This window comes from Malus domestica, chromosome 03, assembly GCF_042453785.1.
Source record: "Malus domestica chromosome 03, GDT2T_hap1".
In the NCBI taxonomy this organism is placed as follows: domain Eukaryota; kingdom Viridiplantae; phylum Streptophyta; class Magnoliopsida; order Rosales; family Rosaceae; genus Malus; species Malus domestica.
The window spans coordinates 13,850,640-13,922,728 of record NC_091663.1 but is presented as its reverse complement, the minus strand read 5'-3'; the positions used below and the strand labels follow the sequence as shown (position 1 = coordinate 13,922,728).

At 40.8% G+C, this 72,089-nt stretch overlaps 1 protein-coding gene and 4 pseudogenes across 1 annotated transcript; all 5 read left to right on the top strand.

The window, feature by feature from the left end:
- The first annotated feature begins 30,967 nt into the window (after window positions 1-30,967).
- LOC139194671 (uncharacterized) lies at window positions 30,968-32,803 on the top strand (annotated as a pseudogene).
- Window positions 32,804-41,024: 8,221 nt separating this feature from the next.
- Window positions 41,025-41,578, top strand: LOC139194200 (uncharacterized; annotated as a pseudogene).
- Window positions 41,579-44,275: 2,697 nt separating this feature from the next.
- On the top strand, window positions 44,276-44,842 carry LOC139194670 (uncharacterized). Its single transcript, XM_070819569.1, has one exon. The coding sequence runs from the start codon at window positions 44,276-44,278 to the stop codon at window positions 44,840-44,842; it is 567 nt and encodes a 188-aa protein (XP_070675670.1).
- Window positions 44,843-46,442: 1,600 nt separating this feature from the next.
- Window positions 46,443-48,450, top strand: LOC139194199 (uncharacterized; annotated as a pseudogene).
- A 16,004-nt stretch (window positions 48,451-64,454) lies between these two features.
- Window positions 64,455-65,478, top strand: LOC103424373 (bifunctional dTDP-4-dehydrorhamnose 3,5-epimerase/dTDP-4-dehydrorhamnose reductase-like; annotated as a pseudogene).
- Window positions 65,479-72,089: the final 6,611 nt, after the last annotated feature.

Sequence of the window (72,089 nt, the reverse complement as noted above, 5' to 3'; positions counted from 1 at the left end):
GCTGCAATGCTAGACGACTTGCTGGAAAATAAGGTGATTGAGTTACCTGAATGCAAGTGCCCCAAATAGATGAATTGCGTTAACGATCCTAGGTACTGCCAATATCATCGTATCGTGAGTCATCATGTTGGCAAGTGCTTCGTCCTCAGTGAGCTCATCATGAAACTAGCACAACAAGGGCAGATCGAGCTTGACCTTGAAGACACGGGTGCAACACATACTATTATGATTGCGTTTGGATCCTTCAATCCCATAACTCTCCAAGTAACGCATGCCCATTCCCGTCTATGCTCAAGCTATAAGGCACCTTCTGTACAACCATTGCTGGGGGCAAACAACCAGAATGCACCTACCAATGATGAAAAATGGTGGACACTGCTGACCTACAAAAAGATAAGGAAGCCAAGACCACAAGCCACACGACTAAAGGTGGAACAAGGAAGAAAGCACCGCCGTCGCAACAATAGGAAGCCCAAAAGAGACATAAGAGCTGCTAAGCTAACGTACGTTGGGGAACCCATGGAGAAGAGCCACGCATGTCACATGGTTGAAATAGAGATAGAATAGCCCTCAAAATGCCAAGTTATCGCCATCGAGGAAGAGAAGACCGTCACGCCTAAAGAAAGCCTTCCGGCACACTTTAGCATCAAAGAAGCACTACAGTTGCCCAAAGAGATGCGAAAAGCACTAATAGTGTTCTTGACGAGTCCTAATAACCACAAGGTGCAAGAAAGCAAGGACGAAGGCTTAAAGCTTCGGTCACATGAATATGCCACATGTTATGCCGCCCATAACGCAATCAACTTCATTGAAGAAGACTTGCTGCAAGGGTCAAAGCCTCACAACTGTCATTTCTTCGTCTCTGGGTACATGAAAGAGAACAAAATCAACCGCATGCTTGTGGATGGTGGATCGGCCATAAACATCATGCTAAATCAACAATGACCACAACCGACATAAAGGTGATTGAACTATCCCGAAGCCGCCTCCTAATCCAAGGTTTTAACCAAGGAGGACAAAGAGTGATGGGCATGATCCGAGTGGAGATGACTCAAGCATGCTATTCCACATGGTTGACGCAAAAACTTCATACAACTTGCTCTTAAGAAGGCCTTGGATCCACAAGAATAGAGTAGTGTCATCCACCCTTCATTAATGCTTAAAGTTCTACCGAGAAGGAGTAAAGGTGATACAAGGCGACACCAAGCCCTTCACGAAGCCGAATCACACTTTGCGAATGCCAAAAGACATGGTGCCTGAAGCTCTTCCAAAAGAAATCAAATCCACAGGCAAAGCCACACCTAAGAAACAAGAGTGGCAAGCTGTACCCAAGAAACAAGAAGGGGAAGCCATGCCATCTTCAAGTAAAAATGACGATGAGCCTGCTAAGCCCACAACAATCAAAGGAAATATGACGCCCTCAAAAAGACCAACACACCCGTCTTCTAATACATCCCAACATAGAATAAAGAATGGGCAATCCCCATTTGAAATTAGAACAAGCAAAGCCGACACACAGCTGCACAAGGACGAAGTAAAGCTGCTCAAGACAAAAGCAGTTTTACCTCTGACATGGCTAGGCAACGCTAAAATTTCAAAACCACCACAAAGTTTCGTAAAACCCCTGCCAAAGAGGGCAGAACCAAGCTCTCTTCTAACCAAAATGACTGAAGAAGGTTTCAACCCAAACGCGTACAAATTCATCTCAAAGGTTGGGTATGATTTCACCTTTCTTTCAAATCTTGGAAAGAAGGTTTCAAACACCATCAACAACAAAGTACGTGACCTCTTAAACAAAGCTAGGCTTGGTTGCACACCAAATATGCCCATGAAGATTTCAAGAAAAACGAAAAACGCTAGCGCTCAACACATCAGCGTGAGCATTGAAAAAAAACAAGATGAGCCTAAACCCGCCTCTTAAACAACAATCTTCGATAGGATAAATTGTTCAAAACCCAGAATTTCAGCACTTGATCGCATTGGTGGTCAAGGTCGAACCTCCGTCTTCAACAGGCTTAACATGCTAACACCCCAAAGCTCTATTTTTGAAAGGTTGTCAAAACCCAAGAAACAAAGTAACACGGCTAGCTCTCCTCTGTAACGGTCGTCTTTGGAAAGACTTGAAGAAACCAAGAAGCTTTCTAGAAAAAGGAAGACAACGCCCAAGGAAGAAAAACTCGACGGTCTAGCAGAAAAAGAGGACGTTTGAAGCTCAATTCCTTTAATGATGAAGTGCCTAGCAACCTTGGAAGTTGACACAAAATGACAACTGAAGGTAAAAAAGTGCACAATCGTTTACACTAGCCAATCTTCACACCAACAAGCTCAAGGGGATGGCACTAAATAGGAGGTCCAAGACGTCTTCCACATCACGATCCAAGAAGACAAAGAAGATGAAATCCAAGAGGAAAACGTCACTGCTGCGCCATCACAGCTCAAGGATGTGAGGTAAGCCACAGTTGATGATCTCAAGGAGCTCAATTTAAGCACAAACGAGGAACCGAAGCCTATCTTCATAAGTGCACTACTAAGTACAGACGAGATCGAGGAGTACTACCAACTGCTCTTGGAATACAAAGACATCTTTGCTTGGACCTACAAAGAAATGCCCGGCCTTGAACTTACCATTGATGTGCATCGTCTTGCAGTAAGGCCCCAAACACGACCAATCAAGTAAACTCAAAAACACTATCGATCCGAGCTCATCCTATAAATTTAGGCCGAGATTGACAAGTTAATCAAAGCAGGCTTCATTCGAGAAGTGCAATACCCTAAGTGGATCTCTAACATAGTCATTGTCCTTACGAAATCTAGACAAATATGTGTTTGCGTAAACTTCTGAGACCTCAACGATGCTTACCCACATAATGACTTTCCCTTGCCGATCATCGAAATCATAGTGGACGCGACCACAGGCCACAAGGCACTATCATTCATGGACTACTCCTTTGGGTACAATCAAATTCGCATGGCTCCCGAAGACGAGGAACTAACAGCCTTCTGCACTCCAAAAGGTATCTACTACTACAAGGTAATGCCATTTGGCTTGAAGAATGATGGGGCTACATATCAACATTCAATGCAGAAGATCTTCAAAGACATGTTACACAAAACATAGAATGTTACGTAGACGAAATAGTTATCAAGATCAAGAAGAGATTCGATCACTTGAAGGATTTATGAATGTTGTTCAACAAACTACGACACTACAACCTCAAGATGAACCCATTGAAGTGTGATTTTGGCGTCACTTTTGGGAAGTTCCTCGTCTTCATTTTCAAGCACCGTGGCATTGAAGTGGACCAATCAAAGATCAAGGTCATTCAAAGAATGCCTGAACTAAGAAACCTACATGAGTTGAAAAGTCTATAAGGATAGCTAGCCTTCATCAGACGCTTTATCTCCAACCTTGCTGGACGTTGTCAACCCTTCAGTCGACTCATGAAGAATGACACTCTATTCGTATGGGATGTAGCCTGCCATAATGCCTTCGAGAACATAAAATGGTTCCTGGGAAGTCCACCTGTCTTAGGGTTCTATTGGAGCACTATTGGCGCAAGAAAATGAAGACCAAAAGGAAAGAGCACTCTACTACATAAGTAGAACCCTTACTGGTCCTGAGTTCAACTACTCATCAATCGAGAAGATGTGCCTTACCTTAGTCTTCGCTGTCCAAAAGCTTAGACACTACATGCATGCTTACACTATCCACTTGGTTGCTAAAGCCGACCTAGTCAAGTACATTATGTCCAAACCAGTTCTAATAGGGTCACTAGCTAAATAAGCGTTGTTTCTCAATCAATACGAGATCATCTACATCTCAACTAAAGCCATCAAGGGACAAACACTAGCAGACTTCCTTACCGATCAGCCAATCCTAACCGATTGGAAAATCTCAGACAATTTGCCTGACAATGAGGTGTTCTACATCGACATCTTCCCGACATGGACAATGTTCTTCAACAGATCCACATGAACGAACAAAGCTAAGGCAAGAGTAGTATTTATGTCGCCACAAAGACAAGTACTACCATATTCTTTCCGACTAAGCGAGCTATGTTCCAACAACGTCGCTGAGCACCAAGCACTGACCTTGGATTACAAATATTATCGACATGGAAATCATAACACTAAAAATGTATGGTAACTCCAAGCTCATAATCAATCAACTCTTAACTGAATATGAAGTGAAGAAAGATGATCTAGTCCCGTATTTTCGGCTAGCAACTCAACTGTTACAAATGTTCGAGGCCGTGATGCTAGAATATATGCCAAGAAAAGAAAATCAAATAGTGGACACTCTTGCTAACTTAGCCTTAAGTATGGCGCTAGGAGAAGACGAAGTTACAGACGTACCAGTTTGCCAAAGATGGTGATCTTGCTTGTCACTTAAATGCTACTGGATTATACAAACGTCATCTTAGTACTTCCAGTCGACACTGAAGATTGAAGACAACTGCTGATCAACTACTTGGGGCATGGAAAGCTTCCGGATGATCCTAGACACCACTTTGAAATACGTCGATGAGCACCTCGCTTCCTCTACTACAAATGAACACTCTACCAACGCTCTTTTGAATGAGTATTTCTAAGATTGGGATACTACTGGCTAAGCATGGTGAAGGATTAGTCTGGACCAAAGCTACATTTCCAGCTCAAAAAATTGGGTTACTACTTGCCAAGCATGGTGAAGGATTGCCTGGAATATGCCAAAAGGTGCCAAGCCTACCAATTCCATGCCAACTCCATACATCAACGGCCTGAACCATTACACCCTACAGTTTCTTCATGGCCATTTGATGAATAGGGATTAGACGTCGTAGGACCAATCACATCAAAGTCATCTGCAGAAGAAGCCTACATTCTAGCACAACAGATTACTTTTCTAAGTAAGCTGAAGCCGTACCCCTAAGCGAAGTTAAGAAGGAAACTGTAGTCCATTTCATCAAAGAGCATATCATCCAAAGATATGGTGTGCCTCGCTACATCATCATCGACAATGAAAAACAGTTCTCCAACTGATTCATGGACGAGCTCTGTGAGAAATACAAGTTCAATGAGCATAAGTCTTCATATATCATTCTTCGCCAACGGTCTTGCAGAAGCCTTCAACAAAACGCTATTCAACCTCCTGAAGAAGGTGATCAGTCAAATAAAGAAAGACTGGCACGAAAGAATAAGCGAAGCACTTTGGGCATATAGGACGACACAGAGAACTCTTACCTAAGCTATGCCTTATTCTCTCATATATGGCGTAGAAGTTGTTCTGCCACTCAAAAGTCAAATACCCTCACCAAGGATGGCTATACAATAAGGCTTGACTGAAGAGGAAAATACAAAGCTACGACTTCAAGAGTTGGAAGCACTCGATGAAATGAGGCTCGAAGCTCAACAACACTTAGAATGCTACCAAGCACGGCTATCCAAGCCATTCAACAAGAAGGTCCGTCCAAGGTCTTTCCAAACTGGAAATCTTGTCACAGTATTACGAAGGCCCATCATCATAACTCATAAGACAAAAAACAAGTTCACGTCAAAGTGGGATGTACCTTACGTAATACAAGATGACTACACCAATGGCGCCTACTTAATAATGGCGGAAAATGGCTTGAAGATCGCCCCTATCAACGGCAAATTCTTGAAGCGCTACTACCCCTAAACAAAATAAGCAATGCTCTTCGCCTACATGGGCCTAAACTGCACACGGCACAAAGCTCTTCACCTATATGAGTCTAATTGCACATGGCAACAATGCTCTTTGTTCGCAAGAGCTTAAAAGGCAACACCCAATGCACCTCGCCTGCATAAGCCTAAATTGCACACGACATAAGGCAGGCTCGCTTGCACAAGCCTAAATTGCACACGGTAACGATGTCTTTTGTTCACACAAGCTTAAAAGATGACACTCAATGATCCTTATTCGCATAAACTTAAAATGTGACACATAAAGTTCCTCGCCTGCATGAGACTAAATTGCACACGACAACAATGTTTCTTGTTCACACGAGCTTAAAAGATGACACCCAATGCTCCTTGTTCGCTCGAGCTGAAAAGGCGACACCCAATGCGCCTTGTTTGTACGAGCTTAAAAGGCAACACCCAATACTCCTTCTTCGCACGAGCTTAAAAGGCGACACTAAACACTCCTTGTTCGCATGAGCTTAAAAGGTGACACACAATGATCATGGCTCGTAAGAGCATAAACTGTGTACAGCAAAGTCAAAAATCAAAATCATCATCAAAATTACCACCAAAACCATCAAAGGCAATCCATCACTCCTTTGAACTATGTCATGTCTTGATCCCTCCTCAACCAAGGGTACGTAGGCAACTTGAAACTTCAAAACTTCAAGTACAGTCACATCATCAACAAAAACATAAACACTTTGAAGAATAAGGAGCAAATTCAAAATGTGAATACTTTATTTCTTTAAAGGAAGAATTTGGCTACAAAGCTGTATTACAAAATGAGCAAAAACAAAGATGGCTTCTCCAGTAGTCAACAAGGTGCTATTCCAAGTCTTAGCTCCACTACGGAAGCGATCACCAAGAAGCTCAAACGAAGTTGACAAATTGTCACAAACATGATGCGAATGATTCAATATAAGAATCCTCGACATACATGCCTTCTTCTTTGTATTTGGTCAACCAAACTCTATCACCTTCCAAGATACTTCAGAAGACCACAACTTGATATGCATCGAGTTATCTTTTACAGGAATAACAAGCGCCTTAGGGCCAGTCAACGGTGCACAAAGTTTCAACGCGTCCCTTATCTTGTGAATCACCTTCATTCGCAAGAATAGTGATGGTATTGCTCTTAAAGCACTTGAAAAATACCATGGCCACAACAAGAAAAAAAAAAGAGAAAAGACAACATAAGCATAAGGAGGGAGGACAAGAAGAAAAAAAAAAGACAAAAAAAAAGAAGATTCTTTCACTAAAGCAAATGACATGTGAGACAAACCTCGTGAGCGTTGAAGGACGACGATGACAAAGTCACAATGACGAAAAGAAATCAGCCACAAAGCTTAAGCAGCATAACAAAGAGAATAGCTACAAGACGGTCCTTCAAAGCATGCTATAGTATCAAAGAAAACCAAAATGCTACACAATCGCACTATGCAACCCCGCAATGATTATGCAAGTAGTTTCTCGCACTTCATAGCCCCGCTGCTACCTTTTGCACAACACCATGTGATAAAAAGTGATGCACTGCAACAACACCAAGCAGCAACCCACGACAGCAGCACAACTATAAGGCACATCAGCAGCACCAAGCACAAAGGCAGTGCACGTCAAGGAATTGTGTGACAAAAACACACACCCAGTTGTCCTATAAGGGAAATACATACCAAGAAGAATGTTGCATTCCTTGTTACTTCGCAGTTATTAAATATGTAAAAAAAGATATGTGAATAATGTATTAAAATTAAAAAGTACTTACGTACCAAAAAAAATGTATTTGTGATTATTATAAATCAAAAGGATAGAAATTTGAAGAAAGGAAAAAATGATATTGATAACGAATATTGACCGCTTACTATCAATTTTGTGTTCCTCTTTAATTTGAAATTGTTGGATATATGTCAACAATCTGTGATAATTTATATATGCTAATAAATAATAAATGCAATAAGAATAAACAGAATATAAACTAGAATACGAATTATAAAAACAGACAACTTGAAGATCGAGGCTTGAGTACCGCAATGTCCTTGAAACAGAAATTTCGTCCCTACTATGTGCTTGTAGTTCTACGGACGTCTGCTTCACCAGGATTCAATGATCAAGTTAAAATTCCAGCACCGAAAAATTTAACTTTTGGCGAATTTAGTGTGGTTCTCTCAGTAAGAAGGTTTAGGAATGTAGAGGATGAAGTTAATTATTTTCTGTGTTCTAAATGCAATGCAGATGGATATATATATATAGCAGATGGATGCTTGTTTGCAACAGGTATGAGAATGAGGTGTGACTGTTGGGAGACATCTCTTCAGAGGGGTGCATTGCTCTGTGTTCAGAAAGAACTCTCAGACTTCATCTGAAAGGATGAGTCTTTTCATAAAAAATAATTAATTAATTAAATTCGAATTTAATTAAAAATAATTAATTAAATCCGAAAAATAATTAATTAAATAATTTAATTATTAGAGCCCGAGCCCAAGGCCCATCTTTCGATAATTAATTATATATTATTTATATATTATTTATAATTAATTATATATTAATTAATACACCCCAAAGCCCAACCCCAAGGGTGAGCCCAATTTTCTTCTCCAAGGCCTATCTTCCAATCACTTTCTATAAGAGATAAAGCCTTATAATTGTGGAGACCTTGTGGGAATGGTCAATGTGGGACAAACCCCACATAAGAAATTTCTACTCGAAATTTCCAACAATACCCCACCTTTGAGTTGAAATTTCATTCAAACTCCAACAATGACCCCACATTTGAATGCAAATGTTAATGCAAATGGATGACTAGGCTGCCTAAAACTGAGAAAGAATAGGCATGATATGCATCGGGTGAAGTGTCTTTTGGACTTGAACTTACCCTAGTGAAAACATATCGGTTTACTTGGTGAGGCAGTGGATGTGGAAGATCTTGAACTGTTCACCGCAGTAGTAAACCGAGATAATATGCTACACACATATCATGTCTGCCACACGTCAATTCATTCAGTTGTGTTCATTTCGACCCTGAACAGATCCCGGATTTCGTAGGAGCTTTAGAGAATTTAGCCATGTTAATTCTCATAAATGTGGCCCCATTTACTCCTATATAGGTGGCATTAATTAAGAATAGTCTATCATATTTCTCTTGATAACAAGATATTAATGTCATTTAATGTATAAAACATAACCCCTCAAACGTCAACAGACAACACACATTATATCATAAGAATGGGTAAGTTGTGTGTTCAACTTTTGAATCAAACTCAACTAGTTTGCCTATTGAACCTAGACCATGGGATCTCTAATCAACTAGGTTAGGTTTCCGCCCAGTTCAATTCATTGAATTGGCTTAAGACCCATTCCCCTCAATGTAAATAATATTTGCTCTCTTGGTAGGCCTTTTGTCAAAAGATCAGCTATATTTTCCTTTGACTTTACATAATCAATGGATATTATTCCATTGGAGAGCAACTTCTTAAGAGTATTATGTCGACGCCTGATGTGACGTGACTTCCCACTGTATACATGACTTTTGGCCCTTGATTGCGCGGCCATACTATCACAATGTATACATATAGTACATATAGCCGTTACCGGCTTTGGCCACATTGGAATATCCTCCAGAAAATTTTTGAGCCATTTGGCTTCTTCGCCAGCCAAGTCTAAAGCTATAAACTCGGACTCCATGGTGGACCGAGCTATACATTTCTGTTTAGAGGATTTCCAAGATATTGTTGCACCTCCCAAGGTAAAAACATGTCCACTTGTCGACTTGGATTCTATAGTGTCAGAAATCCAATTGGCATCACTGAAGCCTTCTACAACAGGTGGATATTTTGTGTAGTGTAATCCGTAGTCAAATGTATTTTTCAAATACCTTAACACTCATACTAAAGCATCCCAATGCTCTTGTGCCGGATTACTTGTATATCTACTAAGCCTACTTACTGCATAAGCTAAGTCGGGCCTAGTTGAATTCATCAAGTACATTAAACTTCCAATTACTTGAGAATATTCAAGTTGAGATATGGCATCGCCTTTATTTTTCTCCAACTTGCATCCATCATCAAAAGGAGTTGTAGCAGGTTTGCAGTCAAATTGACTAAACCTTCGTAATATTGTTTCTGCATAATGGGATTGTGTAAGGACATATCCTTCACTATTTCTCTTAATTTGAATTCCTAAAATGACATCGGCTTGACCTAAGTCTTTCATGTCAAAACTGGAATTCAACATTTTCTTTGTTTTGTTTATGACATCTTTATTGCTTCCCATTATGAGCATATCATCCACATACAAGCAGACAATAACACAAGTTGTATCATTACTCTTAATGTAGACACATTTATCGGATTCATTTGTTTTGAACCCATGTGCCAACAAAGCATAATCAAACTTCTCGTGCCATTGTTTTGGTGCTTGTTTAAGTCCATATAATGACTTAACTAATTTGCACACTTTGCTTTCTTGTCCTTTAAGCACAAACCCTTCAGGTTGTTCCATGTATATTTTTTCATCTAGTTCTCCATTTAAAAATGTTGTTTTTACATCCATTTGATGTATATCAAAGTTGTATATAGCCACAATCGCTATTAACGTCCTAATTGACGTTATGCGAGAAACCGGAGAATAGGTGTTGAAATAATCTCCCTTCTTTATTGCGATAACCTTTGGCTACTAAACGTGCCTTTAACTTATCAATGGTTCCATCCGACTTAAGTTTCTTCTTGAAAATCTATTTATGGCCAATTGGTTTACTTCCGGGAGGTAAATCAACAAATTCCCATGTGTTATTTTCCATAATGGATTCCATTTCACTTTTAATTGCTTCCTTCCATAAAGGAGCCTCAGAAGAAGACATTGCTTCTTTAAAAGTGCTAGGTTCATTCTCCGACAAGAAAGCAATGAAATCTGGTCCAAAGTTTTTAGAAACTTTGATTCTTTTTCCTCTTCTTGGTTCCACATCATTTCCTTGGACACCAAAAGAGGAGGCTTCATCTTGACTATGATCATGAACCCTCTTTGTATTAGAACCAGATTCCTTTTCTTTGTAAGGAAATATATCCTCAAAGAATTCCGCATCCGCTTATTCTAATATAGTGTTGACATGTATGTCAAAAATCGAAGATTTTACAACAAGGAACCTATAAGCAGCACTATTATTTGCATATCCAATGAATACACAATCAATAGTTTTAGGTCCTAGTTTCGTTCTTTTTGGTAACGGAACTTGCACCTTTGCTAAGCAACCCCACACTTTGAGGGTTTTATAAGTAGGTCTATGTCCTTTCCATAGTTCATAAGGTGACTCGTCAATCTTCTTTAGAGGAACCTTATTCAATATGGTATTTGCAATATGTAAAGCTTCACCCCACAAACTGTGTGGAAGCCCTAAACTATTTAACATGGAATTAATCATATCTTTGAATGTTCTATTTTTTCTTTCGGCAACACCATTTTGTTGTGGTGTGTATGGAGCCGTTGTTTGATGTATAATTTCATCTTGTGCAAAAAAAATCTGAGAAGGCAATAGACTCATACTCTCCTCTATCAAATCTAAATGCTTTGATTTTTCTCTCAAGTTGATTTTCAACTTCAGCTTTATATGTCTTAAACATATTCAAAGCTTCGTCCTTGCTATGAATCAAATAAACATAGCAATACTTACTGCAATCATCAATAAAAGTGACATAATAATTCTTTCCTCCACGAGTTGGTGTGGATTTAAAGTCACAAAGATCACTATGAATTAATCCAAGTAATTCATTTGATCTTTCCAGAATTGACTTTCTCATTTGCTTAGCAAATTTCGATTCAGTACATGTTTCACACTTATGATTAAAATCAATTTCGAATTTAGGTAATAAGTCTAATTTAACCATTCTATGCATGGAACGAAAAATTAACATGTCCTAATCTAGCATGCCAAATATTAGAAGACTCAACAATATAAGTAGAAGCATTTATTTTATTAGCATCATCAATGGCAATTACATTGAGTTTCACAAGGCCATCAGCCACATAACCCTTTCCAACAAACATCCCACCCTTGGTAAGTACAAATTTGTTAGATTCCATTACAAGTTTAAAGCCCTTAGCAATTAGAATTGGTCCAGAAACCAAGTTCCTCGTCATTTCAGGAACATGCAGCACATTCAGCAAGGTCAAACTTTTCCCATATGTGAATTTGAGTACCACCTTGCCATATCCCTCCACAGCAGATAAGGTAAAATTGCCCATATACAGCTTTTCTCCAGGGGTAGCAGGGTGATATTCTGTGAATAGATTTCTATCAACGCAGATGTGCTTTGTAGCACCAGTATCCATCAACCATTCACTCACATTCGAGACCATGTTAACCTCGGACACAACAACAGCCAATTCTTCATCGGTGGTTGCCATGTTAGCATGGTTGTTGTTGTTTTCGTGGCCATGATTTCCATCCTTGCAATGATAACAATCTTGTGCCTTGTGACCAGATTTGCCACACACATAGCAGGCGCCCTTAATCTTCTTCAAATTCTTGCCTTTAGGAGCAAGGGCAGATTGCACAAACTGCTTGGTTTTCGGAGCGTGAACCTTATACTTTTTTGGCTTAGCCTTAGAGTTTCCTCCCTCAACATAATTCGCATTGGCTTCAATGGCTGCAAACCCTCCAGAACGGTCTGCCTTTGTGGTCTTCTTCCACACGTAGCCTCAGAATCAAATCCTCCATATTCATCTCACGACGCTTGTGCTTGAGATAAATTTTGAAGTCATTCCAGGAAGTTGGCAATTTCTCGATTATCGCCCCAACTTGGAATGCTCATTGATCTCGCATACCTCAGAATGCAATTCATAGATCAACTTCTGGATTTCTTCGACCTGAGATACAACAGATTTTGAATCCACCATGTATATTTGAGAAACTTACCGATTACAAATTTCTTTGAACCGGCATCATCAATCTTATACTTTTTCTCCAGGGATTCCCACAACTCCTTTGCGGTCTTGCACAGAGAATAAATGTCGTAAAGATTGTCATCCAAACTATTCAGGATATAGTTTCGGCAACAAAACTCAAAATGATTCCAAGCTTCAATTGCCATGACAGTCTCTTTCGTCATTGGATTCTCATTAGACTTCAGAGCTTCTTCCTTGACAACATGAGCGAGATTCATGGTTGTCAGAGAGAACAACATCTTCTGTTGCCATCTCTTGAAATCCAGTCCTTTGAACTTCTCAGGCTTTTCAGAGTATTTTGGCACAGCGTCATTCACATTCACAGATTGTTGATCCATAAATTTCTATTTCAAGATTGTTGGATATATGTCAACAATCTGTGATAATCTATATATTATTTATAATTAATTATATATTAATTAATACACCCCAAAGCCCAACCCCAAGGGTGAGCCCAATTTTCTTCTCCAAGGCCTATCTTCCAATCACTTTCTATAAGAGATAAAGCCTTATAAAGTGTGAAGACCTTGTGGGAATGGTCAATGTGGGACAAACCCCACATAAGAAATTTCTACTCAAAATTTCCAACAGAAATTCTTACTATACATTCACCTTACTATGCATTGGCTTTAATGAAGATTAAATTATGGTATATGTATTTTCATTAAAACTTGACATCATCGCATCATGCTGAATACATGCTCTAACTTGTTTCTGTAGACATTGAAATTTCGGTGGCATATATGTTAGCCATTGCATTAAGATTACATTTGTAAACATTGAAATTTTAGTGAAATAAATGTTGACCATTGTGTTAAAATTACAACCTTCATTCACTTCACCTACAACATCCACCAACATTCACCTACAACATCCACCAAAATTCACCTACAACATCCACCAAAACAAATGGATGGTGGTGGTTCATTCCCAAAGCCTATAAATAGGCTCCTCCATCAAAGAATCAAGAGAGGATTTTGGCATACATTTTCTCTACTCCCAAATTGGAAGAGAATTCACACCACACCAAAGCCTTGAAGCCTCGAAACTCTGAAGCTCTCAAGCAAATCCCGAAGGATCAAGAAAGCCCTCTTCGTTCTTCGTGAAATCCACCAATTCAAGATCAAGCCCCGACAGCCCTTGAAGAAGGTGTTCATCATTCATCAACTGCTCGTCCAAGATCAAGCCTCGACGGCCCTTGGATCAACAACACTACATCTACACATTTCAAAGATAGAATCAGAGGATAAATTTGTAGAAGAGATTGTAACCCCTAAATCATTAATACAAATATTATTTGTACACGTATTCTTGTCTCATTCATCGCAGGAAATCCCTTGTTTACAAATTTGGCACGCCCGGTGGGACAGTCTCTACCTCTCATCTCTATCTTTGAATCCGCAACAAGCACAAATGGCGTCAAAGAAGGCCCAAGTTGTCCTCGCTGTTGATGCAAGAAACAAGAGCGTCATCACGGCAGGAGGCGTCACTTCAGGCATCATAACTCGAAGCAAGGCAAAAGCTCTTTCTGCCGCCTCTTCCGCCCCTTCATCAACTCCGTCGAAGGCACAAGAGCACCCGAGGTTCGAGCCGGTGATCACCCTGGCCTCGCTCAGGGCGCCAAGAGAGGAAAGCCAGAGGAAGTACTCTGAATCCTTACTTTCCAATGCCGACTCGAGCAGCGGCATAGCTATGCAAGTCATGGTTACTGGAACTACTTCAATTGAGGAGCAGCTGGCTCAGATGAATGAAGCAATCGCAAAGCTCACAAGGACTGTGGAGGAAAAAGACCTGCGAATCGCAGCACTCGTTAACCAACTAGAGGCAAAGCCCGATGAGAAAGTCAGGCAAGGGGATAATCCAATAAAGAAGGAAAACGACGAGGATGAGGAACCTCCAGTGGAGAACGTCGAAGAGACGCTGAAGCCAGACCAAGCGGCGACGCTCATGGGGTCTCTCTCTATCCAGCAGCTGCAGGAGATGATCGCCAACACCATCAAGGCGCAGTATGAAGGAAGCTCACATGATTCCGTACTATACTCAAAACCCTACTCCAAGAAGATTGACGCTTTGAAGATGCCGAGGGGTTATCAGCCACCAAAGTTCATGCAGTTCGATGGAAAGGGGAACCCGAAGCAACATGTCACCCACTTCATTGAAACCTGCAGCAATGCTGGAACAGAGGGAGACTACCTCGTCAAGCAGTTCGTGCGCTCGCTGAAAAGCAATGCCTTTGACTGGTACACCGACCTCGAGCCCGAGTCTATCAACAGTTGGGATCAGCTAGAAAGGGAGTTCCTCAACCGCTTCTACAGCACGCGCCGCACCGTAAGCATGCTGGAACTGACCAGTACGAAACAGTGGAAGGAGGAACCTGTCGTCGACTACATCAATAGATGGCGTTCATTAAGTCTGGATTGCAAAGATCGGCTTTCTGAAACCTCTGCCATTGAGATGTGTGTTCAAGGTATGCACTGGGGGTTACATTACATTCTCCAAGGCATAAAACCAAGAACGTTTGAGGAGCGGGCAACTCGTTCCCACGATATGGAATTGAGTATCGCCAATCACGAAAAGAATGAGCCGATCACCCACTTCAAGAAGGATAAGGTGTTCGCCCCGAGTGTAGACAAGACCGGAAAAAAGCCCGCCAAGGAAACTTTTACCGTCAACACTACCCCCATCAAAACCTCATCCGCGCCTATCAAGATTTCCTCCAAGACCAAGGTAAATGAGACAAAGAGAAGTGAGCCTCCTCGCACCCAAGATAAGTATAAAAACACCTTGAGAGAGTTGGAGTAAAAGACGTACCCTTTTCCTGACTCAGACGTGGATCCGATGTTAGATGACTTGCTGGAAAAGAAGGTGATTGAGTTACCAGAGTGCAAGCGCCCTGAAGAAATGAATCGAACGAACGATCCTAGGTACTGCAAGTACCATCGTATCGTGAGCCATCATGTGGGCAAGTGCTTCGTCCTTAAAGAACTCATTATGAAGCTAGCGCAACAAGGAAGAATCGAGCTAGACCTTGAAGACATAGCCGCAACACATACTACTACAGTGGCGTTCGGATCCTTCGATCCCGTGCCTCTCCAAGCGACACCCGACCATTCCTATCAATGTGCAAGTTACACGGCGCCTTCTACACAACCATCGCCGAGGGCAAACGAACAAGATGCGTATACCGATGATGATGAAGGATGGACATTGGTGACCTACAAAAAAACAAGGAAACCAAAACCACAAGCCACAAGACCAAAGGTGGAACAAGTGAGAAAACACCGTCGCCGCAACAGTAGGAAGCCTAAAAGAAACGTAAAAGTCGATAAGCCAACGTATGCTGGGGAACCTATGGAGCAAGAGCCACACATTCCTGTCTCCTTGTACAAGTACTTCCCGAATGACTTCTTCCAACAGTGCACTATCGCTGCATGCCATATGGTCGAAGTAGAAATGGAAGAACCTTTAAAAGGCAAAGATATCACCACTGAGGGAGAAGAAACTTTCACGCTCAAAGAAGGTCTGCCAACACACTTTAGCATTGAGGAAGCGTTACGATTACCAAAGAAGATGCGAATAGCATTAGCAACTGTCTTGGAAAGTCCCAATGAACACGAAGCGCAAGAAAGCAAGAACGAAGGCTTGAAGCCTCGGCCACATGAATGTGACACATGTTGTGCCATTGAGGACGCAATCCATTTCACCGATGAAGACTTGCTGCTAGGATCCAAGCCTCACAACCGTCCTCTCTTCGTCTCTGGGTATGTAAAGGGGCACAAAGTCAACCGCATGCTTGTGGATGGTGGATCAGCCATAAACATCATGCCAAAGTCGACAATGACTACAATCGGCATCAAGGCGGATGAACTATCCCTAAGTCGTCTACTAATCCAAGGTTTTAATCAAGGAGGACAAAGAGCGATGGGCATGATCCGAGTGGAGATGACTATTGGTGAACTCAAGTCGAGCACGATATTCCACGTGATTGATGTAAGAACTTCCTACGGCTTACTCTTAGGAAGGCCTTGGATCCATGCGAATGGAGTAGTACCGTCCACCCTTCACCAATGCTTAAAATTCTACCGAGAAGGAGTGAAGGTGATCTATGGCGACACCAAACCATTCACTGAAGCCGAATCACATTTCGCAGACGCCAAGTTCTACATGGATGAAGACATGGTGCCCGAAGCTCTTCCAAAAGAGATCAAATCCACGGGCAAAGCAACACCTAAAAAGCAGGAGCGACAAGCCATGCCCAAGAAACAAGAAGAAGAAGTTACGCCGTCTTCAAGCAAGAACGATAATGAGCTGGCTAAACGTGCAACAACAAATGGGAGTAGGACGCCCTCAAATGGACCAAACACACCCGTCTTCCGATACATCCCGATGTCGAGAAGAAAGAATGGTCAATCTCCGTTTGAAACGGGAGCAAACAAAGCCGATGCACAGAGGCATATGGATAATGTAAAGTTGCTCAAGGCGAATGCAGTTTTACCTCTGACACAGCTAGGCGGCACTAAGGTCGCAAGACTACCACAAGGCTTCATAAAAGCTCTACCAAAGGGGGTGGAACCAAGCTTTCTCCCAACCCAGAGGACCGAAGAAGGTTTTGATCCAAACGCCTATAAACTCATGTCGAAAGCTGGCTACGACTTCGCTTCTTCTTCGAATCATGGAAAGAAGGTTTCAAACACCGTTAACAATAAAGAACGTGACCTCACCGAGACTCAAAAGAAGTTGAAGAAGCACGGTTACGGAGTTGATAATAACAAAGCTAGACTAGGCTTCACACCAAATGCACCCGTGAAGATTTCAAGCAAAGCGAAAAATGCTAGCACTCAACACATCAGTGTGAGTATTGAACAAGATCATGATGAGCCTAAATCCACCCCTTGGACGTCAGTCTTCGATAGGATGAATCGTTCAAGATCCAGAATGTCAGCACTTAACCGCATTGGTGATCAAAACCGAACCTCCGTCTTCAAGAGACTTAACATGCCAGCATCCCAAAGCTCTGTTTTTGAAAGGTTGTCAAAACCTAAGAAGCAAAGCAACACGACTAGCTCTCTTCCTCGTCAGTCAGTTTTGGAAAGACTTGAAGACAACAAGAAGTTTTCTAGAAATAGGAAGACAACGTCAAAGGAAGAAAAGCTCGACATGATAGCAGAAAAATGTGATATTCGAAGCTCAATTCCTTCAAGGATGAAGCGCCAAGCAATCTTGGAGGTGGACACAAATGGACCACTGAAAGTAAGAAGGCGCACCATCATCCACACTGGACAATCTTCATGCCGACCAGCCCAAGAGGACGACACCGAAGAGGAATTCCAAGATGTCTTCCACATCACGATCCAAGAAAGTAGAGAATATGAGATCCCCGAAGAGGATGTCGCTGCTGCGCCACCGCAACTTGAGGATGGAGGGCAATCCACGGTTGATGATCTCAAGGAGCTCAACTTAGGCACAAAAGAGGAGCAGAAACCTATCTTCGTGAGTGCGCTGCTAAGTGCGGACGAGGTAGAGGAGTATTACCTACTTTATCAGAGTACAAAGACGTCTTTGCTTGGACTTACAAGGAAATGCCCGGCCTTGACCCTGTCATCGTTGTGCATCATCTTGCAGTTAAGCCTGGAACGCGACCGATAAAGCAAACTCAAAGGCGCTATCGATCCGAGCTCATTCCACAAATCGAGGTAGAGATTGACAAGCTAATAGAAGCAGGCTTCATTCGAGAGGTGCAATACCCCAAGTGGATCTCCAACATCGTCATCGTCCTTAAGAAATCTGGACAAATACGTGTTTATGTAGACTTCCGGGACCTCAATGACGCTTGCCCGAAAGACGACTTCCCCTTGCCGATCATCGAAATCATGGTGGACGCAACCACTGGCCACGAGGCACTGTCATTTATGGACGGCTCTTCTGGGTACAATCAAATTCGTATGGCTCTCGAAGATGAGGAACTAACAGCATTCCGCACTCCAAAAGGTATCTACTGCTACAAGGTGATGCCCTTTGGTCTAAAGAACGCTGGAGCCACATATCAGCGAGCAATGCAGAAAATCTTCAATGACATGCTACACAAAAAAGTAGAATGTTATGTGGACGACGTGGTGGTCAAAACAAAGAAAAGATCAGATCACTTGAAGGATTTGCGAGTAGTGTTCGAAAGGCTGCGAAAATACAACCTCAAGATGAACCCGTTAAAGTGTGCGTTTGGCGTCACCTCTAGAAAGTTCCTCGGCTTCATTGTCAAGCACTGTGGCATTGAAGTGGACCAATCAAAGATCAAGGCCATTCAAAACATGCCCGAGCCAAGGAACCTGCACGAGCTGAAAAGTCTACAAGGACGACTAGCCTTCATCAGACGCTTCATCTCCAACCTTGCAGGGCGTTGTCAACCGTTTAGCCGACTCATGAAAAAGGATGTTCCGTTCGTATGGGACGAAGCGTGCCACAATGCTTTTGAAAGCATAAAAAAATATTTATCAAGTCCACCCGTCCTGGGGGCGCCTGTGCCCGGGAAACCACTCATATTGTACATCGCCGCTCAGGAAAGTTCGGTGGGAGCACTCTTGGCACAGGAAAACGAATTCCAGAAAGAATGAACGCTTTACTACCTGAGTCGAACACTCACCGGCGCTGAGTTGAACTACTCCCTAATAGAAAAAATGTGTCTTGCCTTGGTGTTTGCCATCCAGAAGCTCAGACATTACATGCATGCTTACACCATCCACTTGGTTGCTAAAGCTGACCCGGTTAAATACGTCATGTCCAAGCCAGTTTTGACAGGGCGACTAGCTAAATGGGCGTTGATTCTCAATCAATATGAGATCATTTACGTCCCAGCTAAAGCCGTCAAGGGACAAGCATTAGCAGACTTCCTTGCCGATCATCCAATCCCAGCCGATTGGAAAATCTCAGACAACTTGCCTGACGAGGAGGTATTCTACATTGACATATTCCCGAGATGGACGATGTTCTTCGACGAATCCGCACGAGCAGACGGAGCGGGGGCAGGAGTAGTATTCATGTCGCCACAAAGGCAAATACTACCTTATTCATTCCAACTAAGTGAATTGTGCTCCAACAACGTCGCTGAGTACCAAGCACTAATCATCGGGCTCCAAATGGCGATCAACATGGAAATCACAACCCTTGAGGTATATGGCGACTCCAAGCTCATAATTAGTCAACTCTTGACTGAATATGAGGTGAGGAAAGATGATCTCGTTCTGTACTTCCGACTGGCAACTCAGCTGCTACAAAAGTTTGAGGCCGTAACACTAGAACATGTGCCGAGAAAAGAAAATCAAATGGCAGACGCTCTCGCTAACCTAGCCTCGAGTATGACACTAGGAGAGGACGAAGCTGTATATGTGCCAGTTTGCCAAAGATGGGTCATCCCCTTCGCCACCGAAATGCTACTAGATGATACAAATGTCATCTCGGTACTTCCAGTCGATGTTGAAGAATGGAGACAACCATTGATTGACTACTTGGAGTATGGAAAACTTCCAAATGATCCTAGACACCGCTCTGAAATACGTCGACGAGCACCTCGCTTCCTATACTACAAAGAAACACTCTACCGGCGCTCTTTCGAATGAGTACTTCTGAGATGCCTAGGTGAGAAAGAAGCCAATCAAGCCATGGAAGAAGCACACTCAGGCGTGTGCGGGGCGCATCAATCTGGACCAAAGCTACATTTCCAGCTCAAAAGAATGGGTTACTACTGGCCAAGTATGGTGAAGGATTGCCTGGAACATGCCAAAAGGTGCCAAGCCTGCCAATTCCACGCCAACTTCATACATCAACCACCTGAACCATTACACCCTACAACTGCTTCATGGCCATTCGATGCATGGGGATTGGACGTCGTGGGACCAATTACTCCAAAGTCATCTGCAGGAGAAGCCTACATCCTAGCTGCAACAGATTACTTCTCCAAGTGGGCTAAATACATACCCCTAAGGGAAGTAAAAAAGGAAACTGTTGTCCGTTTCATCAAAGAACATATCATCCACAGATATGGTGTGCCTCGCTACATTATCACTGACAATGGAAAACAGTTCTCTAACCGACTTGTAGACGAGCTCTGTGAGAAATACAAGTTCAAGCAGCACAAGTCTTCCATGTATCATACTCCGGCCAACGGTCTCGCAGAAGCATTCAACAAAACATTGTGCAACCTCTTAAAGAAGGTGATCGGCCGAACAAAGAGAGACTGGCACGAAAGAATAAGCGAAGCACTTTGGGCATATAGGACGACGCATAGGACTCTTACCCAAGCTACCCCTTATTCTCTCGTATATGGCGTGGAAGCTGTTCTACCGCTAGAAAGTCAAATCCCCTCACTAAGGATGGCTATACAAGAAGGCTTGACTGATGAAGAGAATGCAAAGTTGCGCCTTCAAGAGTTGGAAGCACTCGACGAAAGAAGGCTCGAAGCTCAACAACACTTGGAATGCTACCAAGCACGGCTATCCAAGGCATTCAACAAGAAGGTCCGCCCAAGGTCTTTCCAAACTGGAGATCTCGTCCTTGCATTACGAAGGCCTATCATCACAACTCACAAGACAAAAAGCAAGTTCACATCAAAGTGGGATGGACCGTACGTAATACAAGAGGTCTACACGAACGGCGCCTACTTAATCATAGCAGAAGATGGCTTGAAGATCGGCCTCATCAATGGCAAATTCTTGAAGCGTTACTACCCCTAAAAGGCGACGACCAGGCTCCTGGCCCGCAAGAGCATAAACTGTGTACAGCAAAATCACCATCAAAATCACCATAAAAAAAAATAATAATAATAAAAAATTCATCGCTCATTTGAACTACGTTATGACTTGATCTCTTCTTTAGAAGAGTACGTAGGCAACTTGAAACTTCAAAATTTCAAGTACAGTCACATCATCATAAAAAAAACACAAACCCTTTGAAGAATAAAAAGCGAATTCAAAGTATGAATACTTTATTTCTTTAAATGAATGATTTGGTTACAAAGCCGTATTACAAAGGTGAGCATTACGCCAATGTCACCACAGAGGAAAGTTGTGACCAAAAGGCACTACACAGCATACACTCGCTGCAATCTTTTGCATAACCCCACACGGTAAAAGTGAAGTGCTGGAACAAGCTCCAAGCAGTAGCGGCAAGGAGCCCACGACAAGCAGCAAGGTCAATGTGCACGGCAACGTCCCCACCGAGGAAAGTTGTGACCAAAAGGCACTACACAGCATAAACTCGCTGTAGTCTTTTGCACAACCCCACACGGTAAAGGTGACGCACTGGAATAGGCTCCAAGCAGCAGCGGCAAAGATGGCAGCTATAAGACGGTCCTTCAAAGCACGCTACAGAAGCAAAGAAACCAAAATGCCACGCAATCACACTACGTAACCCCGCAGCGATTACGCAAGCAGTTTCTTACACCGCACGGCGACGTCACCACCAAAGGAAAACTGTGACCAAAAGGAATTACACAGCAAAGCCCCGCTGCAGTCTGTTGCACAGCTCCACACGGCAGCGCACCACCGAGGAAAAACTGTGATCAAAAGGCACTACACAGCGAAACCCCGTTGTAGTCTCTTGTACAAACCCTAGGCAGCAAAAAGCACAGATATACCCATGTCCTAATACCACGTCTCTGAAAGCTTCGTGAGGGTTCCAGCATCATACTTCGCCTTCTCCAAAATTAAAGATTCCTAGCATCACATCAAAATAAAAAAAAATGTTTTATTAAATAGAGTCAATTTTATTACAAAAAAAAAGAAAGAAAGAAAGAAAGATACATGTTTTATGTATTTACAAAAAAAAAGAGAAAGAAAAAATAAAATACATATGTTTTATGTATTAATAAAAAATAAAAAATAAATCAGGCCCAGCCCAAATGCCAGGCCCATCCTCACTTGTGTCTCGGCCCAGCAGCGGAAAGCTCAATTCACAGGCCCAGTCCCACCATCTGCAGAAGACGGATCAGGTTGAGTCCAGAGACACAGAGATAGCGCAGAGCAACAGCAGCTGCGGATAAACCAATCAGAAAACCTGAGTCAGAGTTCCAGAGCCGACTCAGTTGAGTGAGAGAATGGGAGATGCTTCTAGTGCAGAAACGGCATCAACAGCAAGATAACGATACAAGGACTCCATCACCAACAGCAGCAACTCGCGGCATTTCTCTCCGTCGCTATCCCCAGGGACGATTCCGCCTCCGCCTCCGCCTCCGTCCCATCCTCTAACTCCGACGACGATGACTCTGCTCGGCTCACCGCCATCAATTCGCTCCACCGCGCCGTCACCAAGCTCGCCCTCAAATGCGACCACAGATCCGTTAGCGTCGGCGACGAGGCGCTCGTCCTCATTTCTGTGATGCCGTAACCTCACGCGCCTGAAGATCCGCGCATACCGTGAGTTGACCGATGCTGGGATGACGTCGCTCGCCAAAAACTGCAAAAAGAGTTGAAGAAGTCCCAAAACACAATGAATGAAGAGGAGCACAACGCACACAGGCGGGTGAATTCAGAAGAAAGAGGGCTGATTCGTCCGGCTGAAGGCGGAGGAAGGAGATCTTCGTCTCTGTGATTGTACTTGGGTTTCCAAGTTTAGGGCTTTCGTCATCAGCCCTCTTCAATTTCCAATCCGTGCAGCCACAGGGAGACTCTGTTGACCAAAAAGAAGAAGAAAGAGGGGTAAAGCTCGCATTTTGAATGAGCGGCGAGTGTCAGAGGCTCGGAAATTAATTTGGGGATTAGGGTTTCGCAATTCGATTGAGTGGAGGAAAGAGGGGGTAGTCGGAAATGGCTTACAGAAGGAGACAGCAGGTTTTGTCTTCGTCGTCGTCATCGACATCAAGCACGAGCTTTCAATTTGAAGAAGAAGAGGAAGATAAAACTCGGCACCCATTGTCGCCGTCGCATTCTGACGATTTGCTTGCGGCCAAAGCCATTCGAGCCTCGTCGGCGCATCGGGACTCCTCTCTCTCCTCCGCTTACTCTGCTCGCGGTGCTCAGCCGGCTGTCAACTCCTCCTCCCCAACGTCCTCATTGCCTTCCCGATATTCCAACCCCGCCACCATGCTGCAGTCCTTCATCCTTCCGTCCTCATGCTCTCCTGCAACTCTCCCTGAAGCTTGCAGGATAATGAAGTTTGTTGCTGCTGCCCTAATTTTGATGATGGTGAGCTCTTCCTTTGCCACAGTGAAGACTTCGGATGAACATGATGAATATCGACGTGACCGACTGCAGGGCGATGGGGTTGAAGAAGCTGCACCACTTTTTGTCCAACACCGAGCTCACCACACGGCAGACGAGGAGAACACGTCGCAGCAAGGAAACAGGACAGTGCAGTTAAGATTTAGGGCAGTAAGCTGGTGCAGTGTCTATGTAAAGACTACGCAGTGCCTTATGTATGTATGCATGTGTGTATGAATGCGAGTGTATATATATATATTGGTCTCAACAGGCTGCAAATAAAACCGGTCTGCATGTAGTGCAGTGACTGTGCGAGCAGTGATCCGCATGCGATGCAGTGACTGTGTAAAAAGCAATCCGCATGCAGTGAAGAATGTAATAAGGTGACTGTGCAAGTGAAAAGATGGTCCGCATGCGAGAAGAACGCAGTGCAGTGAAGAAGGCCACCAAAAAAAAAAAAAAAAACCAACCGTGCTATCGTCAAGCCACTCACGAGTGTGTATTACTATTAGCAAGTCAATAATGGAAAAGGAAATGGGTGGTGACGACAAAATGATGCTTCCAGTCACCATCTAAAAGGAAATGGGTGCACTACTCACCATCTAAAAGGAAGTGGGTGCATAGGGAAGTAATACATCTTAGTCAGATATGCGTTTTATTTGCGTTTCAACACAACATACTGAATAAAATAAGGCATGTCCATTAATATCTCCGAGAAATTACACAAAAAAAAAAAAAAAAAAAAAAAAAAAGAGCCTTCACGAATGTCACTTGTGTGAAACCTCAGTACTTGGAGCCTTGATACTCGGTGGAACCCTAAAGGAAGGAGGCACTGAAAATAGCTTATTCGGAGCCTCAATACTTGGTCGAACTCCAGATGACGAAGGCAAAAAGTGCCTCTGGAATACATCCACAAACTTCCGATGGTCACTTTGAATTCGACCTTCGGAGTCCATCAGCTGATCAAGCTTCCTCTTCATGCTCGTCGAATAACTATTTGCAAGCACATGCAACTCTCTATTCTCACGCCTGAGCTGCCTAATCTCTTGACTAAGAGCTGCCACCTCGGCTGTCAATGATTCAACCTGGCGAGTTCGAGCGAGTAAGCGTTGGCCCATGTTGGAAACAGAGTTCGCACACTGGACACTGAGAGCCTGGGACTCTTGAACAGCTAACTCATCGGACCGTCGTGAAAGTATCCTATTATCTTTAGGAGTGATGAGGTTTCTGGCTACAACCGTAGCCGTTGTTGCATCCCTCATCACAGAGTCTTCAACTGTAAGGGGGCCATTAGAAGAAAAAAAAGACGGGCGCCATACATTACCCTGACGCGGTGCGCCTGTGTCACTGCTGAGACTCAAATCTAAGCAAATGTTAAAAAGGGAAGCCATTTTCAAAAATACTAAAAGAAAAGGGTTGGAGGAAGTAAAATCTCAGAGCAGCAGAGATAATTTTTCACGGGCAGGCAATCTTCAAATTGTGCATGTTGAATACAATTGACACCTCTTTAAAAGGAGAGGCAGCACAATCATTCGTTCATAAATCGAAGAGACACCACTCTCCGAATTTCAAAACCCAGATTTTCCTGCGTAAAGTCCGTCGACACTTTTCAGACACAATCTCAGCTTTCGGCTATCACGTGCAACTTTGTCAGAGATCACTGACAAAGTTGAAAACGTGTGAAGTCCATTACGCCAACTACCGCACTTCTGCCGACAAGCGTGGGTGACAAGGCCACGCTCACCCTACCACTTGATGTTGAGAGCTCACCATATAATTCGACCCCCATCCTATACCAAAACTCAGTTTTCTTCCTCCCTGAAAACACATCCAGCCTGACCCCTCTTCCTTGCCGAAGGCATCTGCAACCAAAACTCAGTTTTCTTCCTCTCTGAAAACACATCCAGCCTGACCCTTCTTCCTTGCCGAAGGCATCTGCAACCAAAACTCAGTTTTCTTCCTCCCTGAAAACACATCCAGCCTGACCTTTCTTCCTCGCCGAAGGCATCTGCAACCAAAACTCGGTTTTCTTCCTCCCTGGAAGCGCCTCTTCAACCAAGCCACACTAGAGCAAAGGTATCTCATATCATTGGGGTTGAGAGCAAGAGTATCTCATAGCATGCTTTCTCCCTATCCTTTTCTTTGTCCTCCCTCTTCACTGCGAAGACAAGGATAAAGAAAGCAATATGTCGGAACCTCCACTCAAGCTCCTGGTAAGGAACCGACTGCTTGGAACCTTTCCTGATTGCTCACCTAGCCATGCTCTCGAATACCCATCTTCAACATCTTATGCTTCTTCTTCGTCTACCACGTCTGCCTGGAAAACAGATGATGCAGGTGAAGATGATGCAGATGAAGATGATGCATCGAAGCATATGGAGACAAGCGCGACAAATGCATGTGCTGATCGTCCGCTACTTCTTCAAAAGCAAAAGTATCTCATATCACTGGGGTCGAAAGCAAAGGTATCTCATATCATGCTCTTCCCCCATCTTCTCATTTGCCCTTGCTCTTGCCTGCTGAACAAAGAGAAAGGAAGCAATCAGTCGGAACCTGAAATTAAATGTCCGACCAGGAACTGATTGCCCGGAACCTTTGCCTGGTTACTTACCTAGCGTTGCTCTCGAGTGCTCATCTTCAACTGCTGATATGTCTTGAATTCCCTCAGCAAACGCTTCAGGAGTGTGGATCTGTTGACATCGGCGCTTTGCACTGAAGCTGCCAAGCATGAGTGAGTCGCTGAGAGGTGGTGCTCCGAAGAACCATTTAAAGGTAAAAGGTTGCATACCGCTTCAGCTATGCAAAAGAAACAAGCAGAGAAGAATGCAACATAACGAGCTGGAACAAATCATGAAGCACGAAGCCTTCCCTGCATGACCACATAATCCAGACAGAGGAGTTCAAGTAAAGATCCAAGCTGGACACCGTTGCTCTAACCAAAAGGCTCGAGAAGCTTTAACAACCTTTCGCTGGCACCGTTACCGAAGAGCAAAGCCTCGATAATCCTTAAAGATCAAGTCACCAACTGGAAGAAGAGCCCATCGATCTTAAAGATCATACTGTTGACCAAACTGCTCAGGGTTCATATGAAAATGTTGTGAACTTCCTTGATCTTTCAAAGCATGCATGTCCTGAAACTGCTCGTGGTCATGTTTAAGTTCGAAATCAAGCCTCAACGACCCTGACTCAAGATCAAGTGTCCACCACCCTTGAGTCAAATCCAGTTCAAGATTAAGTCTATGGAAAGTCCTTTGAAGGCAACCAGAAAACTCCTCCAGCCTAGTTCAAGATCAAAGCTATGGAAAATCAACAAGCACAACAAAATACGTGCTAATTCATCCATTATCAAAGCCAAGGATCGTCTACTACACGAAGCTCCTTGTGGTCCAATTTCATCCAAGATCAAGCCTCAACGGCCTTTGAAGAAATTCCAAACAAAATTCAAGAACAAGCCTTAACGGCACTTGAAGAAACTCCTAGACCAGTTCAAGATCAAGCCTCAACGGCCCTTGGATCGACAACTGCATTAAGGGACTTCAAAACGCATCTTCTACATGTAACAAGCACATGTATACAACGCGCCTTGAAGTGGGGGCATTTGTAGACATTGAAATTTCGGTGGCATATATGTTAGCCATTGCATTAAGATTACATTTGTAAACATTGAAATTTTAGTGAAATAAATGTTGACCATTGTGTTAAAATTACAACCTTCATTCACTTCACCTACAACATCCACCAACATTCACCTACAACATCCACCAAAATTCACCTACAACATCCACCAAAACAAATGGATGGTGGTGGTTCATTCCCAAAGCCTATAAATAGGCTCCTCCATCAAAGAATCAAGAGAGGATTTTGGCATACATTTTCTCTACTCCCAAATTGGAAGAGAATTCACACCACACCAAAGCCTTGAAGCCTCGAAACTCTGAAGCTCTCAAGCAAATCCCGAAGGATCAAGAAAGCCCTCTTCGTTCTTCGTGAAATCCACCAATTCAAGATCAAGCCCCGACGGCCCTTGAAGAAGGTGTTCATCATTCATCAACTGTTCGTCCAAGATCAAGCCTCGACGGCCCTTGGATCAACAACACTACATCTACACGTTTCAAAGATAGAATCAGAGGATAAATTTGTAGAAGAGATTGTAACCCCTAAATCATTAATACAAATATTATTTTGTACACGTGTTCTTGTTTCATTCATCGCAGGAATTCTCGTGTTTACAGTTTCATTCACCATTTGGTTCATGCAACTTGTGTTTCTTTATTAAAAAGGTGTGGAGATTTGAACTTGAAACCTTTTAAAACATTTGGAAGAGAACAACTACTGCACATTCAATTTTTTTTTTCTGCTAAGCACCTATGTCTGTCTTAAAGCCCACTTTGTTTATGACCTTTCTTTAGACAATCCAAAATAATTCGATAATCTTCTAAGACTGCCTCCTTTGACTAATGACATTCTTTTCAAATATGCAAAATCCTCGATTATGGGCAACATATGATTAGGAAGAGCTTGCTCGAATTGGTCTAGAGTCAGCAATAACGAATACAAAACATAGGCGTAGTTTAATAAACATTTAATCAAGAGGGATTCGAGGGAGCCTATTTAACAATATCATTTTTTGTACCGCACAGTAGTGGCTTTATTCTAGTGGTAGAGACACATGAGGACCAAGACAGGCCTGGGCCTTCCCATTATTTTCTTTATTTTGTATGCTTCTGCTTGTGTTTGTTAGCTTTAATTTCTATTTGTGTGTTTTCCCTTGAGCAGTGTAGTTAAAACTTAAATCACCATTTTTGCATGCTTGTTCAACTTCGATGTAGTAATCGTTTCTTTTTAACAAAACTTATGAGCAAGTTCGATGCCTATAGTATTATTATCTCAATGTTAAATTATTATTTTCGTGACTCCGTTGCTCTCCTTTGATTCAAATTTCCCTTCCTATACAAAAGTTCAACCCTCAAATCTTCTCTCATTGATTGTATTATTTTTAATCTAATTTATGTCATATGGCCTAAAGGTTCCTCCTAGTTTCGATTTTTGGCTCTGCCACTGCTTCATTAAATAGCTAAATACGAAGACAAATTACGAGCATCCTGTGACAGCCAAATTTGAAGCCAAAATTGCTGGCGACGATGCAAGTAACGGTCAAACTGTGTTGAGCTCTACAGAGGTTAAATTACAAGATATATCTACAAAAAACCATGGTGTCCTATTGTATGGTTAGTTATGGAATTCTAGAAACCATGAAGTCTAGGTTTTGTTGTGTTTTAGTTCAAACAAAAGTCACTTGAAGAATGGGTTAAAGCTAGTAATTTTATCCAATGGTTTAATACGTAACAGAAAAAACAAAAACAAAAAGTACAGAAGACAGCGCCCCTAAATTTAGACATATACCCTTCTTGCGTTGTTTATATATATCATACTCCATTCATGTTGGAAGTATGCCCACAAAGCCACTCATTTGATGTAATAGCTTTTGGAATACTTATTATGTTAAACGATTATATGTTTAATGAAGGGCAAAGCTTACTGTTAACTGTATTTATTGTATTATGTGTTTAAGCAATAAGGGAATCCAAGGAATGTATTTAATCTAAGAGAGAAGTGATCTAAGTAACTTAGATTAATGAGACCTTTCACTTATGTTCATTCCTAAAATGTTCCTAGCCATAGGATTGCCAATTGGGCATTGACAATCCGCTAAGGTTAGTATGTGTTATGTTAACTTAAGCGTGAGTATGACTAGTCTTTGGCTATCTAGATGCCAAAGGCATTCCATCGAGAATGTCCACGACATTGTTGGGGTCAAGCTATCTAGTCATGTAGGCATATGAATGCACAACAAGGGATCTCTAACCTTCCAAGGTGGAGGGAGAATACTCTGAGATATGATTCGGGAGTCTTATGCCAAAGTATACGAATATGACTTAGGAAGTTTGTTCCAAATCATATTCAATTGAATCACATTGTATAGTAGACATGAAACAAACTATCACTCAAACAATGTGATTAAGAGTATTGTATTAGAGAATGACCATATTGCATTGTAATTGTAACTAGATAGGTTCTCCAACCACTTCTACTTAGCTTGGGTAGCCATGACATACTGCTAGGTGTCACTCATGGTTAGTGGAAGCCCTGAAGATTAGCAAACACTAATCTTCATCAAAGGGAGAATTGAAATGTAGTTTCAATTCACAATCGATCGTTAAGAGTAACAATCGCCCACTGCTTCGCTAATTGGAACCTAATGGATCGTACACCGAGTAAGGGTGAAAGTGAAGAAATATAAATGAGATGGATACCAATTAAATGGTGTAATTGAGAATGGTCAAGATTAATTAATTAGTTATTAATTATACAAAAGGTTTGTATTGGGCTTTCAAGTTAGTTTCGGGTCTCAGGGCCCAAAAGGGTTTTGGTCCACAATGCCCATTATGTTTAAGTTGTATGACAACTAAAACAAAATGGGCAAATAGCCCAATAACTAAAGGATGGCTGGCTATAGGGTGAGTGGTAGTGAACTTGGCATAATTGCAAGTTTGTCACTCAAATGTGAGGTGCTATAAAAGGAACTTTATAGCTTTACCACATTGATGGTTTTCTTTTAGGAAAAAGAGCAAAACTCTTTCTCTTTTTGTCTTCCAAAGAGGCCGGCCACACTTAGAAAAAAATAGCTAGCAATCTTCCTTCCTCTATGTCATCCATTTCATCTTCACACCTCATCATTGGTGTGGAGACTTAAAGACACCAAACTTTTGGTGTTCTTGGAGTTGCTCTCCTCAAATCCTCAAGGAGCAAGGGAGAAGCAAAAAAGCAAACATCCAAGGAGCAAAGGAGGTGACTTGAAGGCCCTCTACTTGGGTGAATCCCTTGTGTAAACAAGGATGAGCTTCAAGGGTAATGAAACTCAAACTCTCTCTTCTCTTTAAGTTGTTAAATAGTCTTTTGGTTCACCATTCACTACGCTTGGAAAGTCATGGGTTTTAGAATTGTTTTGAATGCATGCCTACTTTAAAGTGTTATTAGTTTGCTTATGTGTTCAAATGTTCTCATAAGTTCTTAGCTAGGACAAATTTTTCCTTCAATTCATTCATTTCTTAACCCAAGAAAATAATTTGTAATCACGTTATCTTCAATTTAAAAACACACATCTTGAGCAATGGCCTCCTGTGAAGTCTAGTTTTAGTTTGGCTTCCCTCATCAAATGTTGTAAATTTTACCACACATGCTCTAGTTTAGATTTAGCTTTAATTGCTTCTCTGGGATCATGCTACTGGAAATATCACTTTAAGAGCTTAATTTCTCTCATCAAAGGTTTGTTCATACATATGCATTTCCTGCCATTATTTCTAGTTTATTATGTCTAGTGGTTATGTCTTGTTAAATCTTCTCGCTGTTTTTACGCGACCTGGGCACGCACTTTTAAGACAACCCACAAGGGCTTTCTGACAGCCTTTTCCTCGAGAGTGTTTTACAACCCTAGATCTTTTTAGATTGTGTTTGCACATGACACGTGTCTCTTCTTGTTCCCTTTCTTGTCTGAAACAAAGCCCACTATAAAAGCTTCATCTAGGGTTTCATTTTCATTTGGCTAAGTGATTTATTTTGTAGAATGATTGTTTTTAGCTTGAAGCTGCTCCTTTGTTCTTACTAGAAAACCCTAGCCACAAAATCACATTCATGCACTAAATACCTAGATCATTGCATATTAGGGCTGCGTTGTTTTTGTGATTTTGATCTTTGTTATTGGTCAAGCTTCTCTAGCTTCAAATCTTTGAGCTGACCTCTTTTTTGATTCATGTCAGTTTCATCTTTCAAGTGCTTGACTGGTGAAACTAACTAGACATCAAATCCAAATTTGCATCAACTTTGTCATCATATCATTTGCATAAGTTGATTGGATTTTCGATGCCATAAGGTAAAGAGCTAAGGAGGAGCTGCCACTTCTTGAAGACCGAAGGAGTTCTTCTTGTGTAAGGCAATGTTGCACAAAGGTAAAGTTGCTCTATAGATAGGGATCTAGGAATTGAGCTTGTGTGGTCTTTATAAGAACCTTGTTTTCACTAGTGGATTGGACTCAGTGGAGAGTACCCAGTTTTTTAATCCAAAGGTGGGTTTTTTTAGGCCAAAAACATCCCCTGCAATTTATTGTTTTACTAGTTTACTTATCTTCGCTTTGCGTGTGATATATGCTCATCATAATCACAAATAGATAAGTCTTTGCAACTAAGCTTGTTAGAGTTAAAGTGTTCACTAAATTGGATCTTAGTTAACTAGGAACATTTAAGTAAACTGAACTCATAATTTGACTTCTTCCGCAGTGAGTAAACTAACATATCTAAGCTTAGTTGTTGAGTGTTACTGAGTCAGACAAGCTTGTATATAGTTTTTAAATTGCAGGTTATTCCACTTGGTACCAATTTCACTTCCTCAATCAGTTATGCAATGTTCATTGCTTCCTAACTCTTATGTCTCTCGTCGTCTCAAGCACCATTTGCAAATGCAAGAGTGTCTCTATTAGTTAGAAGTGTTTGCAAGCAAACCCAAGGCCAATTCAACTACAACTATAAGCAATGTGTAAAATCTCTTTGGAAAGATATTCCAATTAGATCGCCAATTAATCTCAAAGATCTTGATATAGCTGTTCTTAAATTAGCAGCGGCAAATACAGCACATAAAAAAGCTACATTTGCAAAAGCTTTCAATGGCACCGGCAAGAATGCTAATGGCACGGGAGCTATAAAGCAATGTGTAGATTTGTATGATTTTGCGTTAGGGGCTTTCAATTTTGCAGTGTGACAAGTCAATGACGGTGACAAATCGGTCACCGAAATCTTCACACAGGCCCAAGATGACCCTGTTCGTTCCGAAAGAGCATCTGCCTCTGTTGAAGTTCAGTTTCTTATGTTAGTATCCCGACGAACTTTTGGGTCGTTTTATATAGGGATGTTGCATTCCTTGTTACTTCCCAGTCATTAAATATCTAGAAAAATATATGTGAGTAATGTATTAAAATATGAATGTACATGTGTACCAAAAAATGGTATCTATGATTACTATAAATAAAAAGATAGAAATTTGATGAAAAGAAAAAAAATGATATGGATAAAAAATATCGACTGTTTACGATCAATTTTGTGTTCCTCTTTAATTTGAATTTCTTATCATACATTCACTTTACTAGGCATTGGCTTTAATGAAGATGAAATTAAGGTATATGTATTTTCATTAAAAATTGACATCATCGTATCATACCGTATACATGCTCTAACTTGTTTCATTCACCATTCGATTCATGCAACTTGTGTTTCTTTATTAAAGGGGTGGGAGGATTCAAACTTGAAACCTTTTAAAACATTTGGAAGAGAACAACTACTGCACATTCAATTTTTTTCTGCTATGCACCCATGTCTGTCTTAAAGCCCACTTTGTTTGATGACATTTCCTTAGAGAATCCAAAATAATTCGATAATCTTGTAAGACTGCCTCCTTTGACTAATGACATTATTTTCAAGAATGCAAAATCCTCAATCATGGTCAGCATGGGATTACGAAGAGCTTAGATGAATCGGTCTTGAGTTAGTAGTAATGAATACAAAAGATAGGCGTAACTTTATAAACATTTAATCAAGAGGGATTCGAGGGTGCCTATTTAACAATATTATTTTTGGTACCGCGTGGTGGTGAATTTATTCGAGTTGCAGACATGAGGACAAGGTTACCCGTCTATCATTTTCTTTATTTTGTATGCTTTTGCTTGTGTTTGTTAGCTTTAATTTCTGTTTGTGTGCTTTCCATTGAGCACAATGTAGTTAAATCACCATTTTGCATGCGTAGTGTTGTTTAAAAAGTTTATATTGAAAAAAAATAAGAATCACTGTTGCATTTTTGAGCCATGATCTACAATGCTTGTTTAACTTCGATGTAGTAATTGTTTCTTTTTAGCAAAACTTATGAACAAGTTCGGTGCTTTATGGTACTATTATCTCAATAATAAATTATTATTTTATTGACTCCGTTGCTCTCCTTTGATTCAAATTTCCATTCCTATACAAAAGTTAACCCTCAAATCTTCTCTCGCTAATGTATTATTTTTAACCTAATTTATGTCATGAGGCCTAGAGGTTCCTCTTAGCTTCAATTTTTGGCTCCATCATTGCTTCATTAAATAGCTAAATATGAACACAAACTACAAGCATCCTATGATGACCAAATTTGAAGTCAAAATTACGGGTGACGGTGTGAGTAACGGTCAAATTGCATTTAGCTCTAAAGAGGTTCAATTACAAGATATATATACCAAAAACCACGATGTCCAAATTATGGTTAGGATTGGAATTCTAGAAACTATGAAGTCAAGCTTTTGTATTGTTTTTGTTCAAACAAAAGTCACTAGAAGAATGGGTTAAAGCTAGTAATTTCCATCCAATGATTTAATACGTAATAGAAAAAACAAAAACAGAAGGTACAAAAGACTACGCTATTAAATTTAGACTTATACCCTTCTTGGGTTGCTTATATATGTTGTGGGACCATTATTTTCTAGGATCGGAATAAGGCTGATCCTAATATTGTTACCTCAGAAGTCCGGTCATAGACTTACTAGCTTCTAGCAAAGCTATATCAGACAGTGCAGGATGCCACCATCATTCTGCTGCTGGGCACTAGGCGGAGTCCAAGCGATGCCGCTGGATGACCATGCGCATTCCGCAAGACACGTGATTTGATCTGGATAGAGACTCAATCAAATCCTATAAGTCTTGGAGTCCCTACAATCTAGGGATAGGTGTGCGCTACAAGTAATCACACTCCTAAGATGATGCTATATCTACTTACTAGATATCCTCTCGGATTCTCCTGGCTTAGAACAAGGATTATATCCTTAAAAAGTCTCGCTTTCATGGTATAAATACACCCATATTGGGTTCCTCTATGGTAACGCAATTTATACAGTTTAATTTTGTTACCTATTGCTTGAGTCTCAAATCATTCACTAACTTGACCGTTGGAGAGCCTTTGGCCGACATACCCCCTAAGCCAAGGGTTTGCTTACGGTTGTTTACTGTTTTGCAAGTTGTTCTAGACTACACGAATTTGTGCTCAACCACCGCTTATGGAGGTGTGCAGATTTTGTTCCAACAATTGGTGCGTTTACTAAGAGAGAACCCATATTCCTCTCGACCAGATCACTTAACTAACAAATATGTCAGCCGAAGAAGGCTTAGTCAACGCGCACATTAATCCGACCGGTGAAGAAGGCCTACTCTGTGATGTATCAGTTATTACTGGGGCAAAAAGCTTGTTGTCCCCAACTACTGCAGCAACGCCTGGAGCTAACAACGACCCCCAAAGGATGACTATAGCCCCTGGGGAAGGAGGAGATCTAGCTAGAAGGTATCCCCCTTCTATGGATCAAATATGGGAAACTCTAACCAAGATTAGCACTTTTGTCCAAAAACTACAAAAGAACCAAACTTCTGCCCAAGTTGAGAGCCATTCTGACTTCGTGGACATGGAAGAACCTAGAGAACTCGAGCGGGACAACACCTCCTACCAGGTTCCAGTCATTGGATTTGGAAGCATAAGCACCATAAAGCCAGAAAGTGACCCCATAATGTCTCCAATCATTTAGGCATCAGCAAAAGTGGCAAGCCTCTAGAGAAATCCCACCATTGATCGATGGACCCTAAGCGTAGATACGGGATAAGGAATCCAGAATCCTTAGAATACCCCTCAAAACACCTCGAGGGTACCGAGAGCAAAACCCCGCCATCTAAGGTTTGACGAACTCGAGATTCCTGAGAACCAAGAGTAAAGATATTCTCCAAACATATATAACCAGGCAGGTCACATCCTACTCCCTACTCCAAATAATCGAAGGAGTTCCTCCGCCTGAAAAATTCTCTCAACTAAGGTTCAAGTCTTTCCTTGGTGACTCCGACCCCGATACAATAACAATGATGCCTTGATGTGCAAGATGTTCTTGTCCACCTTGGAGGGACCTGCTATGAGGTGGTATTCAAAATTACCGGCCAGGTCCATTGACTACTTTGAAACTCTGGTCAACTTATTTACTAATACAAATTTTGTATACCGTGATGTCCGGAAGCACCACGAAGCTATGTTCAGGTTACTCCCTCAAACCAGAGATGAAAGTCTTTGAGCCTATTTGAAGCACTTCCGTACAGAATTGGCTGAGGTACAAAAACTAGATGATAAGCTCGCGACTATAGCATTCAAACGAGGCATTTATGTCCATTTTCTTATCTCCTAAAAGAAGTACGACTATGCTACTTTAGCTAAATGCTTCGTTATCGCAGACAATATGACAGACTCGATGACAAGAGTCAAAGAACAACTGTTGAACCAGATTACTCTAGAAAAATAGATAGAATAAGGGTAGACAGAGACACTCCCCCATCTTCTCTATGACAAGTTATGAGAGGAGGGCGTCCAGACAAACAAGTCATATCAAAGCTTAAGCAGTACATCGCCTTGAACACTGCCATTAATAACATCCTCCACAGTGTAAAAGATAAACCTTTCCTCTGACACCTCGCCCAAAACCACTCCTAGAACACCTGGCTAAGAAGAACCCAAGCGAATACTACTCCTTCCACAAAAGTACCGCCCACGCCACCAGAGGTTGTCGAGCGTTGAGGTAGACCTAGCAATTTCTTACACAACCTGTTAATACGACACGTAAACGACATGAAAATAATAGGTTTCGAGTCAACACGATAACTAATCGGGGTCGTTATCGGGTCACACCACAAGGACCCTTTATTAACAAGTTTACACAAAGGTGACACGTGAGTAACCCGTTTCGGCATTTTAAGAAAAAAGTTATTTTGATTATTTTAAATTTTTAAACTACTAAAAAAACTTACTATAAAATACTATAGCCATAGTGTATATGTATATATAGTATATTAAATGTGTACTACTGTAATTTATAGTAATGTACTAATGTTTTTCATTAGGCTCTTATTTTGGACTATGTAATACTTGAAAGACAATTTTTTTTTAATGTTTTGAAATAATATTTATGTGACAATATAGTATGTATACTAATTTAGTATTATGTTTTAATTTTTTTTCATTTTCATTATTTATTGATTTAAAATATATTTTCTTTAACGAGGTAACGAGTTGGGTCATATTACCTGATAATATTAACAAGTCGATTTCGGGTCGGGTCATATTATCCGTTTACTTTAATGGGTGTTACATGATACGAGTTAAGATATCGGGTATGTCACGAAAATGACATGAACACGGAAAACACGACATGAATGTCCAGTCTGCACAGAGGGATCATATCGAGGAATTATTGGATCAAAGGCACTACTAGAATTCGTCAAGGATAAGGTCAGAAAAGAAAATTCGACCGAACCCAGGGAAATGGATCGGTCAGATAAGCACATTGAAGATGAAAACCAACAGCCTATAAAGAAACTGACCCTCAACATAAACTTCATCCGTGAAGGACGGATGCAAGCAGCATTGGAAGCCACTAGGAATCCGATGCCAATCACCCTGAAGTGGATGCCTCATCGTCACATTAAGATAGAATAAAAATAAAAGGTAATATGAACTACATGGGGTTTGATTCCCTTACCAGGATATGTAGGTAGTTCCCTTCGGACCCAATCGCAACACCACCACCTGCACGAAGACAAGTCCATAGAGAACTCATCTCCTAACACCCCATCATAGGCTCATCGTCAAAAGTGATCTTTGTTATAATTTTTATGTCATATCATATTTTCTTTTTAACTACACTAGTAATTTGATTCTTCATCTCGAAGATATGTAGGCAATCCTTCTCAGATTCAATCACACCCCCTTGTAAACCAACTTTACTTGGATCATGAATAAAGGAGCATCTGTTTGTCTTAATTGTCTATTCTTTCTTTATTTTTAAGTAATGCAATGAGTACCCTACTTGTTCAAAATAGGGCTCCAACTTTGAAAACTTTTCACTAGTGCAAGTTTAAAAACATTCAAAGTTACACTGTTAAATGAGTCTTATTTAGCCCAATCCATCTAGAATGATTAGCAACTTAGTAGACTCAAACTGTAATAAACGCGGTAACGATTGGCGGGCTATGGGCACAGGCACATGGCGCATTAACTCGACAGTCCAATGCACCTTCCGGCTTCAGAAAGTTTATGTAACCAACAAGGTTGTGGGTTGTAAGATTCAAACCTGGGCTCTACGCCATTCGAGGGAATAGTCGAAAGGGTGATCTAGTACTTATCTGAAGGTGGCTCTGAAATCCGACCCCGAGTATGACTAATATATCCCAGACCAACTTACTAAGATAACTAAGCTTTGCAACACCAAGTGTTAGCATGTCTGAATGGGGCATCCAAACTAGGTAATCTCCAAGAGGAATTTATTCCAATGAAGCTTCGATACACAAAAATGCTTTAGTCAAGCCAACTAAAGTAGTCAGATTGGAAATGCTCAGGTCTAATGTTTAGGGTCTGCCAAAAAGATTCAAAAAGTGTTTCCAACCCACAAGTAGGCGACCTTGTCGCCAACGATCTTTTGCCTAAAAATTCACTAGGGACAAACATGTAACACGAGCTAAGAAGTATACACTCTTCAAGCATCATGTTGCAACAAAACTCAAAGAACCCAAAAAGGGAATAAGAATAACATGTGAGGACACTCCCGAGAAACGAGATATCATCATCTCCGATCTAGCGCAAAAGTAGAAAAGCAAAGGGTTGTCCATAGGTCTTAACGTCTGGTATCATAGTAAGGTGGTGTCTGAATATCGCGATGGGTACCCTTACAAAAGTTGAGTTTGGAAGATGATGTTATTCCGAATCAACATCATCAAGGGGGCTGTTATGTTCGTCCCAAGCCCAAAAACTCATTCGTGCTTCACCTTCCTTCTGATCATTCCAAAGTTAGCTTACTCTAGACAATTAGCTAGATCGAGGACACGGCTAGAAAAATACAAAGAACATGACAGGAACACCTTCGGATAAAAAGGTTGAAAGACTCAAAGGCCGGACATGAGCAAAGTGTTCAATGAGTAGGACATGCCCTTATTCTAGCCAGGCAAAGCATAAAGGGGAAAACTGCTCCGCAATGTCAAAGTCCATTACATCCACATGATCAACCAAAGGGAAACCAATAAGAGGGGTATTAGCAGTAGTAGTGGTATCTTTCTTCTTTATCTATCCCTCAAGATTCCGAATGAGGCTCACCTTGCTTTGATAAGATGAGAACCTATGCATCCACTGCAAGCGAATAAGACATCGATAAACCATCGTCCCTTATTTTATCTTGGTATTATTGTTATAGTTTTGTGACCAAGTTCGATTGGGAGGCGAACTTCATAGGTCTAGATCGGGAATTTTCCAAAAATAAGGTGCACAAGATAGGCATATTTTAAGCAAGCGCGTGTCTAGTGTCAAAATCCCAAAAAGGATCACTTCGGTACAAAAGTTTGAGGGAGACAAGCCCTCACCCCTAGTGATGAAACATTTGAAAAAAAAAATTACACAATGTTCTTGGCTAAAGTTATCAAGGTATTATGTTAGAACAAAAATGTGTTACGCCCACCTTGCTGTGTTTCGAGCGCAACATTACATTGAAGCTGAGTATTCAAATGGAAAACCGCCACCGTCGTTGTCCACCCGTAGAGCGGTGGAGAAGAATGGAGACAAAGAATTCACTAAGGCATCCCATCACTTTGAAGAAATTGGACTCCGATGCAAATTTTGCACTTAGAATCCAAAAGGGAAGAAGGTTGGTGATGGGGCACCTTTATGGAATCCAAGCACTCAAGCCACATGAGTACCATATCGGCGAGTGCTTGAGTGAAGAACCGTCACCGCCACAATCATCCAACATCAGATAATGAAGGAAGCAGTGGCCGACAACTCTTCTTGGAATTTCAAACACATGGTATAGATAAACTCCAATGCAATATTTGCATCGAAGGTAGCACATGGGATGAATATTATAGAACACGTTGCAGGAAGAAGGGAAGCATTTTCAGAAGGTTTGTAGAAGGAGACAATTTTTTGGGATTGCATTTTTCTCAACAAAGAACTCAAAAAAGGATTAGAGTTAGGCAAGGAAGGCACATGCCTTATGGCAGAAAATTGGAAAAGTTTGAAGGAAATCGCTGCTAGAATAAGCTATATAAAGGAAAATCACCAAGAGATCTCACCGTTGAAAGTGAAGATACGTGTATCTTGGGGTCAATATACACGAAGATTAATGATAATTAATAAAACATGAGGAATAAGTTACCACATAAAACAAAGCGTTCGTCATCATAGCAAGGGATTTATTTTCATAATTCCGAAGATTATGCGATGGAAATTGAAGTGACTCGACTACCTAACTTAAAATGATGATCCGAGGACCAGACAGTACATATTCCAACTTACTCCGAAAGGCATGGTCTTTGGTAACAATCCATCCTCAAGAGGAACGGGGTTGCCTTTCAAAGAGATAGTTAGGGGCAATTGTGGAAACATGATTTTCTAGGGCTGGAGCAAGGCTAATCCGAATACTGTTACCTCAGAAGTTCGGTGATGGACTCACCAGCTCTGGGTGAAGCTATATCAGACAAAGCAGGATGCCACAATCATTCTGCGCCGGGGCACTAGGCGAAGCCCAAGTGGTTCTACTGGACAACCATGCTTACTCTGCAAGACATGAGATTTGATCTGGATATGGACTTAATAAAATCCTATAAGTCTTTGAGTCCCTACAATCTAGGGATACACATGCGCCGCAAGTAATCATACTCCCAAGAGAATGCAATATCTACTTACTAGATATCCTCTCAGATTATCCTGTCTTAGAATAAGGATTCTATCCTAAAAAGTTCTATCTCACATGGTATAAATACACCCATATAGGGTTCATCTATGGAAACACAATCTATATAATTGAATTCTCTTGCTTACTGCTTGAGTCTCAAATCATTCACTAACTTGACCGTCGAAGAGCATTTGTCCGACACACCCCCTTCAACCAAGGGTTAGCTTACTGTTGTTCACTGTTCTATAGGTTGTTCCAGACTATACGGATTTTTGTGCTCAACAACCGCTTACGGAGGTGTGTAGATTTGGTTCCAACATATATCAAACTCTATTCATTCATTTCTTCACCCAAGCAAATAATTTGTAATCACGTTAGCTTCATTTTAAAAACATACATCGTGTGCAATGGCCTCCCCAATCAGTTATGCAGTGTTCATTACTTCTGAGGTATTTTGTCTCTCATTGTCTTTAGCACCATTTGCAAATGCAAGAGCATCTCAATTAGTTAGGAGTGTTTGCAAGCAAACCCAAGGCCAATTGGGCTACAACTATAAGCAGTGCATAAGATCTCTTTGGAAAGATATTCCAATTAGATCGGCAACTAACCTCTATGATCTGGATATAGCCATTCTTAAATTAGCAGCAGCAAATGCAGCACAAATCAAAGTTTCGTTTGAAAAAGCTTTCAACGCCACCGTCAAGAATTCTAATCGCACGGTAGCTCTAGGATAGTGTGTAGATTCATATGATATCATATTATGGGCTTACATTTTTGCAATGTGAGGGGCAATTTGGTCACCAGAATCCTCATACAGGACCAAGATGACCTTGTTTATTGCCAAAGAGCATTGGCCTCTGTTGGAGTTCAGCTTCTTATGCAAGTATCGACGATGAACTTTTGGGTCATGTTATATAGGGATGTTGCATTCCTTGTTACTTCCCAATCATTAAATATCTAGAAAAAGATATGTGAATAATGTATTAAAATTTGAAAGTAATTGCATACCAAAAAAAATGTATCTATGATTACTAAAATAAAAAGGAGAGAAATTTAAAGAAAGGAAAATAAATGATACGAATAACGAATATCGCCCGTATGCTATCATTGTTATGTTCCTCTTTAATTTGAATTTCTTATCATGCATTCACTTTACTCTGCATTGTCTTTAACGAAGATGAAATTATGGTATATGTATTTTCATTCAAACTTGACATCACCGTATCAGTCCGAATACAGGCTCTAACTCATTTCATTCTCGATGTCCAATTGTTGTTGAGTCGCACATCGACTATACAGAAAAGAGAAATTATAGTTTAAATATGTCAACTCCACTCCAACTAACACTAAGGCCTTATGTGGTATAAGCCCCACACATGACGGATTGTGCACATGGTAATTAACGAATTGGGGACAATATCAAGATTGTTGGAAGTGGGCTCTCGGTCTATCTCTCTGATAATTCTGCATGGTATCAGAGCCAGGGAGCGGGCCTTGTATTGCCACGTGATGGGTGGGTTCTCTTGGCCCCGCACGATGATGGTGGGTCCCTTGGCCCAATGTGTAGGTGAGTCCCCTTGGCTCCACGTGGTTACGATGTGTGGACCTCCCACGTGTGACCCACTAATTGGGTCCCACGTGAGGGGGTGTGTTGTAGACCTGGCATTCGTGTTGTATTTTTCTTGTTCGTGTCGTTTTCGTGTCATACCCGATATCTTAACGGGTCGTGTCGTGTAACAACCGTTAAAATAAACGGGTAAAATGACCCAACCCGAAATCAACCCGATAATACTAACAGGTAATATGACCCGACCCGTTACCTGTTAAGGAAAATATATTTTAAACCAATAAATAATCAAATGAAAAACATAATACTAAATAAGTACAGACATACCATATTGTCACATCCAAAACATAAAAACGTAATTTTCTTTTAACTATATTTTCACTTACCTAAAGTCTTTAATAGTTTTTTAATTAATGTAGAAGTGCAAAAAAATATAGAAAAAATATATAAATGCTCGTAATGACAAGCTTTACAACTTTCATGAAGAGCTTAACTTCGAAATTCGCCACTATAATCATATAAATCATAGATCAAAATTTAACTGTTGATTGTTGTTTACATTTACACTTCATTGTTCTCATCAAATTTTGTTTTTTCAGGTTTTATTTTTTGAAAACTTGATCTATTAGAGGGTGCAGGAAGATGAATGATTTGGATTGTTGATATTATATGCAGAATTTTACGGTTAGTGAAAATATTGCTTGATGTTTATAAAGTTTCTACAAACTATATGACATCGACTCATATTTCAGTTAATCGTAAATATCAAAGTGTGATATCCAAGATCTGAACCGTTCATCTTCTTACATCTGCTAGATGATCATGTTTTCAAAAAAGAAAATTTTAAAAATGAAATTCAGTAAGAAGAATTAAGGGTAAATGGCAATCGAAGATTAAATATAAATTTAAGGTTTATGAATTATAGTGTTGGATTTCGAAGCTGACCCCTTCATGAAAGTTATAAAGTTTGTCACTATGAGTGATTGTATATTTTTTTTTACATTTTTTACACTTCTAAAATAATTATTATTAATTTTATTAATTTTTCATTATTCATGAAGGTTTGGAGGATTTTAAAAATCTAAACGATAATGTAAGTGTAACCATTATCTACTCGTGGAGGAATAATGATGAATCACAAGTGTTTATATATTCTTTCACATTTTTCATACTTGTATGTATGTCTTCTTAGTTCTTGCCTATACAAATACTATATTAGTTTATTTTAATTTTGGACAACAACATGTTAAGTAAAATTTATCCTAGTAATGATAATAAGGAACTCTCATAATAAAAATAAATAATGACTAAAACTTTTTTTTTAAACTTATATAGAATAATAATACAAAATTATATATTTAATATAGAATATATTGTATATATTAATATGGCTATTGTATTTTATAATAAATCTTTTAGTAATTAAACTTTAAAATTATCAAAATAATATTTTTCTTAACGGGTCGAAACGGGTTACCCACGTGTATACCTGTTATTAACGGGTTCTTAACGAGTCACCCGATAATGACCCGATAAGTTATCGTGTTGACCCGAAACCCGTTATTTTCGTGTCGTTTTCGTGTCGTGTCAGAAACTGCCGGGTCTAGTGTGTTGAGTCCCACATCGGCTATACAAAAAGAGAAATTATAGTTTAAATATCCTAACCTCACTCCAACTAATACCGAGGTTTTTCTGATAAAACCTCAAACCTGACAGATTGTAGAGGTGGTAATTAACAAGTTGGAGACAATATCGGTGTTGTTAGAAGTGGGCTTTCCACCCGTCTCTCAGATAATTCTACAATTGTATGTTAGGATTGGAATTCTAGAAACCATGAAGTCCAGCTTTTGTTGTGTTTTAGTTCAAACAAAACTCACTGGAATAATGGGTTAAAGCTAGTAATTTCCATCCAATGGTTTGTTATGTAACAGAAAAACAAAAACAAAACGTACAGAAGACTGCGCTCCTAAATTTAGACCTATACCCTTCTTGGGTTGCTTATATAAATCATACTCCATTCATTCATTTCTTAACCCACGCAAATAATTTGTAATCACGTTAGCTTCAATTTAAAAACAAACTTCTTGAGTAATGGCCTCCTCAATCAGTTATGCAGTGTTCATTGCTTCCTTGCTCTTATGCCTCTCGTCGTCTCCAACACCATTTGCAAATGCAAGAGCGTCTCAATTAGTTAGGAGTGTTTGCAAGCAAACCCAAGAACAATTCGGCTATAGCTATAGGCAGTGCGTAAAATCTCTTTGGAAAGATATTCCAATTAGATCGGCAACTAATCTCAAAGATCTTGATATAGCCGTTCTTAAATTAGCAACAGCAAATGCAGCACAAACCAAAGCTACGTTTGAAAAAGCTTTCAACGCCACCGACAAGAATGCTAATGGCACGGCAGCTATAAAGCAGTGTGTAGATTCGTATGATTTTGCGTTAGGGGCTTTCGTTTTTGCAGTGCAAGGGGTCAATGACGGTGACAAATCGGTCATCGAAATCCTCACACAGGCCCAAGATGACCTTGTTCGTTGCCAAAGAGCATTGGCCTCTGTTGAAGTTCAGCTTCCTATGCCAATATCAACGACGAACTTTTGGGTCATGTTATATAGGGATGTTGCATTCCTTGTTACTTCCCAGTTATTAAATAGCTAGAAAAAGATATGCAAATAATGTATTAAAATTTGAAAGTACTTGCATACCAAAAAAAATGTATCTATGATTACTATAAATAAAAAGGAGAGAAATTTGAAGGAAAAATAAATGATACGGATAACGAATATCGCCCGTTTGCTATCATTGTTGTGTTCCTCTTTAATTTGAACTTCTTATCATGCATTCACTTTGCTGTGCATCGGCTTTAACGAAGATGAAATTATGGTATATGCATTTTCATTAAAACTTGGCATCCGTATTAGCCCAAATACAGGCTCTAACTCATTTCATTCACCATTCGATTCATGAAACTTGTGTTTCTTTATTAAAAGGGAGGGGAGATTTGAACTTGAAACCTTTTGAACCATTTCGAAGAGAACAACTACTGCACATCCAATTTTTTTCTTGTATGCGCCCATGTCTGTCTTAAAGCCCATTTTGCTTTATGACCTTTCCTTAGACAATCCAAAATAATTCAATAATCTTCTAAGACTACCTCCCTTGACTAATGATAATTTTTTCAAGAATGCAAAGTCCTCCATCATGGTCAGCATATGATTATGAAGACCTTGTTCGAGTCGCTCTTGATTTAGCAGCAACAAATACAAAAGATAGGCTTAGCTTTATAAACATTAAATCAAGAGGGATTTGAGGGAGCCTATTTAACAATATCATTTTTCGTACCGCACGGTGGTGGGTTCATTCTTGTGGCAAACATGAGATAGGCCTGGACCTCTCCATCATTTTCTTTATTTTGTATGTTTTAGCTTGTGTTTGTTATTCTTTAATTTCTGTTTGTGTGCTTTCCATTGAGCACAACGTAGTTAAATCACCATTTTGCATGTATAGTGTTGTTTAAAAAGTTTATATTGAAAAAAAGAAAAATTATACAGTTGCATTCTTGTTCAACTTCGATGTAGTAATCGTTTCTTTTTAGCAAAACTTATGAACAAGTTCAGTGCTTAAGGTATTATTATCTTAATGTTGAATTATCATTTTCGTGACTCCGTTGCTCTCCTTTGATTCAAATTTCTATTCCTATACAAAAGTTGACCCTCAAATCTTCTCTCATTGATTGTATTATTTTTAATCTAATTTCTGTCACATGGCTTGGAGGTTCCACCTAGCTTCGATTTTTGGCTTCGCCACTGCTTCATTAAACAGAAAAATATGAAGACAAACTACAAGCACCATGTGACGGCTAATTTTGAAGTCAAAATTGCAGGCGACGATGCCAGTTACGGTCAAATTGCGTTGATCTCTAGAGAGGTTAAATTACAAGATATATCTACTAGAAACCATGATGTCCAATTATATGGTTAGGATTGGAATTCTAGAAACCATGAAATCCAGCTTTTGTTGTGTTTTAGTTCAAACAAAAGTCCGTGGAAGAATGGGTTAAAGCTAGTAATTTCCACCCAATGGTTTATTACGTAATAGAAAAACAAAAACAAAAGGTACAAAAGACTGCGCTCCTAAATTTAGACCTATACCCTTCTTGGGTTGCTTATATATATCATACTCCATTTATTTATTTCTTAACCCAAGCAAATAATTTGTAATCACGTTAGCTTCAATTTAAAAACATACATCTTGAGCAATGGCCTCCTCAATCAGTTATGCAGTGTTCTCTCATCTTTCCCAACACCATTTGCAAATGCAAGAGCGTCTCAATTAGTTAGGAGTGTTTGCAAGCAAACCCAAGAACAATTCGGGTACAGCTATAGGCAGTGCGTAAAATCTCTTTGGAAAGATATTCCAATTAGATCGGCAACTAATCTCAAAGATCTTGATATGGATGTTCTTAAATTAGCAACAGCAAATGCAGCACAAACCAAAGCTACGCTTGGAAAAGCTTTCAATGCCACCGACAAGAATGCTAATGGCACAGCAACTATAAAGCAGTGTGTAGATTCGTATGATTTTGTGTTAGGGGATTTCACTTTCGCAGTGCGAGGGGTCAATGACGGTGACAAATCAGTCACCGAAATCCTCACACAAGCCCAAGATAACCTTGTTTGAGTTGAATTTCAAACATAATACCAACCCGACCAAGCAGATTAAATCCCGAAAGATTGAACCTGCTCTGATACCAAGTTGAATTTCAGAGTGCGCAACGAACGAGACTAACAAAATAATAAGAATATTATTAAACAAACGAGAATGCCGGAACGGCTACAAAACCCTAAGAGGTTATATTGTGACTAGCTTGTTTTCTAATGAATAACAAAGCACTTTATTTATAATAAACTAACCCTAACCCTAATGCTGACAGGCTAGGCCCAAACTAAACTTATAAGAAAACCCAAACAATATAATACCTAAATACTAATATTTTCCAACACCCCCTGTCAAACTTATGGTGGTATACGACATGGGTTTGCAAACAAGCAGATGCGGACTGGCTCCGTTAGGCGGACTGGCAAGCATGCAAACTTGACTTGACTTTACTTGACTTGACTGACAAACTTAACTTGATTCTTGACTTGATTTGACTGGCAAACTGGTTCTTGATTCTTGATTGGCTAGTGTTGAGAGTATGGAAAAAACCTATCACTAAACGGACAAAATTTCCATACCTCAATTGTACCAACAAACGAACAACGCCAACAACTTGTGTGGCCCAAAAACAAACTTAACTATGTTTTTTTTTTCTTGCTCGTGTGGGCCTAAAACCGACAGCAAACAATTTTCTTTTCCTTTTTTCCTTTTTTTTCTTTCTTATTTTCTTTTCCATTTTTTTCCTTACTTCCCTTTTCCGTTTTTTCGTTTTTCCTTCTTTCTGGGTTGACAAACTGGAGATGCATGCCATACACCTCCAGCATTGGTGCGGCGGCGATACAATTGCATGCACGAAGCAAGCAGACTTCGACAAGGCACAGAGGTTCAAAGGCGGTCAAGCAGGGGGCAGTCAAGCTGCAGGGTCGATTAAGCAGTGGTGTAGGCGTGATGCTCAGGCAGACGCATCCACGGCAGTGATTTCGGGGTTTCATTCAAATACAGTGATGGATCGAGGTTAAAAGTGGGTTTTGCGGCAACAATGAGATGTGGGTTTGAGGACAGTCAGCAAGACGGCGAGACAGGATCTGGATGAGGGGAAGGTTCAGGTTTTTGTTTTCTTCTGCAAACTAAACCAACGACAAAAACAAGAATACATACATACTGACAAACAGAATACCAACCCGACCAAGCAGATTAAATCCCGAAGGATTGAACCTGCTCTGATACCAAGTTGAATTTCAGAGTGCGCAACGAACGAGACTAACAAAATAATAAGAATATTATTAAACAAACGAGAATGCCGAAACTGCTACAAAACCTTAAGAGGTTACATTGTGACTAGCTTGTTTTCTAATGAATAACAAAGCACTCTATTTATAATAAACTAATCCTAACCCTAATGCTGACAGGTTAGGCCCAAACTAAACTTATAAGAAAACCCAAACAATATAATACCTAAATACTAATATTTTCCAACAGTTTGTTGCCAAAGAGCATTGGCTTCTGTTGAAGTTCAGCTTCCTATGCCAGTATCGACGACGAACTTTTGGGTCATGTTATATAGGGATGTTGCATTCATTGTTACTTCCCAGTTCTTCAATATCTAGAAAAAGATACACATGTATTAAAATTTTAAATTACTTGAGTACCCCAAAAAAATGTATCTGTGATTACTATAAATAAAAATGAGAGAAATTTGAAGAAAGCAAAAACAAATGATACAGATAACGAATATCACCCGTTTGCTATCATTGTTGTGTTCCTCTTTAATTTGAATTTCTTATCATGCATTCACTTTTTGGCCTTAACAAAGATGAAATTATGGTATATATATTTTCATTAAAACTTGACATCACTATATCAGTCTAAATACAGGCTCTAACTCATTTCATTCACCATTCGATTCACAACTTGTGTTTCTTTATTAAACGGGTGAGGAGATTTGAACTTGAAACCTTTTGAACCATTTCGAAGAGAACAACTACTGCACATCCAATTTTTTTCCTCTACGCACCCATGTCTGTCTTAAATATTTTGTTTTATGACCTTTCGTTAGACAATCCAAAATAATTCAATAATGTTCTAAGACTGCCTCCTTCGACTAATGACATTCTTTTCAAGAATGCAAAGTCCTCCATCATGGTCAGCATATGATTACAAAGACCTTGCTCGAGTTGCTCTTGAGTTAGGAGCAACAAATACAAAAGATAGGAATGGCTTTATAAACATTTAATCAAGAGGGATTCGAGGGAGCCCATTTAACAATATCATTTTTGGTACCGCACGGTGGTGGGTTCATTCTATTGGCAAACATGAGATAGGCCTGGGCCTCTCCGTCATTTTCTTTATTTTGTATGCTTTTAGCTTGTGTTTGTTTTTCTGTAATTTCTGTTTGTGTGCTTTCAACGTAGTTAAATCACCATTTTGCATGCATAGTGTTGTTTAAAGAGTTTATACTGAAAAAACAAAAGAAACATCACACAGTTGCATTTTTGAGCCATGATCAATAATGCTTGTTCAACTTCGATGTAGTAATCGTTTCTTTTTAGCAAAACTTATGAAGAAGTTCGGTGCTTTTGGTATTATTATATCAGTGTTGAATTATTATTTTTGTGACTCCATTGCTCTCCCTTGATTCAAATTACCATTCCAATACAAAAATTAACCCTCAAATCTTCTCTCATTGATTGTATTATTTTTAATCTAATTTCTGTCACTTGGCTTGGAGGTTTCTCCTAGCTTCGATTTTTGGCTTTGCCATTGCTTCATTAAATAGTAAAATATGAAGACAAACTACGAGCATCCTATGACAGCAAAATTTGAAGTCAAAATTGCGGGGGACAATGTGAGTAACAGTCAAATTGCGTTGAGCTCTAAGGAGGTTAGATTACAAGATATATCTACCATAAACCACGATGTCCAATTGTAGCTTTTGTTGTGTTTTCGTTCAAACAAAAGTCACTGGAATAATATGTTAAAGCTAGTAATTTCCATCCAATGGTTTATTACGTAACAGAAAAACAAAAACAAAAAGGTACAGAACACTGCGCTCCTAAATTTAGACCTATACCCTTCTTGACATGGCATCCTCTTAAGAGTTGTGATTACTTACAGCGCACGCTCATCCTTAGATTGTAAAGACTCCAAGACTTATAGGATTTGATTGTATCCATATCCAGATTAGATCGCGTGTCTTGTAACCTAGTGCCTTGGAATAGAGTGTGTCTTTCTGCTCCATCTAATACAACTTTCCTCGGCATCAGTAAGTCAATATCGAACTTCTTAGGTAACTTTATTCGGATCAGACTTACTCCAGCCCTGGAAAATTATGGCATCACAATTGCCCTTAACTATCCGTTTGATAAACAACACATTCCTCTTGAGGATGGATGGTTATCTAAAGATCATACCTTTCAGAGTAAGCTGCAATATGTACCTTTTTTTAGTCTTCATAAATGTGAGGTGACCTCTAATGCTGATGTGGAAGCATTTCAGATTCAGACATGCAACTTCGTGTAACATGTCTTAAAGTTTGTAATGATGAAGTATTGCATCCAATGCTTGCACACGAGAAACGGGAAATCTTCTCCGATATTCTTTGTTTATCCTAGCTATGAAATCTATTAATCCCAAGAGAAGTCGGTTTGAATTTGACGGTTAGATGATTCCACCAAATGATGCCTATATATCCTCATATCTTACTTCTTCACATTACCAATTCTAAGTTGTTCATTGTCGAAAAAAAAGGTCTAACTATTTATCCCAACCCATTTCAAAATCCTATCTCCCCTTTGAATCTTTTCTCATGGCGTCTTCAAGTAAGAAATCTAAATCAATTAGCGTTTCACCCTATAATCTTCCTTTGACAAGAGTTCATAGTCAAGAAAAAGGTGAATCTTTCGTTTAAGAGCATCATGACATTTTGAACGATTACAACATCTGGTGGGAACCCGGCCATGATATATATGCCAATTTGCCACCGTTATCAGATCCATGTCATCCTTGTACTAGGATCTACTCCTGGTTCTTGGACATGGGCCTTCGTTTTCCTCTTTCGGCTTTTATGAAAGGCATTTTGTTGTGCTCTATAACATAGCCATCTACAACCTTTCTCATGCCGCCTTCAGGCTTCTTACTTGCTTCAAGTTGCTAAATCAGTGATTCGGGGCTGAGTTACATATACCCAAGTTTAGAATGTTGCACAACATCAGACCGAGTTTGGATGGCCATTATTATTGTACGACCAGAGCTAGTCTCGATTGGGAGATATACATTTAGGACATCCTCTGCCACGACAAGGATTGGTACAATGATATACTAGTCGTTAATGGAGCCTAGGAATGAGACATTTGTGAACTATGAATCTGATTTCATCCATCCTCTAACCGACCTGGACTTCAAATATGATTTGCCTAACTTTGGTGTATGTCGTACAAACTTGATTTATCAGGCATTGCAGATTCTGACCGTTTACCGCAACTGGAAATGGCTTTTTTCCCTGAGTGCTTCACCAACTGTGGAAAAGACATATATGCCTTCCACTATTTGAGATTCCCTATAAAAGAGCCGGAGTGGGTTGATGCTTGTAGTGCCCATAGAAGAACTCATTCCTTCAAATCAACAGCAACCCTATCGTCTATTCCAAAAAAGAGAAAGCACCTTAATAGTTCTTCTTTTCATTCATGAGTTGCGACCCCTCAACCTCTATTGTTGATTAAGGACACCCAATCTGAAAGTCTCAAAGAAAAAGAGAAGACCCCATTCGAAGAAAGAGGTGCATTACTGCTCTAGCGCCAACAACTTTTAGTGTACCTGCCCCATTATCCATAGCGGATGAGCTGCCTACTTGATCTTTTCTGCCTTTACCTGCAGTGTTGCCATAGTCATCAGAGTCGAAACCCCACCTTCCTTTTTTGGTCCCCTCATCAAGTTTTTTTACCGTATCAAGCGAAGTCATTGCACCTTCCGTTGCCTCAACATTAACTTCTGCCCCTCCGTTGCAAGTGCTTGTAGATGGTCATTCCTGTCATGATAGTCTTTCGCTAATTGCCCCAATGAGGTCCTAGGGAACGACTCGTCCTCTTCTTATGATTCATCCTTCGGTTGATCAAATTGCCCTTGCTTTTGATGCTAATGGTCTTAAAAACACTGATGATGTTCGAGAGCTGCTTGGTGCTACAATTGCTCATGCCGATTTCAAGGGAGCTTGCACTTCTCTTAAAGATTTCATTATGCGGTGCTATGGAAGTCTTTGTGAGATACTTAAATTTCTTTCCTCCATTTCTTTTTGTTGATATGCATCAAATTCCCCTAATGTTCCTTGTATATTAGGCTAATGTGTGAATAAGGTTGCCTTATTCTGACAAGTAAGATGGATTCATGAGCTTGAACATATCGTGGGTCTAGAATCAGTTGTAATCCTAATCCGAAGAACTTAAGAACATGCATGCCAGGCAGCAAACTTTGGATGATGTTCATAAGGCAGAAATAACTCTGCACATTGACTTAGCTATTGTTGAGGAGGTAAAGGCCAAGGATTACCAACAAAGTTTTGAGAAGGTTGGAGATAAGCTAAGGTTAAAGAGGCAGGCTGAGGCAGAGGAGGACCAGGCTCTTATTGCTCTAAAAGAAAAGTCGAAGTGTGTGTTAGTTTCAGAGTGGAGTACTTAGGCTAGTTAGCGGGAAACTCTTTGAAAGAAGATCGAGCACTTTCGCCAAAAGGTTGATCAAAGAGATAACAAGCACATCGTGAACCTTCAGCAACTTACTGACATGCATACTTCTGAGATGTCTGCGCTTTGGGAAGATGTAACAGAAAGTACTATTATAAGTGATGACAAAAGCAGAAAGGATGACACGATATCATTGGTAAGGGAATGCCTCGTTCCTCGGATCATATGCCTCGTTCCTAGGTCCTAAAGGGGCATAAAACAAACATGAGTGGACCAAGTTAATATATAAGTAGTACTAACATATTTATTCAACAACGTACTAACCCCCAAAGTTTATGAAAACTCATATAACATAATAAGTAATAAGTTTTCCGAAAACCCTAGCATGCCATAAAACTTCATAAAACATATATCATATATAGTGTGCTTAGTAGTGGTAACAAAATCGCTCGAAGGAAGGTTATTCACCCGTAGGCAGATCATTCGCCCATAGGCAGGATATTCACCCGTAGGCAGGATATTCGCCTGTAGGAAGATCATTCACCCGTAGGCAAATCATTCGCCCGTAGGCAAGACATTCACCCATCGGATATAAGAGTTCCAAATCATACGTGAAGACATTGTACAAGCGGAAGGTGATTTCTTCGCCCCTTGCCCCAATTCTTAGGGCAAGGGCTTCAATACTTGCAACGTGGTGTTAGGAGAAGTTTCCCCTATTCCGAATTGTGTGTTCATTTCTAGTCAATCTTAAGCAAAAGTTCTTTGGAAACACGGTCATCAGCATGTGGGTCGAAAACACTTTTTGAATCCTTTTATCAGACCCTATACATCGGACCTGAGCTTCTGTGATCAGACTACTCTGGCTAGCTTGGCCAAGGCATTTTTATGTATCAGATATCCGTTGGAATAAAATTTCTCTTAAGGTTTACCTAGTTTGGATTCCCTCTTCGAACCTACTGACGTAAGATGTCGTAGAACATACTTAACTTAGCATGCTAGTTCGGGATAAAAGTAGTCGTACTTGAGGTCGCAGTTTAGAACCACTCTCGGATAAGTTTCAGATCGCCATTTTGATTATTCCCTTGAATGATGTAAAGCCTGGGTTTGAATGTCATAACGCACAACCTGGTTAGTTGTATAAACTTTCCAAAGATAGGATGGTGCTTTGGACTTCCGGGTTAAGGCGCCATGTGCCCATGGCCATAGCTCGCCAATTGTTACAGCACTTATTACAGTTCAAGTTTCCTAAATTGCTAACCATTCTATATGGATTGGGCTAAAGGAGGCTCCTCTAATATTGTAACTTTGAACTTTTAGACTTGCATTCCTGCAAAGTTTTCAAAGTTTGGGTCATGTTTTTAACGAATAGGGTACTCCCTGCATCACTGAAAATGTAAAGAAAGAACACGTATTTAAGACAATCCAAAATAATTCAATAATCTTCTAAGACTGCCTCCTTTAACTAATGACATTCTTTTCAAGAATGCAAAATCCTCAATCATGGTCAATATATGATTACGAAGAACTTGCTCGAGTCACTCTTGAGTTAGTAGTAACGAATACAAACGATATGTGTAGCTTTATAAACATTTAATCAAGAAGCATTCAAGAGAGCCTATTTAACAATATCATTTTTGATACCGTGCATTGGTGGGTTTATTCTAGTGGGAGACATGAGGACAAAGATAGGCCTGGGCCTCTCCATCATTTTCTTTATTTTGTGTGCTTTTGCTTGTGTTTGTTAGCTTTAATTTATGTTTTTGTGCTTTCCATTGAGCATAATGTAGTTAAATCACCATTTTGCATGCTTGTTCAACTTCGATGCAGTAATCGTTTCTTTTCGGCAAAACTTATGAACAAGTTAACCCTTATGGTATTAGTATCTCAATGTTGGATTATTATTTTTATGACTCAATTGCTCTCCTCTGATTCTAATTTCCATTCCTATACAAAAGTTAAGCCTCAAATTTTCTCTCATTGATTGTATTATTTTTAATCTAATTTATGTCACATGGCCTAGAGGCTCCTCCTAGCTTCGATTTTTGGCTCCGCCACTGCTTCATTAAATAGCTAATTTTGAAGACAAACTACAAGCATCATGTGACTGCTTCATTAAATAGCTAAATATGAACACAAACTACGAGCTCCTAAATTTAGACCTATACCCTTCTTGTGTTGCTTATATATATCATACTCCATTCATTCATTTCTTAACCTAAGCAAATAATTTAGACCTATTCAATGACGCCGCAAAAAAGATGGGGATTATCGACAACATTAACAAAAGGAAGACAACCCTCCACACCTTCAGTGGGGCATTGGTGCGATATCTGAAAACAGTGAAGCTAGCAGTCAAAGCAGAACCCTCTAACCACCTGGTGACTTTCCACGTAATGGATTTCCCAACTCCCCACAATGTCATCCTCAGCCGAAACTAGTTATATAAAATGAAGGTTGTTCCGTCCAGTTACACCGTTACTCGACTCCTGGAAGAGTAAAAGAATTAAAAAAAAATCAACCAGCGACGCATTGATGTGATGTCGAAAGCATGAACTTGATCAGAAAAGGAGAATGAAGCTTTAGCACCCGCATGGACGAATTGGATAGCAATCACAATTAGGGCATCAGCAGACAAGTTACAAAGAACTTAACCTGGATCTTGACCCCAAAGATGACAGTACACCGGAGTCAATGGCAGACAAAGACGTCGTATACGTCACCCTCAATCCCAACAATTCAAAGAAAGCTAAGATTAGCTCAAAGTTAACCGACTGAGAGAAAAAACTATTCACCAACTTCCTACGAGCTAACAAACACGTTTTTGTGTGGTCAACAGAGGACATAGCCCGAAATAAAACCCTCTATAATCTGCCACCATCTCCACCTGAACCTAACTTCCAGACCAATTATTTAGCGTAAAAGGAATCACGAAATAGAGCGTCGTAAGATCATAAAGGTAGAGATAAACAAACTCAAGGACGCCCAGTTCATCGTCGAAGTCCAACACTCAAACTGGCTAGCGAATGTTGTGCTAGTACAAAAGAAGAATGGAAAGTGAAGAGTATGCATGGATTTGACGGACTTGAACAAAGCTTGCCCAAATGATCCATATCCATTCCCATGGATTATTAGTAGATTCAACTGTGAGACATGAATTCTTAAGCTTCATGGATGCTTACTCCAGATACAACTAGATAAAGATGTACGAGCCATAAATGGAAGCAACATCCCTTGTTATTAACTGAGGTACATACTGCTACAAAGTTATGCCCTTCGGAATTAAGAATGCAGGGGTAACGTACCAACGACTTGTCATCCGAATCTTTAAGGAGAAGATCTAGGACACAATGAAAGTCTACGTGAATGACATGGTTGTCAAGAGCAAAGAGAAGAAAGACCATAGAACACATCTCCAAGAGTCATTTAACCTACTCCGAAAATACAAGCATGAAGTTGAATCCAAAAAAGTGCACCTTTGGAGTACATATGGCAAATTCTTGGGTTACATGGTTACTAAGTTTGGAATTGAGGCTAACCCAAACCAAATCAAGGCCATCATGAAGATGAGATCGCCTAGAACCATGAAGGAAATACAAAGCCTAACAAGGTAAGTGGCACATCCCTCAGCAGATTCCTTTCATGATCCACTGACAAGTGCAAATCGTTCTTTATGACAATAAAGAAAAGAAAAGGATCTACTCCAGACAAATGAATGTGAAGAAGCCTTCATGAAGCCCAAAGAATACCTTTCCAAACTCTCGTTGCTATACAAACCAGTTGACGAAGAAGACATGTACTTGTACTTGGTTGTATCTGACTGTGCAATAAGTTCAGCTCTGATCCGAGAATACTCAGGGAGCAAAAATAGGTATACTACATATTAAAAGCTCTTCTCAAACCAGAGACGAGATGTCAGAAAATAGAAAAAATCATCATGGAACTAGTAACGGTAGCCAAAAAACTCTGATCGTATTTCTAGTCGTTTATAGTGGTCTACATGACGGAGCATCTACTAAGATCCCTCTTGCGAGGCCTTGACGCTTCGTCTATGGTCACTAAATGGGCTATCCAACTAGGGCAACATGCACTACATGTGGCTTGATTCCCTTCCTAGGGTATATAGGCACTCCTATCCAGACCCAAATGCAATGGTGCCGTCTGCGCGAAGACAAGTCCTTGAAGAACTCATCTCCTCATGCCCCACCATAGGCTTATAATCAAAAGTGAAAATTGGTGTAATTCTTACATCATATCATTTTTTTTTTCTTAGAACTACACCAGTGATTTGATTCTTCATCCTAGATATATGTTGGCAATCTTTTTTGGATTCAATCACATTCAATCACACCCTCTTTTCAATCTAATTCTACTTTGGATCATGAATAAAGAAAAGTTATATGTCTTAAATGTCTATTCTTTCTTTTCCTTATGATGCAAGAGAGTGTACTCATTCCAAACAAGGCACAAACTTTGAAAACTTTGCACAAATGCAAGTCTAAAAAAGCTCAAAGTAACAATGTCAGATGAGTCTCTCTTAGCCCAATGCATCTTGAACGATTAGCAGCTTGGGAGACTAATATAGTAATAAGGGAAATAACAATTGGCAAGCTACAAGAATGGGCACATGGCGCCCTGACCTGGAAGTTCAATACACCATATGGCCTTCGGAAAGTTTATGCAACCAACAAGGTTGTGGGTTATAACATTCAAACCCAGGCTCTACACCATTTGAGGGAATAGTTGAAAGGGCGATCCAAAATTCATCCAAGGGTCACTCTGAACTTTTCCCCCGAGTATGACTACTTCTAACCCAAACCAGCATACTAAGCCAAGTATGTCATGTGACATCATATGTCAACAGGTTCGAATAGGGCATCCAGACTAGGCAATCCCTAGGAGGAATTTTATTCCAACAAAGCTCCGTGATACGCGGAAATTCTTTGATTAACTTCAGACTATTTCACTCTTTACATGTGTTTGTTATGCTTGATCACCACATTCATGCCGTGTATTGAGTTTGTTACATAGGTAAATTTAGATGACCAGGTCTTGTGCCTATGCCAAGTGACAAAAGAACTATTGCCAAGTTCTTGAAATTAATCAACATGAAAAGGTAGAATAGATACCATGTTCTAGGCCTTGTGTGTTTTATCGATTTTCATTGTATTATGCTTTCTCGAGGTGCAACTTAGTAAATACCATGCTAAATACTTCGAGAATGAATAGCTTAAAGAGTCGGTATCATGCCTTAGGTTAACAAATATGAGCATCTCAATATGTCTTATAACATTATGCATTTCGTTACTTTAGGAAGGTGGTTATTGGTGGATACAGAAAACCTAACCCGTTTTCTCGTTGTTCTAAATCTTATTCCAAATCCGTTTTCTTTTAATTGTTTAATTTTTCTCTTTTTCTATTTTTATATTTTTATATTTTCAATTTCAAATCATCGTCCATCTATTCCGTTAAATCTCTTTGTGCATATTTGTTAGTTTTGTGAATAAATTAATTTAAGTTCTTAGGAATCATAATCTAGACACCTATTAGTGCAATCCTCGTGGGAATGATCACATACTTGGTTTCTATATTATGTGTTTGATTTTGTGCACTAGCAAGTTTAAAACGTGTAATTAGTAGCTTAATATTTAGGTTGCTAGCATAACACCCTCTTCAATATAATTTCATATAGTGATACTTTACATCAATGTGTTCTTCTTAAGGACTACCAATTCCTAAAAGATGGCGAACTTATTACCATAAAACATATTGGCATACTACATAGGAATACAATATGGATATATATCGATCACAAACATACTGCGGAGTACTTACAGCCCACATTATAACACAATTTTGTTTCTTAATTAGTTAAGAAGCGATGATTATGTTTTTAATCAAAATTTCATGCAAAAATGCACTATAATAGGGAAAAAAACACATATAATTATTACTTAATTCAATAAATTTCATACCTTGAGTTCTTGCTAGTCTCTTGACTTCTTGTCAACGTGCTTTTTTTTCAAAAAAATGACCAAATGGTGGCTTTGCCATGGTAGTCCACCCTTTCAAGGGCTGAGAAGACTCATAGAGGCATTCAGCCTCCCCTAGACACAATTCACCAACATTAGGAATCGAACCCAGGACGTGCCGTGTGGAATACGGACCTAGAATTCGTGCCCAACCATTAGCCCATCCTGTAGTGGTTCTTAATTAAAAACATAAGCAATCATCAGTGAAGATGAACACTGCACCCTCGTGGTGGTTCTTGTCAATGTGCTTGATTAAAACATAATCCACTTCTTTGATTAAAAACATAAACCGAAATAAAGTTTGTTTGGGTCCCCCACAGAAATCCGAAACAATGTTTCCGTTGGGTCTCCCATTAATTGATTAATCTCTTCAAGATTGAAAACTTTAATTACCGTTCATATATTGTAGACAATTTCTTTTTTCTTTTTTTTCCCACTGTGCTAATTATTTCTATTAGTACCTGGTAGCACATCACTAGCCATATCATTTTCATGATCGCAAATTATATCTCCCACTTGATCATTGACAATATATTGGTTTTTAACCATATCTTGGTCTTCAGTGAAATTTTGTGCCTCCGTGGCTTTTCTTTGATACATGATTTACATATAACATAAGTAGGTTGATATCAGTCTGGGAATTGTATCCTCTCATGAACAAGAATCAAATCATCTTCTATATGCTTGAGAATAGCAGCACAAGCCATTTCATTATTATTCTCCCACTTTGTATAACCCCAACCCTGAGTGATGCAGTGCATGAAGGGGAAATTCATTGAGCTCTCATATTTAGATGGCTAATTTATATTATATTTCATCTCTTAGTAATTTGTATTTTGGTAAGTTGTGTTTTAATTATGTATTTGCGTTGGGACTTGATGATTATTTATGAAGTTGTGTTAGTATTTAGTTAGGCAGCTGGCTAGGCTTTTTAAAAAGGCTAGAATTCTAGAGGTTGGGGACAGATTATGTATTTGAATGAATTTGTGAATAGAGCTTGGCTTTCATCTTAGTCTTCTTCTCTAATGTTGGTCTAATTGATTCTCCACCCTCATCTTTTCCCGCATCACCGAGATCCTTCAATTGTCTCTCACTTTAAATTGTATACAAAGTTTTCTCTTGGATTAGAAGATATGTGGTCCCTCTTTTCCATGTGCAATGATCAATTTTCATATGCAATGCCAAGATTCTAAAAGACGCTAAGCACAAATTGAGCAGTGGGTTGGGGCATAGAGCCTAAGCAGCTACGCGGGGGCCTAGCCGGATTTAAATAAATTTATTACATATCTTATATATAAGTGCCTATTTATACTTACAAAAATACATACTTTGTATTTGGAGACATAAATTGAAAAATAAAATGACATAAAAGATTAAAGTATTATAACTGTAGACATCGAAATTTCGGTAAATAAATGTTGACCGATAAATCAAAGTGTCAACGCTCATGTATTACATAAATGTTACACGTAGCATGTGAGTCAAAGAAAATTGAAATGAGTTGGAAAAGTCATCAAATAGGACACGTGTCAACACCTGGCAGAAACGACTTATTTCATCTGGAATATTATATTCAAAGTTAGGCCTTGGAAAATTCTATAAATACAAGCCCATTTCATTCATTTAAAAAAGGACCAAAATGATTAGGCAAAACTCTTGAAGCTCTGAAGCTCTGAAACTCCGAAGCTCTCAAGCATCCAGGTTCCCGAAGAATTAAGAAAGCGTTCTTCGTTCATCGTTCATCCTAAGATCAAGCCCCAAAGGCCCTTTGGATCAACAATCATCCACCAATTCAAGATCAAGCCCCGACGGCCCTTGAAGAAAGTGTTCTTCGTTCTTCGTTCATCCTAAGATCAAGCCCCAACGGCCCTTTGGATCAACAATCATCCACCAATTCAAGATCAAGCCCCGACGGCCCTTGAAGAAAGTGTTCTTCGTTCTTCGTTCATCGTTCTTCCAAGATCAAGCCCCGACGGCTCTTGGATCAACCGTCCACCAATTCAAGATCAAGCCCCGACGGCCCTTGAAGAAAGCACCATCGTTCATCATCCGTTCATCCAAGATCAAGCCCCAACGGCCCTTTGGATCAACAACGTCGACAAATCCACACGTCCAACCGTTCTTCAAGATCAAGCCCAAAAGCCCCTTGAAGATCTGTTCATCACTGTTTCTTCAAGATCAAGCCCAAAAGCCCTTGAAGATCCGTTCATCACCGTTACTCAAGATCAAGCCCCAACGGCTCCTTGAAGATCCGCTCAAATCCACCTTCAAAGATCAAGCCCACGACCCTTTGAAGAAACTTCCAACAGTTCATCCAAGATCAAGCCCCAACGGCCCTTGGATCAACGAAACATCCACAAATCAACACCTTACGGAGATCGAATCAGAGGATCAAATTAGAGAGAGATTGTAACCCAAAATCATCAAATACAAATATTTGTTTGTGCACGTTGTTCTTGTCTCTTTCGTTTCAGGAATTTTCCGTGTTCACAAATTGGCACGCCCAGTGGGACAATCTCTGCCTCTCATCTCTTTCTCCGTTCAAGAAATTCAAGCGCGCTTCCAAAATTAATGGCATCAAGGAAGGCTCAAACTGTTCCCGCAACCGGCGCAAAGAACAAAAGCGTCCTCGTCGCAACTAGTGTCACTTTGGGCATCACGACTCGAAGCATGGCAAGAGCTACTTCTGCCGCCTCTTTCACCTCTGCATCAACTCTGCCAAGGGAACAAAAACACCCAAGGCACGAGCCTTTGATCACCTTAGCCTCACTAAGGGCACCAAGGGGGAAAGCCCAAGGAAATACTCTGAATCCATGCTCTCCGATGCCGATTCAAGCGACAGTTCAGCCATGCAAGTCATGACCATTGGAGCAACTTCAATCGATGAGCAGCTGGCTCAAATGAATGAAGCAATCGCAAGGCTAACCCGAACTGTGGAAGAAAAAGACTTGCAAATTGCAGCACTAGTCAACCGATTGGAGGCACAAGACGGCGATAAACCCGACCCAGAGGATGATCCACTAAAGGGAGGAGCTGGCGGAGACGAAGAACCCCTGGTGAAGAAAATCGATGGGAAGCCGGAGCCAGACCAAGCAGCGGCACTCATGGGATCTCTTTCTATCCAGCAGCTGCAGGAGATGATCACCAACACCATCAAGGCACAGTACGAAGGGAGCTCACATACCTCCTTATTCTACTCGAAGCCCTATTCCAAGAAGATTGATGCCCTAAAGATGCCAAGGGGTTATCAACCACCAAAGTTCATGCAATTTGATGGAAAGGGAAACCCGAAACAGCACGTTGCCCACTTCGTTGAAACTTGCAACAACGCAGGAACCGAAGGGGACTACCTCGCCAAGCAGTTTGTGCGCTCGCTGAAAGGAAATGCCTTTGAGTGGTACACGGACCTAGAGCCTGAGTCCATCAACAGTTGGGAGCAATTAGAGCGGGAATTCCTCAACCGTTTCTACAGCACCCGCCGCACTGTGAGCATGCTAGAGCTAACGAGCACAAAGCAGTGGAAGGACGAGCCAGTCATTGACTACATCAACAGGTGGCGCACTCTAAGCCTCGACTGTAAAGACAGGCTCTCGGAAACCTCTTCAATCGAGATGTGCATCCAAGGCATGCAATGGGGTTTGCAATACATCCTTCAAGGCATTAAACCACGGACCTTCGAGGAGTTGGCCACTCGCGCCCATGACATGGAGTTGAGCATCGCCCATCATGGGAAGAAAGAACCGATCGCCGACTACAAGAACGACAAAGCTCTTGGGACAAAGGTGGAAAAGGCTGCATGGAAACCCACCAAGGAAGCGATGACGGTCAACACATCTCCCGTCAAAATATCCACACGAGGCAAGGCGATTCAAACCGAAGCTTTTCGTGATCAAGAGACGCGTAGACGCACTTTGAAGGAGCTTGAGGAGAAGACTTATCCATTCCCCGACTCTGATGTGGTTGCCATGCTAGATGACCTGTTGGACAAGAAGGTGATCAGTTTGCCTGAGTGCAGACGGCCGGAAGAGATGAATCGTACTGACAGTCCAAGATACTGTAAATTCCACCGCTTCATCAGTCATCCAACGGAAAAGTGCTTCGTACTGAAAGATCTCATCCTGAAGCTAGCACAGCAAGGGGAAATCGAGCTTGACCTCGAAGACACGGTGGCGGCACACACTACTACTATCGTGTTTGAATCACTCGATCCTGTGCATCTCCGAAGCATGCATGATCATTCCCGTCAATGTTCAAGTCACATGGCACCTCCTACACAACCATCACCGGGGGCAAGCAACCAAGATGCATCTACTGGTGAAAAGAAATGGCGGACATCGGTGACCTACAAAAAAATGAGGAAGCCAAGACCACAAGCCACAAGGCCAAAAGAGGAGCCTAAACCCGCCCCTCGAACTTCAGTCTTCGAAAGACTGAATTATTCAAAACCTAGAATTGCAGCACTTGATCGCATCAGTGGTCGAGACCAAACTTCTGTCTTCAAAAGGCTTGAGACGCCAACACCGCAAAGATCAGTCTTTGAAAGGTTATCAAAGCTCAAGAAACAAAGCGGCACAGCTAGATCTCCTCCGCAACGGTCGGCTTTGGACAGACTTGAAGAAACTAAGAAGCCTTCTAGAAACAAGAAGACAACGCCAAAGGGAGAGAAGCTCGACAGTCTAGCAGGAAAAGACGATGTTCAAAGCTTGATTCCTTCAAGGATGAAGCGCCAAGCAACTTTGGAAGTCGACGCAAAAGGACCACTGAAGGTAAGGAGGCGCACCATCATCTACACCGGCCAATCTTCACGGCAACAAACCCAAGAGGACCACACTGAAGAGAAGGCCCAAGAAGATAAAGAAGACGAAATCCTGGAAAAAGACGTCACTTCCGGCTCTGTCAACTCAAAATTTTCACCTCAATCGCTGGGGGCATGCTCCAAAAACATGCCAGTCAAGCCGAGTGAAGTTGAAGGATGGACTTATGTCACTCCGAAGAAATTGCACAAGAAGCATATGTCTTCTCCACAAGCTCACCAATGGGAAATGGGGCAAAACAGCTCCTGTTCACCTCTAGAACAATGTGAAAGTGTTGGAGATAATGAAACTTTGACACGAAGATCATCCATCCCCATCACGATGCGTGACATCTTCCCAGAAGACTTCTTCAACTACTCAGTCAAGGCTCCTTGCTACGAAGATTGCGAGGAACGACTCTCTCAGATCGCTTGACGAACAAAAGCTCCTTGTCTGCAAGAGCCTAAACTGCAAGACACAAGGCTCCTCGCCCGCACGAGTCTAAACTGCATGGCACAAAGCTCCTGGTCTGTATGAGCATAAAAGGCAACATCAACGCTCCTGGTCTGCACGAGCATAAAAGGCAACCCCAATGCTCCTTGCCTGCACGAGCTGAAACTGCAACACGGCACCCAACGCTCCTTGCCTGCACGAGCTGAAACTGCAACACGGCACCAAATGCTCCTGGTCTGCACGAGTTGAAACTGCAAATGGCACCAAAAGAAAATACCAAAAAAAAAAATATGTATGTATTCGAACTACGTTTTGACTTGATCTCTTTCTTTGGAAGGGTACGTAGGCAACTTGATCATTCAACTTCGAGTTCAGTCATATCAAAATAAAAAAAAAAAGTGTTTTATTAAATAGAGTCAATTTTATTATTACAAAAAAAAATGAATACATATGTTATTATATATTTACCAAAAAAAAAAAGGAATATACATGTGTGTATATATATATGCGTATACATAACTCAAAAGCCAGGCCCTCGTCAGCGACCCATCCTCATTAGTATCTCGGCCCAGGAGCAAAAGGGCTCAAGCCACAACGGGCCCAAACTCCAGCTTGTCTTCTTCCCCATTTCTTCTCAGCCTACAGTGCGGCCCAGCAGCTCACACAATCCCCATATCCAAATCTCAAACCCTTCTCAGCTCTCTCTCTCTCTGGTTGTGGCACTGATGGGTTTCCCATCCAATGGCACCCAGAAACCGCTCAAGTTCCTGATCTACGGCCGGACAGGCTGGATAGGTGGCCTCCTCAGCAAGCTCTGCAAGGCCCAATCAATCGACTACGTCTACGGCTCCGGTCGCCTCGAGAATCGCAGCTCGCTCGAGGCCGACATCGCCAATATTAAGCCCACCCACGTCTTCAAACGCCGCCGGCGTCACCGGCCGCCCCAACGTCGACTGGTGCGAATCCCATAAGGTCGAGACCATCCGGACCAACGTGGTCGGCACCCTGACCCTCGCTGACGTATGCAGAGAGCGGGGGTTGGTCCTCATTAACCATGCGACCGGGTGCATTTTCGAGTACGATGCAGGTCACCTGCTCGGGTCGGGCGTCGGGTTCAAGGAGGAGGACACCCCCAACTTTATCGGATCTTTCTATTCCAAGATAAGGGCCATGGTGGAAGATCTGCGCAACAATTTCGAGAACGTTTGTACTCTGCGCGTTCGGATGCCGATTTCATCCGACTTATCCAACCCCCGTAACTTCATCACGAAGATCACTCGATACGAGAAGGTAGTCGACATTCCAAACTCCATGACAATCTTGGACGAACTCCTCCCCATTTCCATCGAGATGGCAAAGAGAAACCTCACCGGAATCTACAACTTCACAAACCCCGGAGTGGTCAGCCGCAATGAGATCTTGGAGATGTACAAGGAATACATTGACCCCAGCTTCACTTACAAGAACTTTACTCTTGAGGAGCAGCAAAGGTGATTATTGCTCCTAGAAGCAACAATGAGCTCGACGCCTCGAAATTGAAGAAAGAATTCCCTGAACTCTTGTCGATCAAGGAATCGCTCATCAAGAACGTTTTCAAGCCAAATCAAAAGACTGCCGCAGCTTAAAAGCTTTTAGGTTTGGATTTTTGGTATTCATGTTGCTATTAATTGAATTCAGTTCATGTGATCTCCCACCTCATAGCACTACAAGAGTTGAGTCTCCCGCATCTCCTCCTTGCTGTTGAAGTAGACCAAGTCGCCATCTCCGCCGCTTAAGCCGTTCGTAGTGATCAGCCTGCTGTCAACTCCTCATCCCCGACCGCATCGGCAACATTAGCACGGGCAGTGCACTTCTGGACTCAAAGCTCAGCAACAGCGGCGGCACCGGCAGCTTCGAGGTCGAGTCTCGGAAGCTTCATTCCTCCAAGTACAAAAGCGTGGTCCCGCAGCCAAACGGACGCCAGGGCCCACAACGTTGCTGCACAACGCTTCTGTCGCCACAACGTCGACATCAACTTTGAGTCTTCATCTGCCGAACCCATCTCCCGGCACTTCCACTTTCTCCCGCGCCTCGTGTACCTTTTCAGTACCAACAATGACTTGTGCTACACATGCACCGCCAGAAACGGCGCTGTCGCAACCTTCAACTTTGGTGCTCTCAAAGTCGGGGACAACTGAGGATAACAGATATGGGGATCGGAGCTGTTGTTATGTTGGACTGGAGAGCTGACAGTTTTGGAGACAATAGAGATGCATCTGCTTCGAAGAGCCACGGGCTGGTTGAGAAAATGCGCAGAGATAGAATCAGTGCACAGTTTGCTACTCTTAGACCAAATGGACAAAGCGGATCTATTAGAAAGCATGCTCTTCTTCGCCTAGCAAATCGTTCAGTTTCACACCTGCAATCCCCGGTTGCTCTTCACCGTCGGATCGTTGGTTGTCTCACGATACAACACCGTGTCGAGCGTGAGCGTGCTCCTCCTTCTTCCTCCACAGCAGCGAGCAAATGACAGCCATCGTCATGGAAACTGCAAGTAGTCATGAGCAGAACTCTCCCTCCTTTGTCTCAGCCATGAAAGTCTCCGCAACCTCCTCCTGTTTGTCTCTGAAAAACAAGACAGCGGCTTGATTCAAGTTAAGAACGCCATAAGCAGCTTCGCCTCCTGGAATCTTCTCACAAGCTTGCCGTCGCTGGAAAAGCAGGCTGACTTCCTCCTTCTTCCTCCTCCAAGCTGCTCATCTCATTCTGCCCATCTGTCAAGCATCGGCATCAGCAACTTCTTCTAGCACCAGGACCTCCATCGTTGTCCTTGCCCCTCAATGGAAGCTCGGGCAGCCCCTCCTCCTTCGTCATCTCTCGAGCTCGGACTGGGTTTTCACCCACAAACCCAGGCTTGCATAGCACCGTATATAAAGAAAAAAAAATATAATAATAATAAAATAATATATATATATATATGTATATATATATCATGGTGCGGTGTGAGTATAAGGGCCATCATTTCATTAGTGATGGTGGGTGTAAGCACCACGAAAGGAAAAGAAAGAAAAGGGAAAAGCAAAGGTGGTGCTTCAGGCACCATGTGCAAAGAAAATATAAAAAAATTAAAAAAAAAAAATATATATATATATATATATAATAAATAATAAATAAATAAATTTAAAATAAAAAAAAAGACCATGTGCAGAAAAAGAAAGAATATATATATATATATATATATATATATATATATATATATATATATAAAGAAGTAAGTGAATCCTTGGTGGCTAGCACCATGCCAAAAAAAAAAAAAAAAAAAAAAAAAAAAAAAAAAAAAAGAAAGAAAGAAGGGGAAAAGGTTTTGGAATGGTGAATCAGTCCATGTGAAAAAATTAACATGTATGTATGTGTGTGTACATAATATATATGATTACAGCAAAAAAAAAAAACAAAAAAAAAACAAAAAACAAAAACAAAACAAATGCATCGAGAGAAATAAAGTCCGTTTTATTTATTTTTCTGAAAATTTTACATAAATTTGCATTATACATACCTTGAAAAAAAAAAAAAAATCAAATCAAATCAAATCAAATCAATTTTACAAGAGGGGATCTTCAAGGACGATCAGGTGGCGCCTCACAACTCGGCGGAGCTCCAGGAAGAGGAGGCACCGGAGGTTGACTATTTGAAGCCTCAGCAGTCGGCAGAGCCCCAGAAGACGAAGGCAAATGCTGCTGGAACAAACCACAAACCGCTGATGATCAAGTAAAATCTGACCATCAGATTCCTGCATCTGGTCAATCTTCCTCTTCATGTTTGTCGCATAGCTGTGTGCGAGCTTATGCAACTGTTTATTCTCCTGCTTGAGCCCTCTAATCTCCTGTTTGAGACTCATCACTTCAGCCGCCAACGATTCAACTTGACGGGTTCGAGCAAACAGGCGTTGGGCCATATTAGACACAGAACCTGCACACTGCACACTGAGAGCCAGAGAATCCTTAACAGCCAACTCATCCGACCGTTTGGAAAGTAGTCTGTTATCTCTGGGAGTGACAAGGTTCCGGGCCACCACCGCAGCGGTCATATCATTCTTCACCACCGAATCCCCAACGGTAAGAGGACCAGTAGGGGATATGAAGGATGGGCGCCATATGTTGTCTGGAGAAGGCGGGACTGCCTCTTCACCAAGATTCAAGTCAAAACGACGGTCGGATGGTCCGGACATTTTCAAAGTATTGAAGGAAGAAGAGATCGGACAAATCAAGAGCTTAGAAGTACAAGAGGGGAGTTTTCACAAGCGAAAATTCAAGTGTGCTTTGAAACGAACTGCACGCCTCTATAAAAATCAGCACTCGACGAGATTTCAGAGATCGAAGAGGCGAGCTCAGAATTCGAAGAGGCCATTCAAAAATCGAAGAGGCAAGCTCAGAAATCGGAGAAGCATCTTGCTTTTCCAGACGCGTCGGCACCCGTCACACGCAAACTCAGCTTTGCGAAAATCACGGGCAATTTGTCGAAGCACCGATCCCAGATATCGAAGAGACGCCAGGCTTTTTCAGCCACGTCAGCACGCATCACACGCAAACTCATCTTTGCGGAAATCACGGGTAATTTGTCGAAGCGCCGATCCCAGTTATCGAAGAGGCGCCAGCCTTTTTCAGCCTCGTCAACACCTGTCACATGCACACTCAGCTTGGCGGAAATCACGGACAATTTGTCGAAGATTTTTGGGTGAAGGAGAAAGCACGTGAAGTTTACTGTTCAATCATCCAACGATTGCCGACACGAGTGAAAGAATAGTACCTCTACAGGTATTAAGGGACCTCCTATAACTGTCCACATTCACCTTCCATAGCAAGGCAAACATACAGAGCCTTTCCTCATCTCCAAAAATGCTTTCCCAACGAAGCCTCTCGAGTCATTCAATGTTCCTTATTCCTTGGGGTACCTCAACAAACAAATGACACCAAAGCAAAAGTATCTCATATCACCAGGGTAGAAAGCAAGAGTATCTCATATCATGCGTTCTCCCTGTCCTTTCCTTTGTCCTTGTTCCTACCTACAAAGACAAGGATAAAGAAAACAATATGCCGGAACTTCCACTCAAACTCGGGTAAGGAACCGACTGCTTGGAACCCTTCCCTGATTGCCTACCTAGCACTGCTCTCGAGTACTCGTCTCCCACTGCTGCTGTACTTTCAAAGAAGCTACCACATCTGCCTGGAGAATAGATAAGGCAAGTGAAAATGATACCTTGCAGCATGTGGAGACAAGGTGCAGAAGGAACAAGCAGAGAAGAATGCGGTCTGCACAGTCAACTCAACAGAAGGAGTCCGAGCTGAAGAACTCGAGAAGCTGCCATATCTACCTGAAGAAACAAGCAGAGAAGAATGCAGCATTCACAGTCAACTCGGCATAAAGAGTCTGAGATGAAGAACTCGTTTTGACCCTCAAATTCTTGGGTCGACTTGCTAGGCGTTGCGGGCTGCACGTGCCGATTCACCACCCTTGAATCAAATCTTTAAAGACCAAGTCACCAACTGGAAGAAGAGCCCATCAATCTTGAAGATCATACCGTTGACCAAACTGCTCAGGTGTGAATTAGAAAGATTGAACAAAGCAACAAGTCGTCACCTTCACCTCGTGCCTGCTTGTCATGTGTTCGAGTCAGCCTTCAAGAATCAAGCTTCAACGGCCCTTGAAGAAGTTTCCAACCAAATTCAAGATCAAGCCTCGACGGCCCTTAAGGAAATCACAAGTCTGATTCAAGATTAAGTGTCTACCACCCTTGAATCAAAACCTAGTTCAAGAATAAGCTGTGGAAAATCAACAATTGGAGGAATCCAGAAAATCCTCCAACCCAGTTCAAGATCAAAGCTGTGGAAAGTCAACAAGCGCAACAAAATATGTGCCGATTCACCCACTACCAAAGCCAAAGATCATCTACCACATGAAGCTCCTTGTGGTCCAATTTCAACCTTCAAGATCAAGTCTCGACGGCCCTTGAAGAAATTTCAAACAAAAGTTCAAGAACAAGCCTCAACGGCCCTTGAAGAAATCTCCAGCCCAATTCAAGATCAAGCCTCGACGGCCCTTGGATCGACATCTACAGTAAGGGACTTCAAAACGCATCTCCTACATGTGACAAGCACATGTATACGACGTGCCTTGAAGTGGGGGCATTTGTAGACATCGAAATTTCGGTAAATAAATGTTGACCGATAAATCAAAGTGTCAACGCTCATGTATTACATAAATGTTACACGTAGCATGTGAGTCAAAGAAAATTGAAATGAGTTGGAAAAGTCATCAAATAGGACACGTGTCAACACCTGGCAGAAACGACTTATTTCATCTGGAATATTATATTCAAAGTTAGGCCTTGGAAAATTCTATAAATACAAGCCCATTTCATTCATTTAAAAAAGGACCAAAATGATTAGGCAAAACTCTTGAAGCTCTGAAGCTCTGAAACTCCGAAGCTCTCAAGCATCCAGGTTCCCGAAGAATTAAGAAAGCGTTCTTCGTTCATCGTTCATCCTAAGATCAAGCCCCAAAGGCCCTTTGGATCAACAATCATCCACCAATTCAAGATCAAGCCCCGACGGCCCTTGAAGAAAGTGTTCTTCGTTCTTCGTTCATCCTAAGATCAAGCCCCAACGGCCCTTTGGATCAACAATCATCCACCAATTCAAGATCAAGCCCCGACGGCCCTTGAAGAAAGTGTTCTTCGTTCTTCGTTCATCGTTCTTCCAAGATCAAGCCCCGACGGCTCTTGGATCAACCGTCCACCAATTCAAGATCAAGCCCCGACGGCCCTTGAAGAAAGCACCATCGTTCATCATCCGTTCATCCAAGATCAAGCCCCAACGGCCCTTTGGATCAACAACGTCGACAAATCCACACGTCCAACCGTTCTTCAAGATCAAGCCCAAAAGCCCCTTGAAGATCTGTTCATCACTGTTTCTTCAAGATCAAGCCCAAAAGCCCTTGAAGATCCGTTCATCACCGTTACTCAAGATCAAGCCCCAACGGCTCCTTGAAGATCCGCTCAAATCCACCTTCAAAGATCAAGCCCACGGCCCTTTGAAGAAACTTCCAACAGTTCATCCAAGATCAAGCCCCAACGGCCCTTGGATCAACGAAACATCCACAAATCAACACCTTACGGAGATCGAATCAGAGGATCAAATTAGAGAGAGATTGTAACCCAAAATCATCAAATACAAATATTTGTTTGTGCACGTTGTTCTTGTCTCTTTCGTTTCAGGAATTTTCCGTGTTCACAATAACATATTGAAAATATGGAGAATATGCATATAATGAGTGTTCATTCAAGTATTCAACCAGCCTCTTACTGTTTATTGAACAAAAATAACATCCAAAATGAAAGTTATCGTTTTTATATCTAAATGAGAGTTGCGACCTAGGCGGGCTAAGCGGACACCTAGGCAGCCTAGGTGTTAATCAGGATGGTAACCAGCCACCTAACGCCTAGGAGGGGATTAGACGACGCTAGGTGAGAATTTGTAAACGATCATTTAGGTTCCAGTCCTTAATCAACTTAATTGATAAACTAGAACCTTGTTTGTTTAAATATTTTGATTGAGGTCCTTAACATTATTTAAAAGATTTAACTCATGCATTTAATGTCCCACAAATTATGAAATTTAAACAAATTCAAATAAAACTTTTAAAAGATAATAAATACTTAAAATAAATATTAGAGTAATATTGTTCCTCACAAAATTATAGCAAGAAAATAATGTACCCACATAATTATTAACTTTTTTAAAAAAATAACTACTGATATATTTTAAAACATAAAATAAATACATATAATTAGCATGGGTACATTTAGTAAAATTAAAAATGGGTACAAATAAATTAAAAAATATGGGTACAAAGGGCACAAAAAGAAATTAATAAGGGGAGTTTTAAAGAAAAGTCTGCGGTACTGTTCACTTTAACGAAAAACTACATTTTTACACTAAAAAGTCAAACATGGTACTATTCATTTACCATTTATTTTGTCCTTATCATTAAAACTTAGAAGTTTTCAAGCCATTTTCATTCATTTTCCTATTAATAAATGGGTACAAATTAAAAATGAAAAGAAAATTGGTACAAATTAAAAAAGGGCTACAAATTAAAAATGCGTACAAACTAAAAATAAAAAAATATGATAAAAAAATTTAGCCATAAATATAAATATACCAAAGGTAATATTTCTAACACTAAATGAATATTCCTTCAAAAAAAACACTAAATTAATATATATAGAAATAAAAAATATTTTTATTATTGAAATAATTAA

Coding starts and splice junctions, on each gene's coding strand:
- LOC139194670 (XM_070819569.1), top strand. CDS start 44,276: ATGGCCTCCTCAATCAGTTATGCAGTGTTCATTGCTTCCTTGCTCTTA.